This window comes from Melospiza georgiana, chromosome 22 (genome assembly GCF_028018845.1).
Source record: "Melospiza georgiana isolate bMelGeo1 chromosome 22, bMelGeo1.pri, whole genome shotgun sequence".
In the NCBI taxonomy this organism is placed as follows: domain Eukaryota; kingdom Metazoa; phylum Chordata; class Aves; order Passeriformes; family Passerellidae; genus Melospiza; species Melospiza georgiana.
The window spans coordinates 7,884,435-7,953,031 of NC_080451.1; the positions used below are offsets into that span (position 1 = coordinate 7,884,435).

A 68,597-nucleotide genomic window follows, 5' to 3' on the forward strand; every position below is an offset into this window, starting at 1 on the left:
AGACAGAGGTGCATGTATAGGTAAAACTGTACAGGTTTAGCTGCAGGTAAAGCCATGTACCTAAAGGTGTAGGGGTGTGGATGTGGGAGGTGTGCTGACCCTTAGATACAGGGGGGAGCTCTGGTGTCATGAGTGGGTCAGAGGAAACCCCTCCTGTGTTTGTACACATGCACATTTATAGTGGGGCTGTAGGTGCAGCCATGGCCAGACAGCAGATAAACACAGACACAGCGTGGAGCTCACACTGTGCACAGAGCTCACACTACTGAGCTCACACACACTGCACAAAGCTGAGGGTCTGCACCTACATTTACAGTTTGTATATTTATGTGTGCACATATAGAGGAAACTCTGTATAAATCTATGTGGCTATGGATACATCTATATAGATACAAGCAAAATGTTTGTTTTGCACAGAGTACACAGAGAGCTAAAAAGAGATAGATACATGTAGCTATATTGTTCTCCCTATAGCTTTATGTATCATCTATCTGTATCTATCATACATGTATCCATATATATAGCTACAGCTAGACATACAGCTATATAAATGTAGCTATAGCTGTATCTAAATTACAAATATTTGTGTCCACTTGTATATATGGCATGTGTTTATAGATGTATAGACATGAATATATAGTTAAAAAACTGGGTATGGATATGGAGACATCACATATATCTGTATATACACATCTATCTGCATATACACACACATTTAAGTGCATATCAGTAATTTTCATGTGTGCATATATCCATACAAACATGGATATAATGTTTGTATGGATATATGCACACATAATACCTAAATATATTGCTGCTGTAGTAATATATTTACATGGATATGTGCACGTCTATATATTACATATATGGGTCAACACACAGAATCACGTATGTCTGTATATACACAAGCACACACGTGTCTACGTGTGTGTATATACATTATACATGTATTTTTCAGACCAGTGTGGACACATCTACATACAGGTGGGTATTGGTCTCTCAGAGACTGATGTCAGGGATGGAGGTGGAGGTAGAGCTACATCTGTATCTACATCTGCCCGTGTGTGACTGTGTGTGTGTGTGTCTGCAGACACCCCTGTAACAGGCGTACGTGGGTGTATGTGTGGAGCCTTTCAGTAGCTTTGTGCAGATACAACTGAAGGTGCCGGTGGGCTGCGTGCACCTCCACAGCTGCTGTCTGCAAATCCACACATCCCCACGTGTCTGTATGTCCCCGCATCTCCGCGTGCGTCCGTGCACACCGACACTTGCACGCTTGCCCACACACACTCCCCGTGCCCAGCCTTAGCACCCCAGCTCTTCCCGCAGCAAACTCCCTCCCATCACCATCCCACCCACCCTTTCCCTGGCAGCTGGGTCTCTCCAGGACCCGCAGCCCCTCGGTGCCGTGGGAGAGGGCAGAGGCGAGGCCCGGGCGCAGGCTGGGGAACAGCTTCGTGTTGTTGGCCTCGTGGGCGTACAGCACCCGCGTGCGCCCCGCGCCCGCCGCCGCCGCGGAGGCAGAGCCACGCATGCAACGGGTCCGGCTGCGGGCAGGGCAGCTCGGGGCTCGCCTCCTGTCCCTGCGCCGCAGAGCCACGTCCGGGGCAGCGCGGGAGGAGCGCTGGCGCTCGCGGTGCAAACCACACTCTTCTCCACTTTGCTCCAACAAAGCGTAAAGCAAGCGAACGGGCGGCGAGGGCTGCGTGGCGCGCTCGGGCGCGCTTAGGATCTGTAGTCCTTCTTGCTGTATGGTTTGTTGCCCAGGATGCTATCGATCTCGTGGACGATGGAAGACGACAGCTTTGGAAGGACCTGCGGGGGATGAGGGCGACGCTGGGAGTCGGGATGGTGACCCTGGTGGGCGAGAGGATGCTCACCGCCTCCACCCCGCCACGTTCGCGCCAGCTTGCCGGCAGGGTGACCCAGTTAGGGAGAGCCTGAGTCAGGCCCAACCCTGCCCCCTCAGCCCAGCAAAGCCTCATCTTTGCTTCTCGCCTTCGTGACAAGCAAAACCTGTTGTGAAACGGGGTTTACAACCCCCTTTTCCCGCACAGTGCAGCACTGCAATGAGTGCTGTGGGCAAACGTTGCTCCTGCTGGGAGCACTGACCTGTATTGCTCCGATATTCTCCATCAGCTGGTCGGCGTTGGAGGCCCCCAGTAAGACAGAGCTGACACCCTCGTTGCGCAGGCACCAGGCTGGGACAGGAGGGAGAGCAGAGCTTGAGCACGGCCCAGATATCCCCAGTGTCACCCCCAGCTGTCCCCCACTGTCCCCCCTCCTCTTACCGATGGCGAGCTGGGGCAGGGTGCAGCCCAGACGCTCAGCAATGGCCTGCAGCTCCTTCAGCTTTGCCTGCTGCCGCCGGCCCTCTTCACTCAGGATCTTATCCTTCAGCCACTGGTATCCCTGGGGAGTGGGAAGGGGTGTTGTGGTGGGATCCGGGTGCACCAGCACCTTGCACAGGCAGGGCATCCCCCAAACTCCCTGGGTTGTGGCTCCTGGAGTTCTTGTTGGGCCTTTGCAAAGCCCCTGGCCCTGCTCCCCCATCTCTCCCATCCCCGTGTGCCCTCCCAGCCCTGGTGCAGCTCACCTTCAGCGAGGCACGGGAGTAGGGGGGGATGCCCCCATCATACTTCCCCGAGACAATGCCACAGGCCAGTGGGGACCAGGTCATGGCTCCAACACCTGGGGACAGAGCAGAACAGGGGGATGACACCGCTGCTCCCACCTCCTGCAGGGGCCGCGGCACCTGGCCTCAGCAGCACTGTGCTTTGGGGGGGCTGGGGAGGAATCCCCACTGTCATACCTATCTTGTGGAAGAGCTCAGGCAGCTGCACCTCCACCTTTTCCCGCTGGAACATGTGGTACTCGGCCTGCTCGCAGATGGGCGGGATCAGGTTGAACTGCCGGGCCACCGAGTACGCCTCCTGCAGAAGAGCCAGGACCCTCAGCGCCCTGGCCGACCCCCCCGAGCCCCCTGCCCAGCCCCCCAGCCATGTCCTGAGCGGCCACCCCGAAAAATAATTAAGGCTTAAGTGCATCTGCACACGCTTGGCTCCCAACAGCTGCTGTCTAATTGAATCAACGTCAGCAGCATCGCTGGGGCTGCTCCGCTGCGGCCGCCCCGTCCCCTGGGCCCCTACCATGATCTCCATGGAGCTCCAGCGCGAGGTCCCCCAGTACATGGCCATCCCCTGGTTGATGACATGGGTCATGGCTCGCACTGTCTCTGCCGGGAGGGAAGGAGAGAGGGGCAGGTGGGGTTTAGCAGGGGCTGCACTGGCAGAAGGGGGCTCGCACGGTGCTGATGGCTGGCGAGCATCCCACTGCCCCGTGCTGCAGTGGGAGCTGCCTGCTGTCCAGGGAATGCTTTCAGAAGAGCAGGATGGGGAGAGAGGGAGCAGCCACTTGGGATGTGCCAGGGACCGCAGCCGACCTGACATGCTCACACGGTGCCAGGCTCTCCCTGCATGGACAGCAGCAGCCTCAGGCTTCTGCCAGTGCCCCCACGCCCTGTGGGGTTACCAGCACTGGCACTGCTGCAGGGGGAGGGACTGATGCATTGCCCAGACACAGAGACCCACAGAGGGAAGCCTGAACCCTGTGTGAGCCATTCAGGCGTCTTGGGGGGAGCCAGCCCTGAGCCATGCAGGCTGGGGCCAAGCCAAGGCGTGCTCCTGCAGCCAAAGGCGAGCAGCGGGGAGGGCAAGGCACCAGGGCACACACCCCAGCATGCTCACAGCTGCCCCGGTGGGGAGGGACCCTGCTGTAGACCCTGGCATGTGCCAAGGGCACCCCATGGCAGGACCCTGGGGGGTGGGAGCCTCTCTGCTTTTTGTCCTTTAAACTGCAGTACAGTCTGAAGGGGGTGTCTGTGTTGTGCTGCTGCTGCCTCTGCATCTCATGGCAGGGTTTGCTTGAGAGGGGGGAACAAGGATGGGGGATCACAGAGGAGTGGGGGCTCTGCCCCGGGAAACACCGCTGGGACAGGCAGCGGCTGGCGGGCAGAGTGCGGGCAGGGAGTACCTTCTACGATGAAAGTCCTGGACTTGGAGGAACTAAATGGGTCCCCTGGTGATAAAAGAGAGATTTAGAGAAAGTGGAGTCACCGCTGCTGGGACGGGGGCAGTGACCTGCCACCACACCGCCACCCCGCCCCGCCGCGGCCCGAGAGGGTCCTGGCGCCAGGCAGGAGGCGGCAGAAGTGTGACCGTGGGCCAGCCGTGGTGGCAGAGGAGCGGATTCTGCTTGGGAGGGAAAATGCCCTTGAAACACAAGCCTGGCGCAAACCAACCGCGAGGGCGATGAGAGGCAGCGGGGAGGAGCGAGGCACCGCGGCGCGCACCCACCTTCCATCGGCGTGTTGGGGTCGGGCCGGTTGGCAAACACCACGTCCACGTACTCCAGCTGCAGCCGCTCCAGAGATGCCTTCAGACCTGCAGCAGGGATGGGCTGTCAGGTGTGCTGAGCCCCATGCTGCCAGCACTGGGGCAGAAGGTGAGGCACAGCCTGGCACCGGGGCCAGCAGTGCCTGGTGAGTGCCCTCATCCCTATCCCTACCTTCTATGATGTGTTTTCGGGACAGGCCCCTCTCTGTCTCGGCCCTGCAAAAGGAAATGTGGGTGAGAGCCTGGGGTGATAGCCTGACCTGTGCCAGCTGCTCTGCTGGAGGGTGGGTGTTACCTACTTTCCTCCCCAGAAGATTTTGGTGGTGATGACCAAGCTGGACCGTCTGCAGGGAGAAAAAGGGAATCACTGATGCAAAGTCCCGCAAAGTCCCATGCTCCCTGCCTCCTGTCCAAGGCTGCTCTACCAGCTTTCCCCTCCCAGCCCATCGGGACTACAGTGATGGTTTTGCCAAATAGGGATGTTGTCTGGCTTACCTCCACCCTTTCTTCTTGATGATATTTCCCAGCACCACCTCGGCCCTGCAAGGGAAGGGGACATCAACCATTAGCACCTGGCAGGTGCAGCCATGGGGAGTGGTGACAGACAGCAGGGACAGTCCCAGACCTCAGGAGAATAAGAGGCAAATGCAGTGGCTGTGGGGACACACTCTGCCCCAGAGCTGAGCTGCCCCCAGTGCATGAGCTTGCTAATTTTAAGGGAATGCATGGACATATGCCAATGCCCTGGGTACAGCTGTGCTTGGAGGGTGCATGGCTGCATCTGCATGATAGAGGCCACCATGGGAAGCATGGGACTGCCAGAACCATGACTCCCCCCGTGAGCAAGCGCTCAGAGCCCCATCCTGGAAGCTGCTTTGCAGCTGGCAAACCTGGGATATTCCCATTGCCGCTGTGATTTGGTGGGAGTCGGGGTGTAGGGTGAGACAAAGCAGGGTACCTACTTGCCAGCAGCGTAGACTTCTGCCGTGTCGAAGAGATTAATGCCGTTGTCATAAGCTAAAGTCATCAGCTGCTCTGCCATCTGCGAGGAGAGAGAGAGAGAGCGGGGTTGGTGAAGGGGGTGGCCGAGAGCCGGCGCACACACGGGCGCGTGCGCACAGCGCTGGCGAGCTCCGGGGTGCTGCGTGTACCCAGGGCACAGCCAGCCCCACTGCCCCCATCCCCTCCCCGCTCACCAGGGGAGAGACAGGGTGAAGGGGTGCAGCCTTACCTCATCTGTGATCTGCCCTCCGAAAGTCACCCATGTTCCTGCAGGGGAGAGAGAGAGGGGTGTGCATGGTGAGTGCGGTGAGCAACGAGCGCGGCCACATCAAGGCCACCCACCCTGGATCCCCCAGCACAGCCCTGGCACGTGGTGGCCACAGCTGGCCCTGCCGCGTGCACTGTGGTGCTCCCAGCACGGCCCAGTCGCTTCCTATCGCGTCAGGAAAAGAGAAAATAATTTGACAATTTCTGGGCCGTGACTCAAAACAGCCGCAGGGCTGAGGAAAACCCTTTCCTTCCCTCTGCAAACATCACCGGGGCAAGCGGGCGCTGCCCTGGCCGGGGAGTGCCGGCAGCTGCTGCCGAACTGAGGGGATGCCGAGGGGCTGTGGCAAACCCTGGCACTTACCCAGACCCAGGCAGGACACACGCAGCCCAGACTTCCCGAGGTTCCTGGAAGACAGAGACCATTAGGAAAGGTGCCAGAAACCCCAAAATGCTGTCTCATACATCCTGCATGCCACCAAACTGACCGGGAGCGAGGACTGGGAGGTATGGTGGTGTCCCCTGGTTCCCATCCCCACCTGGGATGGTTCCACAATGAGAGTCCCATCTCAACTGATTAATGAGCCATCCCAGGCTGGGCATCCTGCAGCTCGGTGGTGGCACTGCCTGAACCTGCGCAGTGATTCTGTGCCCGGCAGAGCTATTGGGAGAGCAGTGACCTCGTTAAAGCAGCTCCCCATAATGAGGCTGGGGTGCCCAGCTGCCCTGAGAGTGCCGCTGGCACTGGGGAATGAGAGTGGAGAAAGAGAAGCCAGCATGCTACTGGTCAGGACTGAAGCATCCCATACATGGCACGAGTTGTGCCTGTTCTCTGCATCTCACAGGGAAGCACAGGGCTTGCACCAGGCGAGGGTGCTCGGGAGTGGAGCGACATCCTGGAGAAATGGAGCACCCCAGAAAATCTGACCGGCACAAGGAACCGGAGAACAGCTTTCGGGAAGGGGGCCAGGCTGGCAGACGCCTTCGCTGTGGTGATGGAGAGCCAGTTACTTGTTAAAAATGACAAAGGCTCAAGAAATGAGCGTTAAAATAAATAAAGTGTAGGTGAGCCGCGGCAGCTCGCCCGCGCGGGTGTCGCATAGCAACCGGAGGCACCGCCACCGCCGGCACCGCCGACACGGGCACCGGCAGCCGGGCAGGGAGTGGCTGCGGCCCAGCCACGGGCAACCGTGGGCTGCACTGAGTCAGGGCAGCAGCCCTTGTGCTGCCATGCTATTGCCCAGCAGCTGGAGGCACCGGCTCTCCCCTGTCCTGTGGTGTTTTTAAAGCAGTTTGTGGTGGGGATAGGTCGTGGCCGTGGGCCGTGGATCAGGTCCTCATGATCGGGGTTGCCGTGCGGAGAGGAGAGCACCTGCCTCATCCTGGGCATTCCAAGAGCATTGCTGGGGTTCCCCTGGGCAGGTGGCCATTGCTGCTCTTGGCTGCCCAGCCCAAAAGTGTGTTGACAGGCTGCCCAACAAAGATACTGGCAGACCTTGGGAAGGCCAAGCATTCCCCTACACTGCTATGGCCTTCTTATCCCATCCACTTCCTTGGAGCGTCCCCCTGTGCCACTGTCCCTCCAGCAGCTGCGAGTGAGGACTCCTGAGCTGATCACCCATTGCCTGGGAGAGGGTATTGCTGATATGCTCCTCCTCTGGATGAGGACATGACTGAGGGCAGGAGCACTGAGCCCTGAGGATGCCACCGTGCACTGTCCCAGTACTGCTGTTACCACAACAAGGGTTTGGTGCTGGAGAGCTGGGCAGAACTGGACCAGCCCCCCAGTACCCAGGTAAGGGGACTTGGCTGATTTGGATGGCACTGGTGGGTGCCAGCCAGACTCACCCCAGCGTTCTGCTGACCTTACACACTTTGTTGCCTAATGCTGGCACATCTGGGCTTCAGCGGAGGCACGCAGCCACTGCCAGCTGGACCATGGCGTGCAGGCTTATCTGGGGGGGGCCCTACCCTGTCCTGGGGTCCATCCTCATCTGGGGAGAGCCCCAGCCCCACGCCCAGGTGCACACTCAGCCTCAACAGGAGAAGTCCTCAGTGCTCTGCCCCAGAGCCAGGACATGGGGTGTGTGAGCCCTGTGGGTGCTGCCTGGGGGTGCCCCACATGCACACGCCACCCCATGTCCAGAACCACCACGGGCAGCCAGAGCTGCTTGTGGCTCTGCACTCACTTTGCCGGGCACTGAGTCCCCGGCAGCACGGAAAGGATGCCATGGCAGCCCGGATTAACGCTACCGTGACTCCCAGACCCCCCCGGCTCGGCAGCCAGCCCGGCTTGGCAGACACTGAGGATGCTACTAATCCTACTCTGAATTTTAGGGTCCCTTCTCTCCCCCATCCTGAAGATTTTACGCGCGGCTGGATCAGAGCTGCCCTGAGGGGACAGGAGCAAACAGCGAGGAAGCGCACGGAGGCGCACGGTCAGCACTTTTAGCGACGAGAAACCCACAGAGCCGGACGCGAACCGGAGATAAGCGGAGCGCCCCTGACCCCCAGTCCCCCCTCGCCACCCCGATCGCAATGAGGAACAGAGGGAAAACCCCAGGAGCGCCCTTTTCCTACCGGTATTTCATCCCCGGCTGCTTGACGCTGGAGTCGCTGGAGGAAGGCGCGTTCTGCACCGAGAGCTGCCCCAGGCTGCGGGCCACCATGGCCACGGCGCGGAACTTGCCGCGGGTGCCGAGGCTGGGGCTGCCGGCATTCTGTCGGTTCAGCCGGTCCTCGGCGCTCCGGCTCTTGATGCTGTGCTCGGAGCACACAAAGGAGACCTGCATGCTGCTCCGGCGGGCAGCAGCAGCAGCGCCAGCTGCCTAAATTTAGCCGGCGCCCCGGGCGAGGCGGGGAGCTCCTCCCGCGCGCCGCCAACGTGACGGCGGGGGGCTGCGGGGCGGCGGGCGAGGAGCGCTCCCGTCAGCCCTCCTGCCCTCAATATTTGATGAGCTCAGGAAACGAGCGAGCGGCACGCTCGGGCAGGTGGGGGCAGGAGAGGCAGAGACGCTGCCGGTGCCCTCCGGAGGGTGGCCGTGGCGGGGCAGGATTCCCCTGCGCCCCGCTGGGCATCATCCCCCCCCGCTGGCACAGCTTCGCTTTGGGGCACAGATTCCCCTGCACGGGTCCGCAACTAAACCCTGGGCATCCTCTCGCTGGCTGTGGCGGGGCAGGATTCCCCTGCGCCTCGCTGGGCATCATCCCCCCGCTGGCACAGCTCCGCTTTGGGGCATAGATTCTCCTGCACGGGTCCGAAATTAAACCCTCTGGCAGCCAGGCGTGCGCATCGCCAAACCCACGGTGGTAACGATGCTGATGGCTCTCCCGCGGCAGAGCAGGATTCCCCTGCGCCCCGCTGGGCATCATCCCCCCCGCTGGCACAGCTCCGCTTTGGGGCACAGATTCCCCTGTACGGGTCCAAAACTAAACCCTCTGGCAGCAAGGCGTGTGCATCGCCATCCCCGCGGTGGCGACGATGCTGATGGCTCTCCCGCAGCAGAGCCAAGCTGCTTGCCCAAGTTGTCGCCCTCGGGGCCACAGCATCAGCAGCACATTCCCCTATTTTCCCCAGTGAAAGCGAAGTCGAGTGAGGCGAATTCCAGCCTAGCACCTCCTGCCGAAGCAAGGACACAAGTCAGCCCACTACAGCACCGGCCACGTGCTGGCTGCCAGCACCTGCCGTGCCCCTCAGGATGGAGCAAAATGCAGCCACGAGGCTTGCAGGAAATTATGCACATTTGCCCCAAACCTAATGAAAAATCTTGTAATCTCCTCCGCTTCCCTCTCTCACAAAGCTCCTTAGCCGGTAATCCTGCTGGCACCAGTGCCAGCGGCGGCTCCAGCGCGGGGGGGACCTGGCAGCATGTGTCAGGCCCCAGAGGAGGAGAAACCCCACAAATTTTGGTGGCAGCAGGGATATGCCCAAAGAAGGAGCACCTTTGGGGTGCCTGTGCCAGCTGCTCCCATCAATAAATAATGTCCCCATGAATATTAGATGGGCTCTTGCCACTGTGTAAATGTTACCGCGGTCATTGCGAGCAGAGGGGAATCTGACCCGCGGTGCAGCACGGCACGGCACAGTGAGGAGCCAGCAGAGCTGCCAGCTCCTGGGGCTTCACTGCAGTGGGGGACAAGGGGCACCCCTGTATTGTCACTGGAGAACAGCCACTGTCCTCAGCCCTGGTGTCCCCCAAAGCCTGACTTGGCAGTGCTGGGCCCTGTACCCCATTGCCTCATGTGCAATGCAAAGGGAGAGGTGTGCTAAGCAGGGCAGCCCCATCCCTCTCAGGTGCTGTGGCCACCTCTCCAGCTGCCTGGAGTGTCCTCCTGACAAGGACATTGGCTGAAATCCTGATACACCTTTCACCAGGACCCACATGCAAAATTAATGATGCACCCGCTCTGTGATGCACACCCATCTGGAGGAGGAGAGGCAAACCCATCAGGCAGAGATGTATGCCCGTCTGATGGAGATTTACACCCCTCACGGGGAGAAGAACCCCTGTCAGGTGAAGATGTACCCCTCCAGTCAGGCAGAGGTGCACCTGCATCAGATGGAGATTTACACCTCTGAGGCAGAAACAGCTCTTCGGTGGCTGTTTGCTCTAGTGCCTGATGTTTAAAGCTCAGAGTGTGTTTGCATCTGCAAATGACCAAACAGCAAACAGGAATGTCAAGCGAGAAGCAGGAAAGTGCTAACGGCGCCTCTCCAAGGGCATCGGCTCCTCCCTGCCTCGGCACGGCACAGGGGAGCCGAGGTGAGCTCAGGTGAGAGCCGTTCTCCTGCCGAGGCGTCAAACCAGCACCGAGCAGCGTCCCCTGTGCCATCATCCCCTCACCTCGGGCCTGGCCGCCCTCGCGGCGCCGCCTTACCTGTACTTCATGCCGGTGGCGCGGGCGGTGCTGTCGGCCAGGGAGAGCCCGTGCATCCGCAGGAACTCCTCCAGAGTCTTCGCCCGCGCCGCCGCCCGCACATCCCGCAGCCGCCGCAGCTCCAGCCCGTCGGCCGCCCGGGGGGCTGGCGGCAGCCCCCACTCGGGGCTGGGCCGGCTGGCCACGCTGCGCAGGCTCTCGCTGTAGGTCATGGAGAGCATCCTGCCACCCGAGCGGCGGCTCTGCCGGCCAGCCACGCCGCCAAACACTCCGTGCTGCTACGGAGAGAGCTGGGAAAGCACAACATGGGCTCCCTCGCCGCTCAGGGCACGGCCCTGCCCGCATTGCCATGGCACAGTGCTGGCACCCACACGTGGGCACCCTAGCAAAGCCAGTCTTCAGCGGAGCAAAGCCTTGGCGTGAGAGCTGAAGCACAACAGGAGAAGCAGCAGGACAGGGATGCGGCACAGCCCGAGGCTGCAGCGGTGCCTGCCACAGCTGCCCCATGCCACAGTGCAGCAGTGTGGCCTGTGCCCAGCTGGGCTGGCTCCCAGCTTGTGCTGGGCCGCACTGGTTTGCATCCCTGCGTGTCCCTGGAGCTGGCTGAGGCACGGCGAGCAGCGGCACAAGTACTGCTGGTGAAAATCTGGCACTGTGTGCCAGTGGGCAAGGAAGTTGGGATGGGAATGGGGTCTCTGTGGGGCTCCCTGAAAGGCTGGACACGGCAGAGGGTCTGTGGGCACCGGGTGCTCGCTGTGCCTGCGTCACGCTGCCGCAATGTGCGCCACCACCAGCCAACACCTTCCCCACCGCCGCGGCAGCGACCTCCCAGCCGGTGCGGCTGCTGAAAATAGCCTGCTGCAGGGTGGGCTCTCACACACCCCAGCCCTGGCTGTCTCTGTGCCTGGGACCTCACTGGTGGCGGCACCCGCTCCATTTGTGTGCCTCTCTCCGCAACTTCTCTCGTTTTCAGCGTCTGCAGGGAGCAGGGACTGGGGCCAAAATTGTGGTGTTGGTGCCAGAGTGGCCGCTGGGGATGCACTGTGACACATCTACACCGGCATCAGGCTCCAGCCAGGCTCCCACTGGTGGTTTTTTCTTTCCCTGTGAAGCTCAAATTGACAGCTGCAGGAGCCAGAAGTGAAGGGCTCTCTGCCATTGAGGTGTGACCTCCAGAGGAAAGGAGAAGGAAGCCCAGAGGATATGGAGTAGCAGCTGGCCAGGCATCACCAAAACCCTGAGGGTCCTCCAGTGCTGCCAGAGACCACTCTGTGCTCCTCCTGCTCTGTAGCAAGGCCTTGAGAAAGCCAGGAGACATGGAAAGGAAACCTTTCCCTCTGTTGTGGCAAAGCCAAACTGAATCCTGGTCATCAGCCTCTTCCTGCCACACCTCAAAGCTGGAGACAGCACCCAGCACCTCCAGCACCAGCCCTTCTCCGTGCTGGTAGCTTTAATTAGGGCAATGCCAGTGGCTCCTGCTGGGTATGGGCACCTGGTGGAATCTCCTTGTTCCCAGTGGGATCTCCTTGCCCTGGTAGGATCCCCTCACCTGAGAGCAGCAAGGACAAACCTGAGCTGGCTGCACCGCTGCTCTACAGCAGCCAAACAGCTGCAGCAAGCAGAGCTGGGGGGTTTGATCTGGGCTGCTCTGAGGAATGGGGTGGGAACCCACCAGCTGCCCTATCTCGATACTTCCCTGATTTTCAGCAGAGAAGAACCAGAGTGAGCGTGGAGGTGACGGGTGCATTCATGGCCATTTGACAGCAGAAATCCCAGTGCTCCTGGGATGAGTAGCAGTAGGATAAGCTGTGCCATGCCCAAGCAGGAGAGGCTGCTTTGCGAGGAAGGAGCAGGGATGGGGAACAGAGCACAGGCTCTGCGGGATAGCAGCACTGTTAGCAGCATCAGGGGCACAACAAGTGGGCGACAGGCAGGGCAGCTGCCCGGAGAGATATCTGCCCAGCCTCGCTTGCCAAGCTGGGAAACTGGCAGCCTAAAGCCAGGAAGACCCCAAACTCCAAAAGAAAACCACTCTAAGCCATCAAATCCCGCACGGAAAATCTCCCCTGCTGCCCGCAGCCGCTGCCCCGGGGCGATGCCCATCCCTGCCCATCGCCCACCGTGCCCAGCCCCGACTCACCGCGCCGGGGAAGCTGCTCAGCAGCAGCAGCAGCAGCAGCGCAGCTCTGGGCGGCCGGGCTGCCCCAGGGCAGATATAAGAGCGGCGGTGGCCGCGTTGTTTTGCATTAGGGGAGTGTCGGAGCTTGGCGTCCAAAGCACTTGGCGGCTGCGCCGGGCCCCCAGCGTCCGGCTTCTCGCCGCGCTCCATTAGCCCTATTAGGGGATTTTCTTCCTTGCGAAGGGGAGTTAAATTATTCATGGCGCCTCACTAAAAGCCCGGGGATGTGCCGCTGCTTTATCAACGCTGGCACCGCCCGCCCCTCGCCCTGCGGTGACAGGTCCCCGGTCACCGGCACACGGGGCGTGGGGACGGCTGGACACTGGGGACATCAGGGAGTGGAGACGGCGCCCTGAGGCAGACACAGCCCTCCTGTGGTCCCCGCGGAGTCAGACTGGGCTGTGGCAGGACTGAAAGCAGGCTCCACCAGGAGGGAGCCCCAAAACGGAACCAGGTGATGAACACAGGTGGCTCCTGCCTGTTGGCCTTGGGAGCCTTTTGCACCAGTTGTGTCCAGTGGTTCAGACCAGCTTGGCAGCCAAAACTTGCCCATTGCTGGGGCTCAGCAGTGCTGGTGGCAGCACTGGGACAGACACTGTCAGTGCCACTGAGCCATCCCACTGCCAGCCAGCCTCACCTCCGCCCATCATGTGCGGGATGGAGTAGGGGGGCTACAGTTCTGTCAAGGGGAAGCCCCCAGTCCCCCACCCCACAGCAGCCAGGCCAGACCCAGTCCCACACCACTGGGCTGCTGTGGCCCTGGGAGCGCTGGAGCAGAGCATGTGGGGAAGTGCCGCCCTCACTTCAGACAGTAAAAGGGTGATGGGGGCGAATGTTGCCTCCTGAACCACTTAATGAGACTGCTCCTAATAGCAGGAGCCATGGACCAGCTGGCAGGATTCCCAGAGCTGCTCTTGGGAAAAGCTAACGGCTTCTCCAGGCACAGCACTGGCATGGGACGCTCCCCCCAAGCTGAGCTGAGCCCCACAGCCCACAGTGGCTGTCCCCCACAGCCATGTGGCCACACTCTGCCCGTGAGAACAGTCCCCCCACCCAGCCACACCCCAGGGTCCCCACACCGCACTCCTGAACCCACAAGCGATGCCACATATGTGATGCCCATCCCAAACACAGGAACCCTGGCACACTGGGCAGGGCAGTGCTGTGCCAGAATTATCTGGGCATGGGCAGGAGCCACAGCCACTTGCTGGGGGGATTTTGGGGAGGGGGAAGGGCCTGGTTACCTGTAGAACTGGAGCTGGCGCTTGGGGCTCCCGTATCTCGCGCTTCCGACAGCAAAGGGGAGAGAGAAGAAAGATGCCACAAACCCCGTTAGAAAGGAGCAGCAGGAGTGAGCGGCAGAGTCAGTGGCTGTGGGAAGGGCCAGCAGCACCCACCCATGTCACAGCACAGTGGACAATGCAGCAGGCACTGGCATGACCCTGAAAGTGCCCTCTATGCCCATAACAGGCACCAGCACCCCAAAACGCTGCTGCTGCTGAGGATTTTGTGCTGGAAGCTTTTGCATAAAGCATGCCAGGACAGTTTAGGAGTATCAGAGCAATTTCAGGGAGTGTGGTGGTTCTGGATTGCCACAGGCTTGTGTTTGAAGCCCCGCAGAGTGCCCCCAGCAGTGCCCTGCAGCCTTACCTGTAAATCATGCCTGGGGAGCCCGTCTGCCGCAGCGAGAGTCGCGCTGGGGAGTCAGTGGTGGATTCGGGATACATGGAGCCAGCCTGGGCTCCCCGGAGCCACTCGCCGCCGCCTCACCCCTGCCACAGGGGAAGAGGAAAGGAGGAAGAAATGAGTTTTTGAGGAAAGGAGGAAGAAATGAGTTTTTTGGGGCACGCGCACCACGGCACTTCCTGTTGCGGATCTGAGCCGAGATGTGGCACTGGCAGCGGTGTGGGCACAGCAGCTCACACCCTGACCCACTGATCCCAAAACCATCCCAAAACCCTGTTCCTCTGGCTTCCCAGCTTGGCTGCTCTCTCCAAACTTCTGGGGGTCCTGAGATCTCTGGAAATGGTGAGGAAACATGGGCCTGAAAAATGAAACATTCTGAACACCCTGAAGCTGTCCTTGAGGGTCCCTCTGAAAGGGACAAACTAAGGGGAGGAAAACACTCTGGCTTTTCCTGCAGCCCGCACGTGACTGACTGTGTGCACAGGGGTGAGGGAGCTCCAAGGGAAAGGAGGGCTCACCCCCAGGCACCCCTGACCCTCCTTGTCCCTGTCCCCATAGCAGGGGCATCCAGCATGACTCCCTGGGAGCCGTGCTCCAGCTCCTGCAACACTGTCAGCAGTTCCAAGTATCACAGACAACAATGACACTTCCCTACAGAACTGGGGCTGGGATTTAAATTTATCCCTTCTTTCTTTAGGCCGGTGAGATGCCATCTTTACACTGCAGATCACAAGCTGCTCTGATTCCCAGATGGGCACTGAGAGCTCTCTGGGCTCCCTCCTGGCTGCCATGGGCTCAGCAGGAGCATGGCCTCACTCAGTGTGCTCATGACCTGGCACGCATCCCGCCTGCATCCTGGCACAGCACGCCTGCATCCTGCATCCCTCCCGCATTCTGGCACGGCATGCCTGCATCCTGGCACTGTGTGCCTGCATATTGCATCCTGCCTGCATCCCAGCAGGGCATGCTCGCATCCTGCATCCACATCCTGCATCCCTCCTGCATCCCAGCACAGTGTGCCAGCATCCCGCATCCCTCCCGCATCCTGCATCCCTCCGGCATCCCGGCCGGCGTGCCTGCATCCCGGCGCAGCCCCTGCAGCCCACGCAGCCCAATGGCAGCAGCTGCGGCAGCCGAGCCCATCCCCGCGGAGCCGCCCACCCGCCCAGCGCAGCTCCCGGCCGGGCTGCAGCCCCCGGCACGGATCCCCATCGCCCTCCTCCCGAGCGCTGCAGGAGCGCAGCGTCTCCTCCTGTCTCCTTCGGCCACAGCCGCGCTGGAGCCCAGGGAGCCTCGGTAAAGCCGGGTTTATTTTCCACAAGTCAGGAGGGAGCTGCTCTCTCCCGAACCTGCTGCACTGACCTGAGCCCGGAGCAGGATCCTGCCGAGCCCTACAACCAGGACCTGGCTAAGCCCTGCAACCAGGACCTGGCTGAGCCTCCCCAGCCCTTGTGACCCCCCAGCTTCTCAGGGTGCTGTGAGTGTTGGTCCCACAGCTCCCACAGCCTCTCCTGGTGCCTGCAGCACCGCCGGCTCAGCAGCAGCCACTGGCCGGGCACTGTCCTGCCCGCTCATGCCAGCTCAACGTCACTTTGTTGGGGTGGCAAAACAAAGCTTAGGGAAGCTGTCCTGCAAGGGGGACAGCTGGACCCCCTGTCCCAGCACAGCCAGGCAGCTCCTTGCTTGCACTGCCACAATCCTGGACTCCTGCGTGGCTCAGGACTGGCTGATCCTCTATCCCAAGGGGCTCTGGTTCCCCCAGGAGTGCAGATCTCTGCAATTTTCAGCAGAACCTGGTAGCCCTTCCCTGTTGCCTCTCAGCAATGCTGTGGGGACCAAGTGCAGTCTCTGGCAGTGCTAGAGGGGCTTTGCTGGCAAGCACAGCTGGACCACAGGCACACGGGTCAGGGCTCTGCACCCTGAGGAGCCAAAGCGTCCCAGCGTTTTGGACCAATTCATCCCTCTGAGCTCTCTGAGCCAAAGGCATCACCAAAAGTCCAATCCCCCCTGTGTCAGCAGCTCAGTGCTTCCCTGAGAGACTGCTCCTGCACCTCCAGCTTCCTCATGGCACAACTCAGCTGTCAGTCTGCAACTGCAGGAGTTTCAGCAGTGGCCCGAGAGGGGAGAAAAGTGTTTTCTTCTGCAGGATGCACCCAGGAGTCAGGTGAAGGACACCCTCACAATTTGTGCTGCCACCAAGGTCCATTCCCATCCCTGGCAGCACAAAGGGGTACAGGAGTGTGCATGCTGCGACACGGATGGTTTATGGCTGGGAAGCCCCCGGGAGCTGGGCCAGCATGGGGGGAGACCACACACTGCAGCCTGCCAGACATGCTGCCATCAGAGTAGGGGCGGGTGAAACTGGACATGGAATTAATGCTAACGTAGGGACGGAACTGCTGCTTCTGGTGAGCTCAGTCCTCCAAGAGTGAGGCCCTGGGGCAGGGAGAGCTGGGGGACCCTTGCCATGGGCACCCCAGCATCCTGCCCAAGTCAGGTGAGGGATGCAGGTAATGCCGCATCTCCCCACGCCAGGTGCCTGTCCCCATATTTCTCTGTGTTTGCAGCGCGGTGAAATGCCCCCTCCACGCCAGGGGGAAGGTGACTTTAGCTCAATGACTCACGCTGCCCTGCCCTGTCGCCTCGGCGCCTCCTGCCACCTCCTGCCGTCACCTCCGTGCTCATGCCCCGTGCCGGTCCCGTGCCCCCCCTCCCGCGGCTGCACCGGCGCCGCAGGGATCCGCAGAGCAGCAGCCCTGCCCCTTCCTTTGGCCCGGGAGCCTCTTTTGCGGCGCAGCATCTCCCAGCCCACCAGGGCCCTCCGACCGCCCGGGTGGGCTCCCGCGCCTTCCCCAGCCCATCATCATCACCATCATCATCGCGACAACGCGGCAGGCGGGCGCTGGGGACTCAGCCGCGACACGTGAGGTCGCCCGTGACCGCCGAATCTCCGGCACCGGCGCTGCTCAAGCGTTGCCCGAGTCAATGACACAGCCCAAAAGCACCGGGGTTATTCCGGTTTTGCCGTCACGTACACCCAAAGTAACGGGGTCCACGCGGGTCCCCGGTGTGTGACACTGCCGGTTCCCCGTGTGTGACACTGCCGGTTCCCCGTGTGTGACACTGCCAGCTCCCCACGGTGCCGCGGCACGGCTGAGCCACGGCCCCGCCGGTACCCAGCACCGCTCCTACCTGTCTCCGGTGCTCGGACGGAGGGCGATGCGCGGTCGGGAGGCACAAGTCACCGAGACAAACCCGGCTGCGGGCTCCGCGGCTCTCGGGAAGCGGCGCCGGTGCCGAGCAGCTGCTAGAGCCGGCGGCAAACGCAGCGGATGGCGGTTCCTACCCCATTCCCGCTCCGTCCCCGGGAAAAGGCGTCTGGCGGAGGGGGGGAAGCCGAGCCCAGCGCGCCCCGGGATGCGGCAGCACCCAAGGATGCTGCAGAGCCGCTCTCACATCCTGACTCGGCAAGTTTGGCTCCGCCGGTGGCGGCAGCCGGCTCCCGATCCCGCCGGTGCCTTTAACCGTGTCGGCGCCGCAGCCCGGCACCGGCAGCGCGTGGGCGAGCGAGCGGCTGCCACCAGCCGCCCCTGCGCAGCTCAGGCGGGGGAAGGCTCGTCCGGGGCCACGGGGAGCCTGGGCAGGAGCTGCATCATCACTGCCTCACATCGCGCCGCGTGTGTTTCTCTTAAAATAATCAAATACAGCGGCGGCAGCGATGCTGCAGGGCTGCCTCCAGCGCCAGGGTCACCCGGCTGCCGCGTTCTGCCACTGGACACTCATCCCCCTTGTGCTCATCACGCCTTCTCAGTGCCTTTGGCGTTTTTGGCTATCTTGGGTAAAAGAAAACCAGCCCGGAGCGTGCCACCTCAGTAAGTGGAGCAGGCTGGTCCCTGTGGCAGTGCGACTCAGTGATCCCGCAGTGATAACAACACCAGGGCAGCTGGATCTCACAGGAAAACTAGAGGCCAGGCCAGCAAAAAGGGGCCAGGGGTTGGGGCAGGCTGCTCACGCAGTGGCGCTCTGGCAGCTGTAAATTAGGAAAACCTGGTTCCTCTCCCTCAGCTGAGTCCTGTTCAGCTTCGTGGCAGCATCTTGGCACTTCCTCTGCCATTTCAGCATGGTCCTGGCAGTGATGGGGCCAATAACACAGTGCCTGCTCCAAACCATGCTGACACTGACAGCACCACTCAGCACTGCCAGGGCGCCCACTCTCCATGCCACAAGCACTTCCAGGAACAGCCAGGAAAGGTCATAAACCCCGTCCCATTTGGGGATGCTCCCAGCACCAGCCCATCAGCGGCTCTGCTACCCCCACAGATGGTGGGAGCCATGTGCCAAGCTGATCAGCTCCTGCTCCGTCATGCATCTGACCCACAGACCCGCAGGCCACGAGCAGGAGGTGACAGCTGGCCCTGCCACCCTCCTCATCAAAACAATAATAGTAATAATGAATAAAACCAGCAGCTCGCTTGAATCTGCCGTTGGCAGCTCCATGTAGAGGAATTTTCTGCTCACCAGCTGGAAAATCACTGCATATATGCAACAGGCCTGGATAGGGGATGTGACAGAGACTGGGTACATCTCGCCCAGCCTGCTCTGGCACTCACCCACTGCTGCGCCGTGGCTCCCAGCAATGCTTGGGGAAGAAACCTGTGGTTTTGGGAAGCAGGCTGGGTGCCCTGCCCATACCTGCCAGCAGCACAGACCATGTCTCACCTGGATGAGAGCCTGGGGTGCCTGCGTGAGCAGTCAGTCCCGTGCTGGCCGCAGGCTGAACAGGCACGGGGCCCACGGGGATCCCATCATGAGGAAAACAGCCCCAAAAAAATATAGGATGGAGAGACAGAAGCTCAGGAGCTTCAGGCCTGGCAGAAGAAATGGTGAGGCAGCAGCACCTGGGCTGCAAAGGGACCGGGGACCGGCCACAGGGCTCGGGGCTCCTTCCATCCGCATCCCGCCGGTCACCAAGACAAGGAACGGACTAAGAGACGGCAGCAAACTGAAGGGAGCTGCAGGAACCGCGGCGTTTGACTCACTGTGCGCAAATCGGCTCGGGGGGAAATCTAATGTTCCCACCCCCGTGTCACCGGGGCTTTGCCGGCGGCTCACACCGTGTCACCGGGGCTCCTGCCCTGCCGCCGTACGGTGACAGGCCGCAGGCTACCGGAGCATCACGAGCAGCGTTCCCTTCGCCTCGCCGCGGGAAGGAAGGCACAGCCAACCCCTCCGCATCCCCGCAGAGCCCGGGGTCCCACCGGACCGAGAGCAGACGGCGGGACGAGGGCCCCTCTCTCCGCGCCAGTCGGGAGGGGCATGCGGCGGGGTGGCCTCGCCCGTAGCGCTGCCCGCGGCCCTGCCCGGTCCCACCGCCCCCGCCATCGCCCGGTGGTCCCGGTGCTCCCGCCGGCCCCGCTCCCCCCGCGCCCCCGCACCTGCCCCGCGTCCGCCGCTCCCGCCGCTCCGCCGCCCGCCCTCGTGGGGGGCGGCCCCGCCCCGCCGCGCCTGGCCCCGCCCCTCCCACCGCCCATTGGCCGCGCCGCCCGCCTCTCGCGCCGCATGCAAATGACGAGGGCGCTGCGCCGTTCCTATTGGCTGCAGAACAGGCCGGGCCAAGCGTGAGGACCCGCCCCGCGCGGTGCGGCACCATCGCCCTAGTAACCCGATGCTGAGCCGGGCGCGACCACCCGCTCTGAAAGGGGGAGGCCGCCACTGCCGCCGTCTGTTCCGTCCTGCTGTCGCATCCCGCGCCCGTGCAGAATCACTCCGAGATAGTCTCACCGCTGACTGTCAGCGCTTCCCACCGGCGACGGGGCGTGAAAGGTGGGCGGCGAGGCAGCGAGCGGCGGCAGCGCGTCCATCCCTCCCCTCGGGCCGGCGCGCGGTTGGTTGGGCCCAAGAAGATGGCGTCGGGGCGCGGTGAGTGAGCGGGGGGGGATGCGGGTGCCGAGGGACGGGGCTGGTTCCTGTCCCGCTCCCTCGCACCGGGATCCCGGGGGTGCGTGGGCGGCCGCGGGCCGGCCCTGCCCTGGCTGTTCCCCCGTACATCCCCATGCGGGGCGGGCGTGGGCAGCGGCCGTGCCCACCCACGTGCGGTGGTTGCGCGGGTCGGTCCGTGCGCGCTGACGGCGCGGGGTCCGTGTGGCTGTGTTCCCGCAGGGTGCGTGTCCCCCCCCGGTGCTCCAGCCCCGCGCCCGCCCTAGCTGGCGCCGGACGGCAGCGGCGACCCCCGGGAGGCGATGGGCGAGTGGGAGCGGGTGTTCCGGCAGCACCGGCCGCTGCCGCCGCACCCGCAGCGGGGCCGGGCCCGGCCCCCGCCCCGCTCCGCCGCCTTCCGCTGCGTCCTCAAGCACCTGCACGGCGCTGCCCTCTGCCAGGTAGGGGCGCTCGGCCCCGCGAGGGGACCCCGGCAATGTCTTGCTGCACCCGTTGTTTCCTCTGAGTCTCACTTTCATGGAATAGTTTGGGTTGGAAGGGACCTTACAGATCATCTCCTTCCACCCTCCTGCCTTCCGCTAGACTAGCTTTGCCTTTTCCAACCTACTGGCTTTGAACACTTCCAGGGATGAAACAGCCGCAGCTTCTCTAGATTACCTGTGCCAGTGCCTCATCACCCTAACAAGGAAGAATTTCTCCCTAAGATCAAACCTGAATTCCTCTCTTTTAGTTTAGCCCCTCCTTCTCCTTATTCTGTCACTTTCTGTGTACTTACAAAGTCACTCTCCATCTTTTTTCTAAGCCCCTTTCAGCATTCCTGTCCATGTGTGTGAGCCTGAACTCCCCATGATGGCTTTTAAAGCAAGATGGTTTTGGGGAGAGCTAATTGGAGATCTCCTGGAAGCACTAAGTTGTTTCAATACCTGTAAATCTGAGTTAGCATTTAATTAATTTTTCATTTAGTTTTTTGTTAGCTTAGACAGGTATATTTAAATTAAATTTTCTGGATAGCACTTTAACGTCAATTACCTCTTTATTCTATGCTTAATGCTCAATTTTCCCACTTTTCCTTTGCTCTGTCCACCTCTGGCTTGGAGGCAGCTACTACAACAATGCATGAAGCTGTCTGTGGCCATGATTTGGGCATCCCTTAGAAAACAGGAATTATATCTCTTACCAAAGTGTGTGCTGAGCTTTGGGGCCACAGAGCTGGCCTGTCCCCAAAGCTGGTGCTTTGTGCCTTGCAGGGAGCCGAGTACCAGCTGCGCCTCTCCCTTTTCGATGCCACCTACCACCACTTCTTTGGGAGGACGTGGAGGAGCAGCTGGAGAGCTGCCAGCCCTGCCCCGCCACGCTCAGCCAGGGCCACCTTCAACGAGGTGGGGAAAACACAGGAGCAAACCCCTTTCCATCCATTTTGCCCAGGGTGCATCCCAGACACCGCCTGTTTATTAAGGTTTATGTGTGGTTTATTGAGAAACTGGGGTGCTGGGTTTCCTCTGAGGCCAGTGCCACCGTGGGAGCAGTGAGTGCCACCGAGTGCCACCTGCCGTGTTTGGAGCTGGCAGCAGAGAGCAGTGTTTCCCCACAAATGGGAAGGAAGGGAAGGAGCAGCTGCCCACCCTCCTGCACAGCGCTTCTCTCTCTGATCTGGGAGCTAAACTCTCCCAAAGCTTCCATCTGCTGCTGGTACCAGCAAAGCAGGGTGTCCCTTAATGGGAAGATCCCACTGCCCCACAGCATGACCTATGTTTTCCAATTCATAGCTCTGTTTCCACCTCCTCAGTGCTGCAGGTGAAGTGAAGCACAGCTGGGCCCTGTCCTCTTCCTTCCTTTACATCAACAGTGACATTGAGGTGCTTTGATGTTTGCATTTCTCTCCCAAGTGTTTCAGTACCGTCCCACCCCGGCCTGTTTTGAAGAGGGATGGATTAAAACTAGGGCAGAGAGTGCTGCAGAGAGAGCTGAATGCTGGGAGGAGCTGCCTTTCCAAATACGTTCCCAGCGTCTGCAGGCTTCCTGGGTGTTTGCCATGTGGTTGGGAGCAGTTGGCAGGAATTTTGGGGTGTTGGGGGGGCCGTGTTGCAGCCTCTCTGTGGTGGCTGAATTGTGTTGCCTGCAGGGTCTGACAGAGGAGGGGTGATGTGCATGCGGGCTGGGATCTTCCAGCTGTGGGAAAGTCAGCAGCTCATTGTTAGGAACACTTCAGGTGGAGCTGGAATTGGTTTGTGACAGGTGAGGTAAGGAGGAAAGTCACTGCTCCTCTGCCTGTGTGTGCTGAGTGTATACTTACCAGAGCAGGAAGGTGTGAGGACAGGGATCAGAGGGTTGTGGTGGATTTTGTCCTCAGGGTCTAGGGCGGAGGAATGAAATGACAGAAGCTGCTGTGTGCAATCAGGAGGGCCCCTCGAGCTCAGTGGCACAGGGCATTCCCTGCCAGGGCTCCCTGTGCCTTTGCAGGGTGAGCCTTGCTCTGCAGGCACAGCAGTCAGGCCATTAATCCAGCACCTCACAGTAAAGGCTAATGGAATAACGATTTATGTCTCAGGGTTGATGTGGGAATGTCTCTCTCTGTTATTCCTTCCTGACAGCCCATATTGCAGTAAACATTTTCCCTGAAACACTGAGGTAATGAGTTTTTAATAGAAAGATGAACCTAGCGTTAAATTCTGTCCTGGGGAGGTGACCTGTGTCCTGTCCCCTCCTTCCCTTAGGTCCAGGCTACTCCCATGTCTCTCCCCATTTCAGGAAGGTTTCCAACTCCTTTATTTTCCTTTTTTTTTCCTGCTCTAATGCTGTAGGTCTGGGATGCATCAAAGCCTCGTTCATTTGGGGTCTGCAGCCTTCTGGAAAACAGGTGTTGGCAACAAAAAAAAAAAGTTAAAAAAGAAAAAAATGATGCTTGAGACTTAAGGGCTGAGATTTTGTAGCAGTGTCAGAAGTGATTTGCCATTAGCTTCTGTCTGGAAGCTTTAATGGATGTTCTGGTTGTGCCACTGAGTGTCCCAGCACAACAGGCATTGCTCTGCCTGCATCTGCCACTGCCAGCTCTGAAACAACCCATGTCTCTCCTTTCCTGTCCCAGGTCGTTTATTTCCACACCTCCTTGAACCACCCTGGCATTGCTGCTGTCGTGGAAGTGGTGATGAGAGCCGGGAAAGGGGGTGGGGACTCTCAGCACCTTTCCTGTGGCTTTGGGATCATCCCCCTCTTCCACGGCGGATCAGAGGTGACAGACCCGGCCACTGAGGACAGAGCGTAGGTTCCCCTGCTGCTGTGTCACAGGTCACACTGAGAATTGAGGTGGCAACCTGCATGGCTGCTTTGGTTGGGGAGGGGAAGGGTGGTCCTGGGGCTGCAGAAACAGAGACAGCACTTAGAAACCTGGAATTCTTCACTCTGGCGAAGCAGTGGATTTGGAAGGAATGCCTGTCCCTTCCCTAAAAGGCTTTTCCAGAGTGGGTTGGGGTGGGTTTTGCTGCTGAGCAGGGGCTTTGTGGAAGATGGAGATTGCTTCAGGGTGGATTTACTGACTGCTGCACATGTGCTCCTTGCTTTCAGGCTGAAGCTGTACCATGGGACACCACGTGCCCTACTGCACCCACGCTTCCAGGACCCTGTGGAAAGTAAGCAGCAGCCAGACATGGCATCTCAGCCCTTCTTGGTGGCTTCTCTTACCCAAATGTGTGTTCTGTGTATCTGCTTGATGTAAGACATGGTCTGTGCCCTGGTACTGCTCAGTGGATGTGCCTTACTGCCAGCTGGGAATGGCCTGGCTGGGCAAACACAGGTTTTCCTTTGCTCCTAGCAGGTGTACTCACAGATAATGATTCATTCAGCATTGGGGCTGTGAGGCTGTCTCCCCAGTTTTGGTCATTTTGGGATGTTTTTTCTTCAGAGAACAAATACATGACAGTGATGGAGAAGAGCCACCTGCAGTATGGCCTGAAGTCCCACCAGCCCCTGGAGGCAATATTTCACCTGCTTCCTGAAAACCTGCTGATATCTGGGCTGCAGACTGTTCCTGGCTTGCTGCCGGCACGTGGGGACACAAGTAAGAGCTCTTTCCATTTCCCTTTGCCTGTGCTGCTCCTGCTTTAAGGCAGTGGGTCCCTGTGAGGCTGTGGGCAGGGCAGGAGGGCATTGGGAGGGCATTTGTGGCAGCACAGTGGTTTCTCTGCAGTGTCACCCCTTGTCAGGAGCATCCCCCCTGCGGGGAGCCACTGCCCTCATGCTCAGAGCTCAGTCTGGAGTCTGTCAAAATGGCTCAGTCAGTTCCCTGTCCGTTAATTGCTTTGCTTCTGGGAAGCTGCAAGGGATAAGTTATGATTCGTTTAATTACAGTTGTTCAGCAGAATCTTAAAAAGAGCTTTTGCAGCCTGTTTAAACTCCTCAGGTGGGTTCAGCATCGCTGGGGCCTGACAGGTTTGGGAGCATGAGCTCTTGCCCACTCGGCTTTTGTTAATCTCTCTTTATGGCACGTTGCCCTTTGAGCTTCTGCAATTAAAATATGTGAGCTGAAGATTCAGAGGGTAAAAAAATTCCTCAGAGTTCTGCAGCTGAATTATTCTTCAGATTCCTGCCTGGAAAACCTACTGCTGATGGCTTTGGGGTGTTAACTGTTGGTACTGAAGCTGAGCAAGGTCTTGAAAGCAGCTGAGTCCCTGCAGGTGTTCAGGCCTCTACTCAGAAGCTGAGTGGGCAGAGCCGCTGCTGGCACTGCAGGGCACCCCAGCACAGCAGTGGTGGCTTTCTGTTTGCTTGGGAAACCTGTGGCCACCACCTTGGCTTTCAGGTGACTGCTTGCAGAAGCCCCGGCTGATGAAGACGGTCACCTGCTATCTGGAGCGGCTTTTCATCCAGTTGTACCCTTCCCTGGAGGAGTTTGAGGAGGAGCTGCTGGATTTACTGAACAGTGATCGCTTACTTCAGGTAAGTAGGGTGCTGTGAGGGTGGTGAAAGCCTGGCACAGGTTGCCCAGAGAAACTGTGGCTGCCCCATCCCTGGAAGTGTCCAAGGCCAGGTTGGATGGAGCTGGGAGCAACCTGCTCTAGCAGAAGATGTCCCATGGTAGGGGGTGGAACAAGAAAATTCCTCAAGTCCTTTCCAATCTCAACCATTCTGTGATTCCATCATTCTAGGTACTGCCAGTGTGGTTGGGGCAGGGAAGGCACAGTGTAGAGCAGTAATTCTAGTGTCTGGAATTATGGGTGGGGTGAAAAGTGTCAGGTAAGTGAAATTCATGCATTTGTTTCTCTTGGAGTCTCCAATTTTTTCTTTTGCTGTGGAAGTCTTTAGCTTGTTTTGCTATTGGATTAGTACTTGTGTGCTCTGTCTGGGCTTTGTTTTGAACATCTAGACACTCATAAGCAGAATTTGGGTTTGCTTTGCTGTGGGAAATGCAGAGATGAGATGCAGTGGGTATTGAGTCCATTCCTTTGAAGTGACAGCCACTGGCCAGGTCCTTTCTTGCCAGATTTGCATCAACTCTGCCGTAATGACAAAAGATTTTAATATCTATCACCTGCTGGGGGAACAGGCCCTGTTTTTTGAATTTCTGAAGGGTTGCCTATATTCTTCTGGTTGTGATCAGCACAGAGAGTGCTGCCCAAGGTGTAAAACATTCCTGTCACAGGCTAACACTGCCCCTGACGGTGAGGAGGTGGCGGTTCGGGAGCGGCGGCTGCACGTCGGCGTCCACAACGGGCTGCGCTTCGTCCAGGCTCCGCAGGTCGCTGTGCTGGTGCCAGGGGCAGAATTGTCACCAGGTCGCTGCCAGGGCGTGCCCAGCTCTAGAGCCAGGTAAGGGGAGCTCCTCTAATGCTGCTGCTGTTTCCCTCCTGCCTCGGGTGTCTCTCACAGCCACTTCTCCATCCCGCACAGGGACGCAGGTCAAGCCCTGGTGCTGAGGAGCCGCATCCAGCTGAGTGAAATGGTTCCTCACCCGGCATTCAGGGTCTGCTTCCAGCTGGAATATGTCTTCTGCAGCACGGGGAGAGGTGGTGGCAAGGTAGGGCTGAGCGTGTGTGCGCCTGTGAAAGAGCAGGGATCCATTCTGGAGGAGTGAGCCCTGCTGAGGAGCTCCTTCCTCTGCCCATTTCACCATCCTGCTTCTCCAAGTCCTTGTTGCATGGCTGTGCTGTGTAATGTGTGGGTGCCTTCCACAGCACTGGACAAAACAACCTGCATGGCTCAGTGAATTATTTTAATAACATGTGGTTGCATTTCTCCACTGTTTATATTTAGATGGAGGAATGTAGCCTGCAGCATTCCCATACTGTTCTGGCAAGGTAATTTAGAAAATTTCAGCTTTTTTTGTAATATCAAAAAGGCTTTTCTTTAGAATTTGGCATTTATGCTGAAAAGAGGTTAATCCATCCCACTCTTTTTTTTTTTTTTTTTTTTTTGTTTTTGCCCTGAATGATGAGGTTTTTCTGGGTGCTTCAGCCTGATGTTCTCAAGCTGTAAAGGCAGGAGAAATCTCTGAGGGTGGTCTCTGCAGTCAATATACTCTCACCTACTTACTGATTGTTTACTCCTATCTTAGTTTAACCTTTCTGCAGGTTAAACCCAGCTCAATGAGTACTGTGTATCCCCTCCAGAGACCTTGTGTTGTTGGAGCCATCAGCTCCTGGCTGGCTGAATCGATTGCCAGGCCTTAGAGGCTTTAATCGTCCCGCTAAGATGTTCATTGAAAATGTGGCAAATGCCTCTTGTTAAGCTGTCCAGAGCCAAAGTAGGGAGAATGGGCATTTGTAAAGCAGGATACCTGTGCCAGACCAGAGGGATTTGTACTGAGAAGGGAGACACTGAGCTGTGCTGTTGGAAGTTGTTGGGGCCAGCTGTGTTGGAAAGCTGAAGCCCAAGATCCCGTGGAAATTTGGGGTTCCAGAGGCAGATCTGTTTGGCTCTGTGGGGAGGGCTGTCTGGGGCAGCAGTGGTGCAGTCCCTGTGGTGCAGCCCTGGGGCAGAGTGGTTAATCCCAAAGCTGCTTGCAAAGCTGATCACCTTGTCCTTGTCCTCAGTGCCATAATTAGCTGTGAGGGGGAGGGTGGGTGCTGGCAGAGCCCTCTCTTGTTTCTGTTCCCCTCCTTCAGTTTGAGGAAGGCTGTGGATGTGCTGGGTAAGTGGAAACCTTTCCCCTCTGCCAGGGATGGGGGTCCAACATATATCCCTTCATGCAGCTGCTTGAGGGAGGGGTTACAGAGGCATAAAGTCCTGGAAAATGAAATGTCTTCAGAACGGGACGGAGAGTGGTGCCAGAGCCAGGTGTGAGGAGGTGCGGTGGGGCACGAGAGGCAGTGCCTGTCTGGCAGCACCCATTCCTGGGTTCTGGCAGTGATGTGGGGCTGCCTGGCAGTGAGTGGGGCTGCCTGGCAGTGAGCTGGGGCTGCCTGGTGCTCACTGTGCCGTCCATCCCCAGGCCCTGTCTGGCAGCGCCCGCAGCGAGGCGGCCGACATGCGCTCGGTGCGCTGGGCTGTCTGGAGCCCCGTCCCAGGCACTGGTGACACAGATGTGATCCTCCCCCTGCGTGGTGGCGCCCGCCGTGGCCCCTGCCAAACCTTGGTCTACAGGACCCCCCCCAGCTCCTGGCAGGTAAGGGTGTGCTGGCCCCTGGCAGCTTTGCTTGGTGTCAGGGCGAGGGAGCCGCTGTCGGAGGCACGAGGAAGGCTGCGTGTACCGCGCTGTCTGAAAGCATTTTTGTTGCCAACTTCAGGGGAAGCACGTGGAGTCTGGGACTGTCCAATTCCATGTTTCCACTGATTCGGAAGAACATCTTGTAACTGCTGCAGAGATCCTATGTAAAGACAGGGACGAGTCGAAGAAGCCTCCTACGCCATCGCTGAGTGAGTGTTTTCCAGATCGCTGACATTTAAAATATAGAGTGTGGCACTGGTGTCTGCTCGGGAGAGAAAACAAGACTTCAGTGAGTTTCAGCAAGCTAGTTATGAATTACTGGAGTGAAGCAAGATTTTTGTCAAGTTGAATTCAGCTCTCACTTTTTAACTTGCAAAATTCTCATGTGATAGTATTGCTGAGCCATGTGCAAAATCCTCAGGAATTGCTAGCACTGCCTCTGCCTGCTCCCATTCTGGATGCAGTGACCACACCAGCACCACGTTCTCACTGCAGGTGCTGCTGCTCCTTTCTCTGGACTCAGTGTCTCTTCTGACATGGGAACAGGAGAGATGTCAATCATAGGCTGGGGAAAAACAATCTTGTTGTGCCACCACTGAGGGAGTGTGACAGCAGCCTGGCTTGGGTTGATGTGTGCAGGATGTGTTGCTGCCTGGCTGGGGAAGAGCAGGAAGCATCTGTTTGTTGTTTGGGGGGCTGTGTGTTTGGGGTTCCAGCATCCCTCTGCTCTATTGGAGATGGAAGGAAAAATGCTGTGGGCTTAAGTTTGGGCATGAGGTTTTGTCCCTGCACTGTGCTCCTAAAAATCCTTTGACTTGTTCCTCTCTCATCCCCCTTTTGTGATTGGTGGGAAGCAAACTCTCCTTTCTTTGCAGTGCTGCTCCTGCTGGGGTCCCAGCTGTGTCTGGGGGTGATGATTCAGACAGCAGGCAGTCTTTCAGTGTGTCACATCTCCCCAGCTCTCTGATGAGCTATTTAGTGTCAGCCCACGGGCCAGGCAATGCCCATTACTGTGTGTTGCTGTTCCATGCTGGTTGCAGTGCTGTGGAACCACAAGATGGCAGTGGCACCTTGGCTTTGCTGTGACAAATCCCGTGTTTCTGCTGGTGAGGAGCCAGGATTGCTGCTGGGAGGGGCTTTGGTGAGGAAAGCTTTAGTGGCAGATGAAGGGGTCTCGTGATGTCAGGGTATGTGGGGTTCATTTCCCTGCAGTACAAGCTGCATCATGGTTGGTACCTTCCTGGTGCTGCTTGAAAAGTTTTTCCTGGTGCCTTTCAGCTGTAGGTGGCTGGGATGCTGATGGAGTTGTGGTGTGGTGAGGGGAGAGGGAAGCAAGTGCTGACACTGAGCTTCCAACCTGGTGGTGGTCTGGAGAGCTCCAGCTTGGGGGAGTGTGCTGAACTGTGTGCTGTGTCCCTGGTGAGGGGAGATCCTCATCAAGGTGATTTTTCAGGGACAAACTCCCTGGCATTTCCCAGCTCCGGGGGGCTTATGGCACAAAGGAGGGCTTGCTAGTGCAGTGGTGGTCCCAGAGCTGTGCCTCCCTAGCCTGTGTTCCAAGGTACTGTAGAGACTATTGGGTTAACTTTTTGTAGAGAAATGTGCTGCTGCCTGGCCCAGGGGAGGCCAAGAGCTTCATCTGTCAGCTCAGATGCTGGTGTTGCTGCTGTATCTGTCCATCCTCTTCTCAACGCCAGCCGAAGCCATCCTGACTGGAAGGAAACAATATTGCATGAGGGAAACGGGGTGGTTTCCTTTACACAGCAGCCAGCGTGGAATAGCTGGGATCTATGTGGTGGGGGGAAGCAAATTGAGGTCTGAGCATCACGTGGATGCAGAGAAGGAACATCTGTGCCCCTGCTCTGCTGCGAAGGACCCGCGGCTCAGCGAGCTCAGCTGTGCTGGCTCCAGAGAGCAGCCGAATATAAACACGGTAAAGCTGCCACCGTTTCGGGGCACAAATGCTCCAGCACTTGAAGGGAGTGACAAAAAATAACGGGGAAACGATGAAAACCTTAAGTATCCTAAAACTTTCACGTCTCATTAAGCATCCCCCTTAGGCAGCACCGCGTGGCCGTGAGGCACCGCGGCGCTGTCAGGGGATGGGGGAGCTGTTGTTTGTGGCACAGTTAGCCTGATTCACGGCAAAATAAAGGATGGGTCTGGAGATGTGCTGTGTTAACCCCCAAGCAGCAGTTCTTATTGGGAAATAAGTCAAAAGAAGTGTTTGGGTGATGGTAAACTGCTTCACTGTGCTGCCTTCGCGCCTAAAATTGGAAAGGGCTGGTGGGAGGACAGGGCGGTTTGGTGGCAGTGGTGCAGCTGCAGTTGTGGGGCATGGGAGTTTTGGTTCCTCTACAGCATCTCTCCTGTCCCTCTCCACAGGAGTGCCAGCCCCACGGCGAACACCAGTCTCCCCACGGGGACCAGGGGTAAGTGCCACATGCACCAGTGGGTGTGGGTGGTGGGCAGCAGCATTCCCTAGGGATGGGCCCACGTGTAGGATGTGCTTCTGGACCCATCCCTTGCCTGTTTTCCTGTGCTTCTGGACCCATACCCTGCCTGTTTTCCTGTCTGCTGCAGCCAAGAGGCACCAAGTGTCCTCAACTCCACCTCCTCCAGGCAGCAAAGCAGCTCCTGCCTGTGATGTGCTGGGAGAGGTTCCCTGTGCCCTTTTCATACTGCAGGAGTGAGGGCAGCTCTGGTTTTTGACAGCCCAGATTTGCTGGGAGCTGCTGTCCCCAGTATGTGCTGACAGAGACACATGGCTTGTTCGTGCAGAGCTCCCAGGATTTAAGGAGAGCTGTGAATACTGAGAGCCCTCTTTATGCTGTTTTATATCTTGATGCAGGAATCAAGGCACGCAAATATTTTTGATGAAATGAAATGCCTCATAAGGCCGCATTAAGCAGTTTGATCTTCCTGCTGCTTGTGCTCATCCCTCCTCTTGCCAGGGAGCGAGCAGCAGGGAAATGACAGTGGAGGTGCAAACCCTTGTGTGGCCAAGTTGTAACACTTCTTGGTGGAATGACAACACCGGGGCACGTGGTGACTGAGCTCCTCTAGCACAGAGGGGCTGCTGGCTCAGCTTGCCTCAAGGGCTGCCTCAGGGGGCCTTGCCATTCTCTCACCAGCTCTCAGTGTCCCAGCTCGTGGCCTCACCACGGAGCACAGGCCAGACTCTGCAAGACACCACACAGGATGGGGGCATCACCCACCTGGAGGCCGACCTGGGCTCGCCAGACACGGAGCCCTGTGCCAGTGACCAGCTGCGGGCGCTGCCCTTCACCCCGCTGCAGCTGCCCATGGCTGCTGTGGGGCTGCAGGCATGCAGGTGATGCTCAGCTGCCCCTCCCCAGGCTCCTGTGGCCCCGTCACCTGGCCTGCCAGGGTCCCTGTGGCCCCATTTGTGGAGCTCACCCCTATTTCTCCATCAGTTCCCATGTGTCCCTATCTCGTGCTGCTCTGGCACGCCTGCACGCTGCTGGCTTCCCAGACATCCTGGACTGCAACCAGGAGCCAGTGGAAATCTCAGAGCCAGTGGAGCTGGGCAACTTCAACTTGCGGCTGGAGGAAGCTGACCCTCTGCAAGGCAATGAAATAGTCCTGCAGTTCCTGGCTTTTGGAAGGTGGGATGGCAGCTCGTGGTCTTGTGTGGGTAGATCCCAAAGGCTTCCTGGACAGAGTCCTTTCCAAATTCCCCTAACCCTCTTCTCTGCTTGGGCAGGAGATGTCTCTTCTTTTGCACCTGCTTTTGTCCTCCCTGGGCACTTTTAAGTCATAATCCAGTTTTTTAAAATTGGATCCATAAGCCACAATGTGATGTCAGAGCTCATTAATGCAGGGTTTCTCCAGAAATGCAAATGGAGTTGGGAAAATTGGCACCCAAGGGGTGGCTTTGGCTGGATAAGGCCCCACTTCTGTTTTTTCCACGGCTGGCAGTGTGCTGTGGGAAGGTAGCACGTTGTCTTTGCTGGGCGCCTCCATCACAGCATATGGCAGGAGACAGCTGGAATTACGAAGCTTTTTGGGAAGTTAAGGCAAACCGTATGGCCGCTGTCTTCAGAAAAGTCCAAATACTTGTGGTGCTGCCAATCTTCTCTTGTTGTTCTGCCTCTTGGCATGTGCCAAATGCACGAGTAGCTCATGACAGAGTGGCAGCGCCGTGCCACAAGTAACCCAAACCCCTCTCTCTCTCTCTTCTCAAGAGATGCCCAGGGTGGCGTGGAGGGGCTGTGGCCAAGGACTGTCTTCCTCACCTTCCAGTTCTACCGTTTCCCACCGGTCACCACGCCCCGGCTGCAGCTGGTCAGCATGGAGGGGGGGCTGGCCACCGAGCTGGCTGTGCCAGCTCAGCTCCTTGTCCGTGTCAACGAGGATGGGACCCTCACCAGTAAGCTCTGGTTTGAGCATCTGTGTGCTTCTCTTCTGTTGGGTGGATGAGGGCTGGCTTCTGGCCCAAGGGATGGGCTGGTGTTAATAGCAAACCTCTGCTGGTTTGCACATCATGGAAAATAATTCTAAACATCCGGTGTTTGAAGGAGTACACAGTGGTCAGTTGTGTGAGGCTTCCCACCAAGCCAAGTGCCATGTCTGTGCTGGTGTGGTGTCTTGCAGAACCACCAGGCTTGCAGCTGAAGTACATGGTGGATCCAGCTTTCCTGAGGCCCGGGGAGCAGCGCTGGTTCCTGCGGTACCTGGCTGAGCACAGCCTCCAGATTGACGTCTGGGATGGAGACTCCCTGCTCCATTTTGGGTCTGCTGCCATTAAACTGGAGGTACTGGTTAGATTGAAGGTCTTTTCCTGTGGCTGGTAATGCTGAAGGGTCCCTTGCCAGTATGGAGTGTTAGAGAAGAGCCCAGCTCTCCCTTTGATCATGTGTTGAGGTGCTGTTGCATTGTCCTTGTGTCTTCAGTAATGGAGATGCTGTCAGCCCCTCTGTGTTACCGAATCAGGTGTCAGCTTGACAAGCCCCTAATCACAGGATTTGTTATCTTTTCCTCCAAAGTGATGACAAAGCATTAACTTTCTTTGCCCTTCCCTGGAACTCTGGCAGTATTCTAGCACCAAGGCCTGCAGAGCCAGGACATCCAGTGCCATTCATACCCAGATGTAGAAATATGGCACAAAATGAGTGACACTCACACACTGAGGTGTCGAAGGCAAAAAAGGCACGTTCATTCTGGACCTCGATATTTATAGAATTCCAAAAGTGGGGGATGAAATTGCCACCTCTCCAACCACACTGGTCGAACCAACAGTCCATCAGTTCTCTCCTCCTCCAGAAAGGAACGCAGAACAATCATTATTTACATGAGAAACTCCGTTACAAAAATGTTAACATCAGAAGGCTTAGAAGAACAGGGCGACACCCAGACCCCTTGACCCCTCCGGACCAGACTCCCCAGTGACTCATTGCACTTTGTCCTTGCTTTGTGCCCAGCCCCTGCTGCGCCAGGGCCAGCTGGCTGTCAGGACCTACCACGAGCTGGAGGTGGCCACGACGGAGTACGAGCCGGACGGGACGGTGCTGGGCCGGGAGGCGCTGAGGCACGGCGCCCTGCGGCCCCTCGGCGTCCGTGTGGCTGTCAGGGGCCACCTCCACCTCTGCCTGGCCAACATTGGTGAGAACCCCCTGCTCACGAGGCCCTCCGAGGCTGGGGTGGGGCACACAGCATGCACCTGAGTGAGACCCAGGGGCAGCATCCTCCCCAGAACCTGCTGGCTGCTTTTATTTTATGTATTTAATTCTGTCCTCTAAATGTGCAGTGACTCCAGGTTTTAAAATCTTATCTTCAGAGGAGAGATTAGCTCCATATAAGATATCTTAAATCGTCATTTCCATACTTTGCCTGCAAAGGGCCGATAAGCTCCTGGGAAGGAGAATCTGAGATCCACAACCCAGGGAGTGGTTTAACTCACACCCTGACAAAGAGCTGCTGTGCCAGGACAGCAGCCACCCTTTGATTGTTGTTTTTCCCATTCTCTTTTTTTTTTTTTATAAAATGAAAATACTGTTAGAAACAGGGTGGCAAAGCTTGGTACCCTTTCCTGAAGGATGGGGATGGGATGTGTAGGCTGGGCAAATACCTTGTGTGGCTCCACTTGGCACAGCCTTTGTGGGAATGGGCAGATGCAGCAGCATGTGGCCATGCAGGGCAAGGCAGAACTCAGAAATGAAAGCAAGAGCTGGTGAGGGGCTCAGGATGGTGTGTGCTCAGTGCTGCTTCATCCCTGGGCAGGTGGCTGTGTGACAGAACAGGCTCTGGGGAGCATGTGGGGCTCTTAGGGCATCATTGGTTTCCAGATATTCTCTCGTGCTTATGTTGTGTAAATTGGCTGAACAGGGCTGCAGGGAAATAAAAATTGGCAGTAGATTTTATAACAATGAAAAAGGATGGTTTCCACTCACTCCTGTCTCTCCTTGTGCAGGTCACCCATGCGAGGAGATCCCAGGGCAGCTGCCATCCCATTCCTGCATTGTCACTGCACCAGACAGCACTGTCACCGCCCCAGGTGGCAGGGGGTACTCCCTGAGCACTCCCGGTGGTGAGTCCTGCTGGGGCCTGGCCTGTCCCTCTCTGAATTGAGATGGACAGAGTCTCTGCTGCTGCAGTGCCAGCTGTGGGTCAGCTGCCCCTCTGGTGCTCCCCTTTCCAGCCCTGCAGTATTGCAGAGCTCTTGGGGGCTGCAGTATATGGGGGATCCTTCCTTGGTGCCATGGTGGTCTCTCCCCACAGGCAGGAGGACGGCGTGGGCACGGAGGCTGGTGGATGTGGACAATGAGCTGGAGGCCGCGCTGCGCAGTCGCCGGCCAGAAGTGAGCCTGGCCCCCTGGTCACCCTCAGTGAGGCCACGTCCACCCACGTGGCACTGGTGTGGCTGCACGAGGGTGCTGGTGGCAGCAGGGCGTGGGGCCAGACGCCTGTGGTGTCTCTGTGCTTATGGTTCCTTCCCTCTGGGCAGGGCTGGCCAAAGCAGCGTGCCTGGGACCTGCAGGTCATCGACTCCTACCGGGATCACATCAAGGGAGAGAGCATCTACCAGATGCTCAGCCAGGCCATCACAGCCACCCGCACTGTCCACGCTGTGCTGGGGACAGCTGAGTTCTTTGAGTTCGCCCTGAGGAACCCCTACAGCGTCCAGCACACCGTGACCATCGAGGTCGACCACCCTGAGCTCAGGTGGGGGCTCCCCTGTGTGCCTGTGGGGAGGTGCCAGGGAGGTGCCAGCTCCCTGCCAGTCCTCACCAGCACCTCTGCTGCTCACTGCCCCAGTGTCATCCTGGACCCCAGGGAGTGGCGCCACTTCAAGGAGCTGACCAAGAGTGTTACACCGGTGGAGGAGGATATGTTCCACCTCCGTGAGGACCTCAAGCCTCAGGTCTACCTGCGCCCCAGTGAGACTGTCCACATCCCCTTCAAGTACCAGACCTTCTCTGCAGACCCTGCTGTGGTTGCAGCACAGGTAGGCTGTTCTGAGCTGTTTTGAGCTGTTCCTGTTACAAAATGTTCCCCTTGGCTGTGGTTACTATTGCAGAGCAGGCTGGAACAGCCATGGGGAGCAGCAGCAGCTGCAGAGGTTCTGCACCCTGAGGGAACTCACTCTTTCACCCCACAGGGGCCAGCTGGGCTGGGCACTGGTGCCAATGACAAAGCTCACTCCTTTGGGAAGAGTGGGGCCAAGCAGACAAAGCTCATCCAGGTTAGGGAGTCATGTGAAACACTGCTTGAGGGGCTGCATGGGAGGAGCAGAATCACAGGAAAACCCCAGCCCTCTCCTGCTGGTCCCCGGGACAGGTCTCCTTCCAGGTGAGCAGGGGGAAGCCCATTGCACTCCTACGGGTGAAGGTGGAGCCCCAGCCCCATGTGGTGGACCAGACCTTTCGCTTCTACCACCCAGAGCTCACCTTCCTGAAGAAAACCATTCGGCTGCCTGCCTGGCACACCCTCCCTGGTGAGTCTGTGGTGTGCCTGGCTGTTAGTCATCATCCATAGTTCATGGAGCCTTTCTGGAGGCACAGCAGCATGCAGAGAGCACATTGCTGCTTCCTCATGCCTTCACAGCCCTGGGCTCCTCGCTTGCTCTCCCTCTTTCTCTGTTAACTTCAACCTGAATTCCCTACACTTGCACACCCGTGTGGTTTGCTGGTAGTCAGGCTTGAGGGGTTCTGTGTGCAGCTGTGGGGCAGAGAGGAAAGGCACAGGTAGGGGAAAAGCTGAAGGTGATTTTCTTGGTCCCTTGTCCACAGGCACGCCAGTGGGGGTGCCAGGAGGGCAGCCTGAGATGTTCGTTCGCTGCAGCGACCCCGACATCATTTGTGAAACCAAATCCTTGGTATGCTACACTTGGGCATCGCTGTTCCTCGTGTCCTCCTCCTGCAGATTGTTTGGGTTGGCAGAGAGCTGCTGATGTGGGTGCAACCACAGAGCATCCCTGTGTACCAGCACGTGGCAGTGACACAGTGGCAGCAATGAAGCTGGAATTGCTTTTTATTCCCAATTAAAAGGAGCTGTGTTGTTTTGGCGGGGGAGGCTGAGCATTGCCCCTTATCGCATCATGCAGCAGCCTGTACTTGCTTGTTCTTTTGAGCAAGTACCAGATGATTCAGATGCTGGGGAAAAGCAGCCTTTTGTTGGGTTTTCTGCTGCTTGGGGTATCCACAGGCATTTGCAGCGGGTGGGGGGACAGTGTGTCCTTGGGGTGCACAGCAAAGCCTGTCCATGCTGAAGGATGCTGGAGTAGAGGGGCAGCTCCATGCCCAGCCCTGCACCATCCCACTCCCTCCTGAAGTAGGAGGCTCTCCTGGGCTGGTTCCACAGCAGGAAGAGGTGGAAGGGAAAAATAAACTTGGGCATGTCCATGCAAATGGCAACGAGGGATAGTTGCTAATTGCTGTTGCGGAAAAGCGTTAGTATGGTAATTGGATTAGGGCTTGTTAGAAAACTTGTGGAAAATTTGCCAAAATTTGATTACAGATACAGACCTGGAATGTGATAGTCATTTGTATCCTCTTTTGTAATTAAAAATACTGGGAGAGCTCAGCCAAGCTGTATAATAACTTAATAATGTTTAACGATGTACCGAAAGCATCTGCTTTCGTATGGGAGTTGGTGGTAGCTCCCCCATTAATGGGAAGATACCCCTGGCGTCCTCATTAGCTGTTCAACTGCTGGGACAGTGCTCTGTTGTCTATGCAGGGGCCTGGCGAGCCACAGGACATCTTTCTCAAAGTAGCTGGAGGACCAAGCCCGCAGATCAAAAAATTCTTTGTTGCTATTTATACGTAAGTATCAGGACCCCAGAAGGGTGGTGAACATTGACTTCCACGGTGTGTGACAAGCCCTGTCCGTCTGTCCGTGCACAGGGACGCCTGGCTGGCAGCACCTGTGCAGATCTGGCAGTTCTACCTGCACTCTCTGCAGCGCCTGGATGTCGCCTGCACGGCCGGGCAGCTGACACGCCTCTCCCTGCTGCTGCGCGGCACCGCGGCCCCGCGGAGGGTGCGCGCCTTCACCTCCCACCCCCAGGAGCTGGAGGTAACCCCCGTGGTGGGCTTGGGGCTGGCTGGCCAAAGAAACCCCCTCCAGAAAGCAAAAGGCAACCCACACGGAGCCGTGAACAACTGAGAGCCGTAAAGCGTTTGTGATAATTATCTTTTGATTAGAGTTGTCATGTGTAGGATCATTGGCGCGAAACCCCGGAGGGCGAATTATCTGCGTTAATGAGACTGTCTGAAGACTCTCAATTTCTTTAGAATTCGTTCGTCCGTAATTGGAAATGTGAATAATAAAAGGCAGAAAAACTCCGTTGCTGTCCTGGAAAGGAAAGGCAAAGGCTCCTCAGGCAAAGCCTGTGTGGTGGAACCCTTGGGCTGGGGAGGCCCTGGGTGTTCCCGAGTTGCTCTTGTCCTTCCTGACATGAATTAGTCCCAGAGTATTCCTAGGGCTGGGAGATATGGCATTCAGTAGTGATGGAATAGGGGTACAGGTTTTTAAGAGCAGTTAGGTCTGATTGATGCTCCAAGCTGGACTTTTCAGGGCTGTTCTCAGCCGTGGTGGGTGGCTGTACCTCCAGGTGTTGTTCCACAGGTGGATCCCAACGGTGCCTTCCTCCTCCCTGCCAATGGCATTCAGGACCTGTACATCGGTGTGAGGCCACGGCGGGCTGGCAGCAAGTTCATCTACCTCAACCTGGTGGATGTGGAGTCCCACCAGCTGGTGTCCTCCTGGCTGCTCTGCCTGTCCTGCAGGCAGCCTCTCATCTCCAAGGTGCGGCAGCTCTCGCCACTGCGAAACGTGGCCATGGTGCCGGATCACTGGTCTCAGTTCTGCCCATAACCTGGGGCTGTCTCCTGCTTCTTCCTCTCTTTCCATCTGTGTTTTTTTTGGCGCTTGCCATCATAAACACACATTTAGCCCTTGGGGTACTTGAATAATCTGACTGAAGCCCCTGGTAGAATGTCTTTTAGGCTGTTTTGGAGGCAGCCCCACGCTGAGGAGCGGCAGCTCGGAAGTATTCCCAGTTGTGAAATTAGAGCTGCAGCATGCTGCTTTCGATTAGCGCTGTGCTGGCAGAGGCCTTGCCTCAAAGACAGAAAATTAGATTTCCTGGCTAATGTGTTCCTTCTAAAAATGTTTTCCTGAACCTCTTGGTACTGGGAAAGGTTCAGATTGGCATTTACACCAATGTCCCATTGTCCTGCCACATGCTGCTTGTGCTATGAGGTGTTAAGAGAATCAGAGTAGCTGGGGCTGGAAGGGGCTGTTCAGGGTCATCAAGTTCATCTAGTTATCTGAGCTCTTCCAGGGAATGAGAAGGAGCTGGTTAGTCTCTGCTGCTCTCCCAGCCTTTTGTCCTTTGCACTTGTAATTAATTGTTGCTTCTTTTGATCAAAGGTGGGTTCTTTCCGTTGGCTGGCAGAGCAGATGCGAGGTGTGGGAGGGGAGGGCAGTGTGTGGGAGGCAATTCTCTGTGGTGGGTTTTGGGGAATGCCCGTTGTTGCTGCTGCCCACCCTGCCATCTGTGCCCCTGCTTGCCCCACAGGCCTTTGAGATCTCTCTGCCTGCGGGAGGTGGGAAAGGCTGCAACAAACGCATCACCTACACCAACCCCTACCCCTCGCCCCGGCTCTACTTCCTGTGCACCAACCGCCCTGACCTGCTGCAGTTCAGAGAGGATTCCTTCGAGGTACGTCCTGCTGCCAGCACTCCCCCCTTGTCAGGCCCCTCATCCGGCCGGACCGGGCGATGCTGGGTGGGTGCTGGCCATGAGGGCCACCCTGGCTGGGGCCTGGCCAGGTCCTGCTGCCTCCTCCAGCCCTCTGTCCTGCAGGTGGCTGGAGGGGAGGTGTACACCATTGGCCTGCGCTTCGCCCCGAGCCAGACTGTGGGAGAGGAGGAGATCCTGATCCACATCAATGACCACGAGGACAAGAACGAGGAGACCTTTTCCGTGAAGGTCCTGTACCAGTGAGGCCTCCTGCCTGTCACTGCAAAGCTGCAGGTTCCTGTGCCAGCCCACACCACCCTGGGGGTGGCTGTGTCTGTCTGAGGGTGCTCATGACCCCCATGGCCTGGCTGTCACCTTGCCAGACAGAGGGGTGTCTCTGTCCGTGGGATCCCTGGGCATTGCCATGGGTGCTGGTGGTGCCACACAGCTCCATCTGCACAAATTGAGATGAGTGGATGTATTTGCTACGGCACTTTGTACTGCAGGATCTGTGTTTTGTTAGGCATGATGATATTTCAGGCACTTTTAATCTTTTTTTAACTTCAAAAAGTTTGCAGATTTGATTCTGCGGAATATTTTTAAAGTATTTTATATTCAGCGGTGAGTTTTGTACACACTAAGGCAGTTTTACGGGTGTTTTTGATACTTTTTACTCATCCTTGATGCATAAAAATTGCTGTGCACAACTGTCAGAGTGTGGCAGCATTTTCTTCCTGAGAAGATGGAAATCCTCAGCATCCCTGTCCTGTGGAGATGAGTCCTGGAGGTCTCCTGCATCACCCCCATCCCCTTCAGCAGCATCCTGGGGCTCAGGGCAGGGACCATAAATGGGACTGGGAGGGTGGGGCAGCCCACCAGCTCTGGGAATGCTGCCTCACTCTGCACAGGCCCCAGGCTGGTGAATTAGTGGCCCCGATAAAGTCGGGTGCCGAGTTCCTCTGCCTCCCTCGCACTGATGGGAAATGACAGCTCATATTTTAGAAATGATTATACTGTCTGCAGCACAGAGAGGCCCCGAAGTTGGGTTATTAAAGTAGATTAGCTGAATAATTTTTATTGCATTTTCACACAACGATATTTCTTGAGGCTTATGAATGAGCTGGTGCTGTACCTGCAGCACAGGCAGCTCGAGTGGTGAATGATGTGCCAGCATTCAGGGGATGCCAGCGCAGGGACTCGAGCTGAGCTGGTGCTTGAATGGTGCTGCCTGCTCTCCCCTGCAGCACATGTCTGTGGCACAAAATCTACAGAGCTGTCATCAAGAAAAGCTGATAAAACTTTCCCTGTAGGAAATGCAAATGCCTTGTGACCCAGCTGCTTGGCATTATGGCCACGGCCCTTGGAGTTGCTGCTGCTGCTGCTGCCTCTCAAACTCAAGTGTGGGGGCAGCTTCTTGGGTTCCCACTTCTTAATGAAGTCATCCCTGCTAATGACAATGAACTCGAGCACCCGTGCCTGGCATGCAGCTCGGTGTGCTCTTCCCATTTGCATGCGTGTCAGGAGGGAAACTGGATTCCAGTAATGACAAAATTAATTTGCCCTAAAAACCTCGGTTTGTGTCTCATCACCAAGGTGTGCAGGGAGGGGAGGGATTGAAAAGTTCTTTCCATGGGATCAGTAATTCTCAGGGGTGTTGTCCCTCCTGGAGCAGATGCAGATGAGACCTTTTGGGGACTGGAGTGTCACTGCCTTGGCAAAGGCATTGCAGGAATGGCAGCAGAGGAGCAAGGACAGCAGGGAGGCCTGGCCCCAGCACCCAGGCCAGGGCGGGGCAACTAAAATCTGCAACTAGTAATGAGAAAATAAGGTAAAAATAAGAAAAACCAAGAGGGATAAAGCTCCTGCAGCAGCTGAGGACCCTTTGGAAAGTGGCTCTCTGGATGCCCCAGCCTCAGCAGGGTTTGCCGCCAGCCCAAACTTTTAAACCCAGCTTGTTTTCCCCATTATGAGGAGGAAATTGCGACTGCCTGAGAAGCCTCTAATTAAACAAAGCCTCACTATAATATTTGCTGGGAGCTCGCCAGCCCTGTAATATGACATTACCGGGCATCTTTATTAGCTGAAATGAGTATTTAGCACCTCTGCCAAACCAAAAGCTGATTGAGGCGCATGGAAGCAGCACGGCAGCATCCAGCAAAGGCTCCTGCAACCTGCAGCATCACCCTGGGAGGCTTTCCAGTGAGACAAACCCTTTCTTGGTTATTTCCATGTCTCCCAAATCCAGCCCAGCAGCCCCAGCGTGGGAGTTTGGGAGGTTTATTCCCTGTTTCTCCCTCTTGTCTTCTGAAAGCGCGTCACCGACTTGATAAAACCTGATTTAATGGTTACAAAACCCAGAGATAAAGCTGCTCTTAATGGATTTCTTTAAGATCAAGGCTGTCAAATAGGAGGCTCAGAATCCTTTCTACAGTGAGAGCGACTGTATTAAGTGCACTCAATCACACCCAGGCGAAGGTTCCCTAAGTGAGACACTGGCTGGAGGAAATGCATTTTATTAGTGTCTCTGGAGAAAGGAGTCTGGCAAGAGCTGTGAGGAGCCTCTGAGCTGCAGTGGCTGTGCTCCTGTTCAGCTGCAATGGATGGGATGTGGAGGATTTTGCAAAGCACACCCTCACTCCCTGGTTGGTCCTACAGAGAGGAGGGTGATGGATGTCATGGTGACATTGAGGAGCTGGCCTGGGGGAGAAAAACCCCCAGGGAAAGATGCTCACCTGGGGATGGTGCTCACAAAACACACCTCAAAATCCACCCCATGGAGCTCAGCTCCTGCCAGGTCTGATGGAGAATGGGACGTCCAAGGGGATGATGCTCAGAGGCTTTTGGAGGTGTCAGGTGGAACTCACCCCAACCAAAGGGAGGGGTGGAAGGAGAGGGGCCTTGGTAGCTCTGGGCAGAGCAAAGCTTAAAACACAGATTAGTTTTTCATAACAATTCGCAGCTCCATAATGAGAAATTTGCAGCAGTTCTAAACTGCCGGTTGCTTTTAAATCATTTCCCGTCTTTCTGTCTCAGGCTTGACATTTGATGATGAATTGAGTCTCTGTGTTCATTTACCCACTGATTTACTGTACGGAGGTGGGAAACCGCAGCCACCTTAGTGAAGGTCAACATGGAACATTTGCCTGTAATTTCCAAATACTATTAAGGTTTTTAAATAAGCGTGTGGGTGCTGTAGGCAATGAAAGCCCCTCTTGCAAGGCTGATGCTGCAGGGGATTCTTCTGGGTGCTGAGAACGGGTTTGTGGGAGCAAAAGCAAATCACTTGGCTCATCAGCATGAGGGTACATCAGACTGCACCCCAAATTTGTGTTTAGAGAGCGCTTGATTTTAGGGGCACTGAGCTGCTCCTCACCTCCCAGCCCAGATTAGCACGAGGCTCTCATCCTGCTTTCCTGTGGCTTGCCAAATGCTGCATTCATCCCTGGGAAGTTGGAGGGAGCTGCCCCTGAGATGCTGACTTTGTCTCCTGCTGCAGGACCTGGCTGTTTGTGGCTGTGGATGTGTTTGGGTGGTGTGAGCAGGAGGTTTGGCTGCGCAAATGTCACGCAGATCTTATCTCAGGGGAAGCATCCTTCAGTAATTACAGTAAATGAAAAGTCCTGGAAGCGAAGCCTTGGAGACTGCAGCCTTCTGTTTATCTCCAAAGAATGTGTGGAGGGAGCTGGGAGCAGGAGGTGCTGGTGGCTGCAGTCCCTGTGGTGTGGGGATGGTGTCAGGGTTTGCTTTCACCCAGGGTGCAGGCAGCAGGATGCTCTGAGCTCTGCCTGCATCAGCCATCTGCCCCCTTGCTGCAAATTAATAAGCAAATTCAGGAAAAAGGAAAAAAAGAAAAAGTCTCTCTATGGATAATTTGTGCGCAGAAAAGGGGCCAAATGAATTAAATAAATCATTTGCTGCTACACTGCTCCCGTTTGATTCCCTGCCTTTCACAGCAACTTTTTTCAAGCCTAATGGTATCAGATACCCTTTTGGCACCCATTTGCAGAGCCACAGGCCCCCCCTGCTGCTCCTTAATGCAGCTCATCTCCTGCCTATGGCTCCCAGGGCCTCTGCCAAATCAGCACTTCAAATTAAAGTCTTCCCCACCTCTCCCTGGTTTCCATGGAGATCCGAGTGGATGCTCCCTTCCTCCCTCCTCTTGAGCCGATGGAGAGGCTCCTCCTGGGGCCTGCCCTTGTGGGGCCTGGGAGTCTCTGAGCATCCAGCAGTTCTGCAGCTGCCTTTGCCTTGCGCAGCCACTGGGCAGACCTGGTGGCTTCAAGCCTGGTGTGCTTGTGACCCTGTCCCAGTGCCCCACTCCACAGCAAAGCATCCCAGCCATGCCAGGAACAGGTTCCCAGTGTAGGTTTTCCTCTCACGTTGGAGCTGATCCCACCTGGCTCCCCAAGGAGCTTGACCAGCAGAAACTCTTCTCCCCTGGTGGGAATCAGCTCCACAGCTGAACGAGGACCAGGCTGGTCTGTTTGTAGCATCTTTATCTAAACTATGAGTCTGCACACAGATTTCCCAAGCACTGCCTGGAGCTGTTTGGCCAAGGCTGCTCCAGCAGTGGGAGTGGTGGTGGGAATGCCCTTGCACGTGTAAGTGAATGGGCAAATAGCTGCGAGATCTAAGGAGTGACAGTAATTATGGAACAAAATTATTATTAATGTACTAATTTACCTGGGAGCCAGGCTGTGTGTAATTACACTCTGGGATTACGAAAAGGTTAATGCATTTACCTTCCTAGGTATTTATAGATGTTTGGAATTGTTTTCTTTGTTCCTGGCCACGTGGGTCTGGCAGCCAAAGGGGGCATGGGCAGGTTTGTTGCTCTTTGCTAAAATTGCTCACAGGGGGGTTTGGGACAGCAGCAACCCCAGTTCTGTGGCCCTGGGGAATCCCAGGGGGTGCTCACCAGAGGGGATGGATTCTGCTGCTTCCCAGAGCCTCTTGGATCATGGCCAGACAAATTCTCTGTGGTGTGTATAGCTGAGGGAACCTGTCCTGAGGGCCACCAGCATCTGGCATTTGGCTGCCTGGAAATCCTCCCAATCTTCAGGCTCAGCAGTGCTGCAGCAGCCACCCAGGCAGAGAACCAGCAAACCCAACCTGTTGGTGCTTAACAAATCAGAACTTCACAAACACCTCATAAACTTTCCAATATTGCCAAAAAACCTCCACATGTGAGGATGCTGTTCCCTATGCCTGGTCCGCGTGTGTCCTTTGGCAGCCACTGCTCAAACCTCTGTGGACAGGGGTGCCCCAGAAATGCCAGAGCTGCTGGAGCAGGGCTGCTCACCCTCACGGCAGTGGGTGGGACAGCCTGGGGGCCGCTGCCGTGGCGCTGAGCATCGCTTTGGCACGGGCGCGAACACGGAACAAGCGGGGCAGGACCGGACAGACCTCGGAGTCCCCCCTCCTCAGGGACGTTCTGGCTTCTCCCCAGCGCCTCGGGAGCTCCCTGCCCTGCTCCAGCCCACCTTTATTAATGTCACGGTGGGAAATGTCAGCAGGGTTTGCTGAGCATCCCTCAGCCCTCCCGGCTGCTGCCGAGCCCGTGCGCGCGGAGCCGCTCGCTGGCGGGCCCGTCGCGCGCGGCCATCGAGTGTCACCGGGGATATTTCTCCTGGTGTCACACGGGGAGGACAGCAGCGAGATGTGGAAGGTCAGTGCAGCCCTAAAAATACGTCCTCTGCCCGCGCACAGCTGTATTTTTGGATTCTTCAGTATCCAGCAGACAAACTGCTGGTGAAAGGCCGGAGAGGCCGGGGCACAAGTGAGGGAAAGGTTTAATAAGGTTATGGGAGGCCTTGAGGACCCCTTGGCTTGGCCTTTTGCTGATTTATAGGGAAATAATGTGTGAGTGGCTCAAGGGAGCCCAAGGCTTCCTCTCCACTGCAGACCTCTGCAGCAGGAAGGTCAGAAAGGGAATTGCTGGAGAGAAGCTAATGAAGCCCAGCAACATCCCAAATATTTCTCCAGAAATCAATGCAAAGTTTATTCCTCTCTTTAGAGAAGGGGAAGGGGATAAGGCAGGGGAAAAGGAAAAGAAAAGGGAATGAGAAGGGAAAGGGGATAGGGAGAGAAAGGAGAAAGGGAAGGGGATTCTGAGCTGCCTGTCAGTCCTGTTTAATTGCATCATGTAAACTCATTCTAACAACAAACATAAGTTTGAATTATGTGTGTTATTTTTGCAGACTGTTTGTGCATGGCTGAATTTCATGATGACAGAAGTGAGTTACGGCGCAGGGTTATGCAAATGAAGTACTTAATTAAGTAGGAGTCATACAAAATAAATTACAGCTCCACCAAATGCCCTCTGTTCTTCCTCTGAGTCCAGGTCGCTTCCGAGTGATCAGCTCCTGGCTGAGAAACTTCCTGGTCAGACAGTGCTGCTTCCCCACCTTTGCTTGAGAGGAGGATGGAAGGAGGGCTCACCACCCCTGGAGCATCCCCCAGAGATGTCCCCATTCCATCCCATCCGTCCCAACCTCACCTCATGATGCTCTGCCACACCAGCCACCACTCTCCTTCCTCCAGCCCCATTAATCACCCTCGAGGGCTCCTCATACGTTATCAGGCCCAGATGTTTCCTGCTGTTTGCTACAAATGTTAATTATCTCCTAATTACTTCTAAGCAGGGGCTGAGCTGGCAGAGAGTGGGGAGAGAGCCAGCCAAGGGCATTTACAGCCCAGGGCAGTGGGACATGGAGCAACAGCCGCTTCTGGCAGGGAGTTTGTTGGAGTTCCTTATTAATCCCCCTGATTTCAAACACTTATTGACGAGTTACCTGGGCAGAGCCCCAGGATGGAGATGCCCTGTGGGCATGCGGGATGTGGAGCCCTTTCTGCCTCTCAAACCCTCAGGCATCAGCACTTTTGTCAGCCTTCAACATTTGGGTGCTGGTGGTGGCCACAGGACATATTCCTGGGGCTTCATGGTTGGCTGCAGAGATGGAAAGCTGATGAGCTCAGGTGTTGTTGGAAAGCTCCTTTGAAGGTGGGGAATGGCTTTTCGGGGGAATTGCAGTCCAAATTCAGCCATCTGTGACTCCACGCAGTTTCTGCCATCCAGCATGTCCCCAAACTGTCCCTAGTGTCACAGCATCTCATCATGGCCATTGTGCTCGTGCCGCTGCTGTGGTCCCACATGGGGATTGGGCAGAGCATCACTGGGATGGCCCCTGCTTGACCAGAAAAGTCTCAGCCCTGCCAGCTTGGGCAACATAGGGCAAAAACAACTTAAAAACCCCAACCCAAGCCCAACAGAGTGAGCAGGAGAACAGCTTTGTGGAAGGTTTATTTTTAGCTCTCTCCAGTGCAAAAAACAATTAAAGAAAGTGTCAAACCCCGCTCCCGAATGCGAAGAGCTGGAAGCCAAATGTCACCCCAGCTTTGATCCCCTTGGAGGCAGCAATGCTGCTATCAGTTTAGAAGCATTAATTTGCATATTCATGTCCCCTAATTTGCTCTTCGGGAGTTGGAGTCTAACAGCTAATGAAGAAAGTCTTCCTGTGCATGCAGAGGGAACCTGGAGTCTGCCACAGACACGCTGGGAAAAATAATCAGACACAAGTAAGTGTCCATTCCAAGGGAAAGGGTAAGTGTCCATCTCAAGGAAAGGGTGCCCAAACCAAAAAACTTTGAGATGGCCAAACTCCTTGCTGCATGTCCAGGGGATGGGGTGAAGGGGCTAGCCAATGCCAGGATGTGCCCTAATTCTGATAATCCTAGGAGGGATGCTGAGAAGGAGATGATGAGGAGATGGAGACTTGCTTCCCACAGCAACAATTGAACCATGGAAAGGGAATTAGTTGGTTTTAAGGGAGTATTGGGTGCCCAGGGACCTGCCAGGACCATCAGGAGCTGTGTCAGGAACCAAAGGGCTGCTGGTGGCAGCTGGCCAAGCAGGCAGAGTTATCAACCACACCGCCAAGTGATGTGTCCCTTCTGCTCACCCTTAATTCAATTTCTTTCAGCAACACAATGGCTCAGTTTTATGTCTGCCATTCATCAAGAATTAAACTTATTGTCATCATTGTTGGCAGGGTATTGATTCTGAGATGGCACTGAGGCTTGCAGGAGGAGGTGACTGCTCTGCATCTGCGGCACGCCCGCTCCTCATCCCACAAATGGGAGCACAGGGAACCCCTGTGCTGGTGTCTGATGGAAATAATGGCATGTGCAGGGATCCTGTGTGACCACAGGATGTCATGTGAGTTTTCCATGGCTTTGGCAGGTCAGCATTGAGGATGGAGCTGGGCTTAAGTGAGTGGCCAGGAGCATCACCCTCTGTCATCGGCCACTGTTGGAGCAGAGTCACGGTTATATCAGGACAAGTCTTGGATCATGCCATGCCCTTTATTCCTCGTGGTGCCTCGAGAGCTCCTTCTATCTGCTCTGCCCAGGGCTGCAATTACAGCTTTGTTGTCAGTAGCAGATAAAGAGGAGGCTGTCGAAAGGCCGGGTTAAGGCTGCTGCCCCTGGCGGGAGCCGTGTGGAGAGGGTGAGTTTCTGGAGGGGAGATGTGCCCCTGCTTTGGCCAGAGCTGGACTGTGAAAGCAACCCTGCCAGCTCAGTACAGGGCTGGAAAAAAGCAAACCAGAGCACTGCTTCATGGGGAGGCAGGGAATCATGGAATCCCATAATGTTCTGTGTAGGGAGGGACCTTAAAAATCATCCAGTTCCACATCCTTGATGCCGGCACCTTCCAATAGAACAGGTTTTTCCAACTCCCACCCAGCCTGGTCTTGAACACTTCCAGGGATGAGTATCCCAAGTTATATATCTATAATGATAAAGTGTATATATATATAATATTGTGTGACTCTGAGCTGAGAAAACCCCTCCCAGCATTTTGATGTGTCACATGGCTTGTTAGCCTCTGGTGCAGTTAACCTCTTGATGGTTTAGCATTACTAATTCCTCTGGTAATTACAGCAATAACGATAATCCCTGGAAGCTTGTTGGGCTGTGTGTATGTGCTATGCTGTTCCATGCAAATTCCCCTTGGGAAGTGTGGCAGTTAATGGGACCTGTCTGCAAAACGCCTTTGGGACAGTGAGTGCTGGGCTGGTGGGCTGTGATGGAGCAGAGCTGGTTGGTGGGCAGCTCCTCTTGTCCTGCCTGCTCCAATTTGGGTTAAACTACTGGGATTTTTTCAGGAAACTCAGCTGAATCCCAGATTTCACTGAAAGTCAGGAATTTGAGCCTGAGCTGCAGGACTCAGTTTGAGCGGTAACGTCAGAGGCGAGTTTGCTGCACTGCGTTATCTGCCTCTTACATCAGCTCCCCCTAAGAAATCACAAAGAAAAAAAAAAATCTTCCACATTCTTTTCTTTCAGCAAATGCGTTTTAAATAAATTATAGGATTAAAAAAGTTAAAAGTTTAATCGGCTCCCCCATTGTGCGTGAGTTCAAAAGGAACATTTATCAGGCGCGAGGTTGGGCCGCAGTTCATCTGTGCTGCTGGAAGATTTTTAATTTGCTCAACTGGAAACGATGAGAAGAGTTGATTAGATGGCAACTGTAATTTATTCCCGGCTGTCAGCATTTCTGGCACCCTCAGGGAGCCTTGGGGCAGCCACAGCAGTCCTGGCCCCTCTGGGACTGGTCTGGGGTGCCCCTGATCAGACCTGAATGTGTTTGTGGTCATGGCTGATGGTGAGGCTCCTTGTGCTCCATGAATCACTCTCTGTCCAAGAAGCTGGGTGAGATTCCTGTCCAAGAAGCTGGGTGAGGAAGCCTGTCACATCAGGGACATTCCAGGGAGAAGCAGCATCATGGTCCGAAGCATCCCGGGGCAGGGACTGGGCTCCCTCCTGGATTGCTCAGCTGCCTCCCAACACATCTGGATTCTGCCACCACTCTCTGCTGGAGGAGCAGCTCTCCAAATGCCTCTGCTGTCTCCAGCCCCTCAGACAAAGGATGCAGTGCACGAAGCCAAATCCACTTTATTATCGTTATCGAGGAAGCGAAATCCTTTTCCATAAGTGGTTCTGTGTCATTAGCAGCAAAATAAGCAACTGCTGACAGCCAGGCTGCTCTGGAGAGCAAGCCCACATCCATCCTAGAAACTGGGACATGCCAACGTGGTGATGTCCCCTTTCATCTCCTTTTTCCTCTCCTGCCAGTCCACTGGGGACCCTGGGATGCTGACAGCAGCGGCAGGCGGCTGTGGAAGAGTTAAGGGTCTGTGTTTTCCACCGCCACTCTTCCTTCTCAGGGAAGACAAATGATTCATTATATTTCCCATCATTTTCACTGATGCCTGGCTGCCTCCCATCGAGATGTTGGGCCTGTGCCACTCAAGTCGTTAGCGTGATCCCCAAGAAGAGCTGTGGAGAGCCGTGTTCCCTATTTGTCTGTAGCAGCTCCTGCCAGGGGCAAGCCAGCGTGATCTGCTCTGGTTTTCTTTCAGATCTTCACAAAAATGCCAATACAGACAGATGTGCTATGGGAATATCACAGCAATGTCCAGATTTTCCTGGTCAAAGCAGAGGAAATTGTGGCTGCAAGAGGTTTTGCAAGCAGGTGGATGGAGAAGCTGCCCCTGCCCACAGGAATGACTGGGACCGTCACAACCTGGGATTGTCTCAGCCTGGGATGGCCACAGCCTGCCCACACTGAGGGTTTGATGTGGCCACTGCCAGCTTCCAGCCTCCCTGAAGGTAAATATCCAACTCATCTTCTCCTGGGCAGTATTTGCCTCTCAGATCCGTGGATGATAGTATTCAATTTAGCTGCAGGTAGGGTGGTGCAAACTGCATCCCATCATCCCATCTGTCAGAGCTGTTGTGCCTCACAGCAAGAGGCAGGCAGGGATCTGTCAGGAAACCATGGTCTGAGTGCTGGTGGTGGAGCTTTTGGCTAAAATTGCTCCATTTTCACTCACCAGAGCAACACACTGCTGAACTGCACATAGGACTGTGAGTAGGACTGTGAGTAGGACTGTGAGTAGGACTGTGCACGGGTTGGAGGATGAGAGCGATATTTGCAATGAAGCCTATTTCCAAATCCAGAAGTTTTTCAGATGGCACAGAGAAGCTTCATTTTGGACACAAATCAGACAAGATCATACGGATTCATGGAAGCTGAGGGAGTCTCCAGCACTGATGGGATCAGCAGGGAACCACTGAGTGAGGTCTGGGTGTGAGCCATGGGATGATGAGGGTTCCAAGCAGTAGGAAGGCTGATCCCACACAGATCCAGGACCCCAGTGCAGATCCTACAAACCCCAGCACATTCTGAAGCCCAGCCCTGCCTGAATGGAACATGTTTCTGGTTGGGAATGGCATTAACAGACTATCAACAGGACCAATGAATACATCAAGAGAGATGTGTATTTTAGCTTCTTGCCACAGGGATGTGTTATTCCTGTCACTGTGTTATTCCTGCTATTGTGTTATTCCTGTTAATATTTTTAACAATCCTCTCCTGCTCAGGGGCACTGGGGCTTGAAAGGAAGCAAAAATGTCTTGGCTTAAGGCACTGGGCAGAGAAGTGAAAACGGCTGTGACTGCTGGGGCAGAGAGGGAGAAAATCATGATGGAAATTAGGGATACTCTGCCTTTGGCAGTGGTGAGGACCCTGCTACCAGCTGGGACAGCAGCCCCTCAGCAGCCCCTGGAGCATTTTGCTGCAAGCAGTGCTGCCTGCAAGCATCAGGAAGGAGCTGGCTCCCTGCATGGCACTCACTGGTTTATTTTGATAGGCAGGAGCCATTCCTGTTCACAGCCGTTTAATGTAATGTGGGAATTGGTAATTTGGGATTGTGGCTGAAATCACTTTTGAATACATAAAACATAAATACAGCAAAAGCGGAGAAATGAGCCATAACTCTCCCTAATGGAGCCCCGGCCTCTCTGCTTTCTGTGGCACAGGGAAAAATGGTCCCACTATTTTCGACCATTAATTCTGTCTCAGCCTGAGCTGTGCTGCTCCTGGTTTCCCGAGCACTTTTTTACGAAATAATGAGGCTATTTATTAGCAGCAACGAGGCTGCACAGAAGAAGGTGTTGAGATAGTTTCTATAGTAACTCCCTGTGAAAACATTCAGTGCTCAACCGTCCGAAGCTGTTCTGCTGTCCCGGCTGCCCGGCTGCTCAGTCTGACCATGCAGCTCTCCCCTTTCTTCATCCCTTTCAGGACCCATATGATGGGCTCCATATGAGAAGATGCAGGAGCAGCAGTGTTGTCATATTGGGGTTTATTTGGCAACATTTTCCTGAGAAACCTCATTGAGCAGGTGGGACAGGGGGTGGGATGCTGCTGGCCTGATGCTGTCTTGCTCACTAAGGGTACATGCAGCAGCTTCATGCACTGACTGTCACAGCTCCTGGGGTGAGCCCAACAGCTCTTTTCTCTCCCTGCAGCAGCATCTTCTCCTCATCTTCCTCAGCTATAGGTCACATTTTCACTGGGCATTTAGTGTGTATTCTCAACCTCCTCCTTGGAGAAGGACTGCACTGGGATGGCCTAATGCAGGCTCGTGAGCATCCTGAAACTATCCAGGAGCAGCAGCTACCCTGGCTGGAAAGAAGCACTCACAGCTCAGGTTGCTCTCTGCATCACAGCAGAATTTCCAGGAGTAATTGGATTTGGCCATTCAGTTATTTCCTCAAATAACAGAAAACTCAATTGTTCACATTCGCCAGTTGGATGCCACGGGAACTTAGCACAAGTTCCATTGTTCTTAAGCACAGTTCTACAAATGGTTTGTATTGAGTAATACAGACACTATTACAGCAACTCCCCAGCACTGCTCAATTCCTATGTTCCAGCACATGGAGTAACCAGGCAGCCTTTTCAAAAGGGAGTGTCTGAATACCCACATTTTCACACCATACAGCTCTGTGTGAGTACTGAATAAATTCCAGGAAAGCAGGGGTACCTGAGGATTAAGAGGAGACTGAATTTACTGAGGAAACAGTTACTCACTTGGCCCTATCTGGCAGCTGGACAAACAGGGCTCGGGAAAGGAGGATAAATCAATCCCAAGCCATCAGTGTGTGCTGGGGGAGCGGAGCATCCTCCAACCCACACTCGGGTTTGCCAGCATCTCCCATCCCCCGCGAAATCGTTATTAAAGCTGGCAAGCCATCATGAGAAATAAAGATTTATCGTGGCGTAATTTCCCAGGAGGGACAGAGATTAATGCCGAGGAGAGAGGAACCAGCAGCCGCTTTCTGTTTGGGTAGAGGATGAGCTTTCTGCTCCCTGGGGCTCTGTGCTCCTGCCGGGAGCCGGCAGCGGTCCAGGCGGGGATGAGCCTCAGGGCTCCATCCCAACCCTGCTGGCACCCAGCCCATCCTGGGTAAAGCATCCCAGGACACCTCTGCCTTTTTCCTTCTTAAATGTCTTAATTTTCCTGCTCAAATTTCTTAATCTTCTTGCTTAAATTTCACTGTTTTAAGCCCCTGTCAAGTGGTTCTCCATGCACCAGCAGGACCCCCACACTGCGCACAGAGCACAGGGAGAGGAGGAACATGAGGAGAGCTGCAAAGAAGAGGGACAGTGTCTTTTAAGTGTCTTTTACAAGGATAAATATAATCTGTGGACTGAAGAAACTGAGTCATACAGACGCTGTCACAAAAGGCCCCTATTTTTGTTGCTGCTTTGCCTGGACGTGTCACGGGAGGAGGGAAGGGATACAGCAATGCACTTTTCAATTTTGGCTGCAAAATTTCCATCGTTATAATTTTAATTAAATTGCTCTTTGAAGCAGTTTGTCTTCAGGCTCAGCCACATGAATCTTTGCTTTCATGAACACGGGAAACTAGAAAAATAAAAATGACCCTATTTTATCCGGCCCTGGTTTCAAGGACAGGGCTCATGCTGGAAGCACAGTTGCAGGATGGGATGGAGTGGGATGCAGAGTGTGGTGTTCAGGCCCTGGAAGCATCTCTGGCTTGCTCCAGTGCAGGGAATTGCTCCTGGAGCAAGGGCAATGCCTGCCCCAGCATGATGCTGAGTGAGGTGCACAGAGCCCCATCCCTTCCCACCTTATGCAGAGTTAAATGAAGCACAGCAGCCAGTGCATCTTTGGATTTGAGCAGTGCCCAGTGTGTGATGGGGCAGCCACACATTGATGGGAGCCCTTGGGGATGGCAGAAGGACAGGTCCTTGCTGCCAACACTCACCAGCCTCCCCTGCCTCTGTTGGTACCTTGGGATGGGCTGTGAACACCTGTGAGGCGGGGATTATGCAACGCTTCCGTAAAAACAACTGATGTTCAACACTAATTTATGGATACACCGAATTATCTAATGCAAATGTGAATAGGATTTACAAAGAGATATCAGAGAGGCACCTACAATCAAGTGACTCTTTGCAGAAAAGCAGAAGACAGAAGGTGGAAAAGGAGCCCAGTAATTTATGCATTTGCGTGTCCCGTTCCGTCCTCTGGAACGTGGTTCCCAGTTCCTGCGCCTGTCCTTCATAACTGCTCCCAATGTCATCTTTTTAATGAAAATTAAGTGCTTTGGTTGTACTCCACAGAAGCTGTGCGGACATGACTAATTGCAGCACTGGGAGATGGCAACCTCATTTGAAAGGAAGCAAGTCCCTCCCTCCCAAGGGAGGATTCAGCACGGACTCTTCCAAACAACAGACGCCATGGACTTAGAAGGACTAAAAATATTTCCCCTGCATCTGCACAAGCCGTTTCATTTCCTCTTCATTTTCTCTAATTTTCTTTGTCTTCTGCTTTAACCGATTTGATGCATCCTAATTACGAGCACATCTGCCTGCTCCTGTGGCATTCTGGCTGACCTGTGCCAGCATCCTGGCTGGTGAAGAGATGGAGAAGGGATGGATAGCAGGACTTGCTCTCCAAGAACCTGTGCACATCCCTCTGGCCCAGGATTTTGTACAGACATCCCTGAGGAGAACTTTCCACATGCCAAGCTTCCTGTGCTGTAGTCCTGTGTTGAGATGCCCAACTATTTTCCCACAAGTGCAGTCAGTTTTCCAGGAGCAAGAATTCCCAGGAGCTCAGGATTGCCCTGTCCCAGCTGGCCCTTGTGTCCTGTGAGCAGGGCTGGGGCTTGCCTTTTCATGTTAGCCATCGCTTAGGAAAATCCTGTGTAAATCCAGCACCCAGAAGCCGTTTATTCTGCTGCTAATTTATGACAGTGTTTTTCATCCTGATGTTAAAGAAAATCCATCCTCACATTGGGGCTAAAAGCAAATCCCCGGCAAGATTAGGTTAGCCTAGAAAAACTCAGCCCACAAGCAATTACCCAGCGCTTCCGAGGTGTTTTGTCTCCTGCACAAGGAAATCAAAATCCCCAACCAACGATTCGTGGGAAGAAGTGGCTCCAATACGAGAACAAGATGCGTGTTGTGTCCTTTCTTTAATCAAGTTAATGGTCATCATTTTACATGCTAATGTCTCCTCCGTGGTCCATCAGCCGTGCAGCTGCAGCCGCCTGCAATCCACCGTGCTTTACCTAAGAGACCCAATTACTGCTCGGCTCAGGCTGATGTGGAGCATTGCAGAGCAGCCTCCTCCAGCACCATGGCCACACCAGAGCTTCCCCTGCCATTGCCTGGGCCAGGAGAACCATCCCGAGGGTTCTGGTAGAAAAACAAGGAGCAGAGCAGCAGAGCAGCTTGTGTTCTGCTTCACTGGGTTACAGAGGCTGTGGGGCATGGGGGTACCCTGACTGAGGGGCCAAGATCACCCTTGAGGGGTTGTCTCAAAAGCCAGAGGCCATTCTTATTGCCATCCTGTGGCATTCTCTCATAGATGCTTTTACACTTATATTTTACCCAGTCCAAAAGAATTGATAATAAAATAGCCAAACCCAATGTTTTGTGTTTTTCCCCATAACCTTTGTGCTCGATGGGGGTGCTGTGCTGAAAGGCAAAGCAGAGGTGGTCAGTAACACAAGGGATGCACCACTTCTCTGTATTTATTACCAGAGGGTCACTTCCACCTTCACTGAGGGGAGAGGCTCCCACCCTACATGCAGGTAACCTGCAGCACACTCGATTGCTGGCTGGAGCATCCTCATATTCCAATACTCCCTGACGGCCCCTCCGTGCCCCAGAGCACCCAGTGCTGTCAGGAGTGGGTGGATGTGGATGGATGAGGATGGATGGAGTGGATGGATGCAACCCCCTGACGGCTGCTGGCAATCTCCAGGGGCTGAGAGATAAGGGGGCTGTCAGGGAAAAGCCGGGCCGGAGAGATAAGGGAGCTTATTCCGTTCAATTACTGGGCAGATAAGGAAGCACAGGCAAGCCCGGCTCTCCTGATTCGTCCCAGCCATCCTCAGAGTGTCAGTCCCTTCTCCAGGAGCCATCCCCAGTGGGTTGCAGCACTGCCCAAGGGCTGGGGATGCCCGCTGCAGGCAGAGCTGGCTGCCCTACTCAGCCTCTCTGGAAATGGAACAAGCTCAGGGCTGCTCGGGCTCGTATTTCCTTTGAAATATGGCCCTGGCATTTCTCACAACCTTTGCACAAAGGTTAGGAGGGAGCGTGATGAGATTTGCTCGATGACAGGGAGTTGGGATGGGCTGTGGGCAGGGGTGATGGAGCACTCTCTGGGGAGGCAGTGGCTGGCCTGTGGTTTGGAGGGCTGGTGAAGAGAGACAGTGGAGGAGTGTGGAAATCCTAGGACGAGAGACAATCCCCTGCCAGGAAGGCTGTGGGCAGGGGTCTGCAGCTCCCTGTGCTGTTTGGAGAGCCAAGCACCCAAACAAGGATGGAATGGGTGGCCAAGGTGTGGGGAGCAGGACAGGAGAAGCACAGGATTCCAGGGGGGAAAGTGGTGCTGGGAAAGGCCACTCACACAGGGAAGCAGCATCAGCCTTTGGGGGCAAACACCAGTCCCTGACACCTCCTTGGTGAGGGGACAAACTCTGCTGGAGCCACCAAGGCCAGCATCAAGGAAGAGCAGCACGCAGGAAATTCCTCTGTGGTTTCACCTGGATGCTTTAGTTTACCCACAATTATTTTGAACCATAAATCTCCACCTGCAGTTACTGTGCACACAGGCCTGAGGATGGGTACTAAAGTCTTTCCTGTCTCCCTGACTGGTGGCTGTCACTGGTCCTGGTGCATGCAGGCAAGGACAGAGCCAGATCCTGTCCTTGTCTTGGCTCTTCCTCCCTGGCTGGTGGCTGGTCAAGCTCATTCTCATGGCACGGTCCCTGTGCACTAGATCCCAAAATGGATCCTGTGCTCCCTGGCATTGCCCTCCCTGCAGTGGGATGAGTGATAGGATGGTGATACAGTTTCCAGAAGGTTCAGCATCCCTAGTCCAGGGCTTGGATGAAATTGCTACCTGGGAAAGGAGCTCAGTCAGCTGTGCCTCACTGTCAGCTGCAGGAGTGGGAGCAAACACACCCTGAATCCCCCAGAGCGTGGCTGGGCTGATGGGGAGGCAGAGCTGTGGCTGGGCCGGGACAGCTCCGTGCTTTGGGGAAACTTCCTCAGATTTTTAATTATTGCAGGCAATTAAGACTTTAAATCTGCCAGGCTCCAGCTGCCACAGCTGGCGCAGCTCCAGCAGGCAGCGTGGGGATGCTGGGCATGGCTGAGGAGCCCCAGGACAGGGCTTGTCACCAAAGCCCCTGACAGAACCAAGGTCGTGCTGCCCCATCAGCAGCACCCAGAGCTGGGGGAGCAGCTGGGATTCTCCCAAGAGCTGCTGGGACACCTCTGAGAGGAGTACCTGGAAAATGCTGACAATGCAGCGAAAAGTCAAGAGTTTCCCAGAAGGCAGATGAACAAGGAGAAAAACGCAGGGCTGCATTAAAAACATCTCAAGGAGGTGAGAGATGTGGCTGGGAAATGAGAGCCTGGCTGAGGAGAGGTGGGTACAAAGGAGAGGAAGAGGGAGGGGGAACATTCAGCCAGGTGAGGATGGACGAACAAACTGCCACAGCCCCCAGGGAATGCCCTGGGCACCATAAGGCTCTGGCTGTCCCACAAAGCCATCTGGGGAAGATGTGACAGCACAGAACCAAGCTCTTAATACTCAGAAACATCATAAAGTGCTCTGGGTCCCACTGCAGCCACTTTTCTCTTTCCATGGTAAAAATTTATTCCAGAACTGATAAAGGGAAAGCCGATGCAGCCATGACATGCTCACAGGGGGATGTCTCCTCACAGCTGCCTTCTGCCTTATCACAAATAAATATTGCTGCAGATCACAGGAGAAGTGTGAGCTCCACCTCATCTGGTGTCCCACCATGTAATTAGTGAGCACAGACCAACTGGAGCCTGAAAGATGGGGTAGAGGAACAGGAGGATCTCACTCCACGAAACAGAAAACAAGGAGCCTCACCCAATGAATGAGCTCTCTCTAAATATAACCAGGGCTGCAAAATTGTGTCAGGGAATAATTCATATGCAGAAATAGCTCTAAAACCAAGTGGAAGCATGAGAGCTGAATAGAGCAAACCCCGAGGAGCCGTAAGGAAACGGCACAAATTTGGCGGAAGTATGGGAGCAATCCAGGAGCTTCCATTATTCTAATCCACGATTAGGAGTATCCTGAGACAGTTCCTGTATGCCCAACCTCCCTTTCTCCCCTGCTGAGCCCTGGGCTCCTCATGCTGGCAGCACAGAGGTGATTAATTCCCACAGCTCCTGACACTGGCTTGTGCCAGCACCAGCACCCTCAGCACTTTGGGGCTCTCCTGGACACTTAATTTAATATGGTGTGATTGGATTTGATTAAAAGCTATTGATTGGGAGGACAGGGGCTGGTAAAATTGTGGCCATTTGTCAGTGGCTGGGCAGTGAAATCTCTGGGCTAATAAATCAGGGCTGGCGCTGTTGGTGCGCAGCGACTGCAGTGCAGGACATGGTCAGGCTCCTTCCCCTGGCACCAGGGAGGGACTAATCCCATTAAAAATTACGAATATTTCCAGCATGGAGTTGCCTCTGGGAAGAGCCATGGAGCTGGAGGGTGAGTGCTGAGGTACCCAAGGCCAGGGGTGATGTCCCCATTCCTGGGTGCAGACAGGATGCTCAGTGCAAGGCAGCGATTTCAGAGCCCATCCTCAGGGAAGCTCCTTGCTCTCTTTGCCTTTTCCTTCTCTTCATCAAGAGGGGCTGCTCCAGTTCCCTGCTTCTGGAAAAGGCTGGGATGCAGGGAGCTGCTGCACCTCCCACCAGGTGCTCCAGCATCTCCCAGGGGATGCTGCTGCCACCTCCACAAGCTGCTCCTGGCATGAGCACCCACCGGGCTCTGCCACTTTGATTTGGAGGAACCATCCATGGGCAGCTCCTTCCGCAGCTGTGACACGCAGGAAAATTACGGAACGACGCTCGCCAGCTCTTTAGCAGGGTATTGACACAACAGGGATTGGAATGATGAGATGTGAGACTTCTGATGCATCTGTATTATTCCCAGCACGCTATCACAGCTCCCAGAATGGGGATGTCAAATGACTTCCTCCGAGCATTTTGTATGTCTTTAAAAATGAAATGGGCTGTGCTGATGCCTTCAGATGTCTAATGGGTGATGCGAGTGTAAAAGTGCCACTTCATGCTTTGAGATGTCACTACAGTAAATCAATCCCATTTTCACTGCTTTTATAAGCTGCAAATATTTTCTCAGGGCGGCTGAGCAGGGAGGGGCGCAGGAGGCAGGGACTGTTGGCAAAGATGAGGGTGTGCAGGTCAGCCTATGGTCCAGCTTGGCTGGTCCCTCATCCCATCAGGGATGTGTGAGGGGCAATGGCTGTGAGCTGGGGTGCTCAGCAGCCTGGGGGTGTGGGAGACATCTCAGCACCATTATCTCCTGCCTCTCCTGGCCTTCTGCACCACCCAGCGAGACCTCCCTCTGTGTATCTCTCCTAAGTGCTTTGTAACAGCTGACACGGAGCCAGGGGAGGCTTGACAGGTCGGCGCTGCATTAAAAATGATCCACGATAATAAAAGGGGAGGAAAAGAGGCCTCTGCCTTACAAGGAGGCTGAAGGCATGGAAGATTAGCAGTGCTGCTGTATTGCACATGATCTGTTTGGTTTGGGGAGAAAACTGTGCTTGGGATTCCTGTGTGTGCGGGGAATTTAGTGCTGCCAGAAACTGCCAGGACCTGGCACATGGGGAGCAGCAGGATGATGATGCACACAGGTGATGCACACAGGTGATGCACACAGGTAATGCACACAGGTGATGCACAAAGGGTGATGCACATAGGATTCCTGATCATGCATACAGGTAATGCACACAGGAGATGCACAGAGGTGATGCCAACAGGGTCCCTGGTGATGCACACAGGTGATGCAGACATCTAGGAAGCATCCTGGCAGGGTTCCTCCTCACCTCATTTATCATCCCCACAAAACCCCCTCCAACAGCCACACCACTTCCCATTAAAATAACTGCCCTAATCGTGACGGCCCTAGGCATCATTTTAGCCCTGGAAATTTCAAAAATATAGCCCAAACACTTATTCTCACAAAACAAACCCCTCTCTCAAACTTCTCCACATCCCTAGGGTACTTTAACCCTTTAATCCACCGCCTAAGCACAACTAATTTCCTCAACGGGGGACAAAACATTGCTCTCACCTAATTGACCTTTCCTGATACAAAATACTAGGCACAGAAGGACTAGCCAACCTACAACTAATAGCATCATCCTCATATCCACATACAGAAACAACCAATGGCCCTCAGGGTCCCTGAGTGCCATCCTGAACACCAGAGCTGTGGGACCCCTGATGCCCCAGGAGCCAAAGCCAAATTTTGAGGGAATGGGGAATTTCTGGAAAGGCTCAGGAGAGCTCCAGGTGGCTCTGCCAAGGGGGAGCCTGCAGATGAGGCCAAAGGCCTGGTGTGGATTAGAGCAGTGCAGGAGGATCCCCACTCCTTAACTCAAGAGCCACACCTGCCTGCTCTGTGGTGATTTACGCATCTCGGTGACTAATGCAGTCATAATCAAAATGGACCATAATTGTTATGGCAGCAAAGCAATCCTTGCCTGCTCCTATTTACTAATCTTCAGCTTCTCCTTGTGACCTTTACTTCAAAATGTTTCAATATAAATAATGCACTTCTGTGAATATATTCTTCTGATTATTTCCCAAAGCTCTGATTCTCCATGTGCGACGGTCCCTGAAGTGGTAATTTGTTCTCCTTCCTGGTAATTGCAATTTTAGAAATAGCTTTTCCAAATGCTCCCAGCCTGAGATCTTTTTTGATATCATTCCTTTATTTTCCCTTCTATAACAAAGCTGCTTTCCAGAATGGGGAGAGGGTCTAGGTCAGGGGGAGCCCCAGGGCAGTGGGGACTCTGTAGGTGCCTTGAGAAGTTTTTGTTGCCCCAGGAGACTCTGTCTTTCCATTAGGCCCCTCCTAATCTATTAGGGCATTAGGTAGGAATCAATTTATTAATCTTAGATTAACTCTTACTGATTCCAGTTGCAACTAAAATTTGACTACTGAGGTCTTCACTTTTGGAAGGACAGAGGGTCTCTGGCTCCTTGTCCCAAGGGAGATGCCACAGCATGGCCAGCTCTCCTTTTGGCAAAGCCACAGCCCCCAGCTCTAACCTTGTGCAGCCAGTTGAGAGAAATTGTTCGTGATGAATTTAAGCTGAAGGTTAAGAGCCAACATAAGCTAGAAAGTCAATGACTAATCTATTAAGCTCCACAGTAACTTAATTTACATGTTTTTAATGATTACTTCCTACCTGGGCACTCTGAAAACTAATTGGACTTGAATCGTTAAGTGCATTCAGAGGTGGACTCAAATTAATAAGCACCACTCCTGTCTGCTTTTAGATGCAGGAGAGACTCAGGGCTGGCTCTGGGGGCTGCCAGACACCTCATTGCAATGCAGCCACAGCTGCTCCCCTTGGGCTGGGGGTACCTGCTCTCCAAACAACCCGCTCAGCTGCACCCACTGCCATTTAGGAATTAAAACACTGATTAAGGGCTTGATGCACTTCTTGGAAACTGAGTTTTTTTTTTTTTTTTCATCCATTGGAAGAGAAAAAGCTGCTTCAGGTTACAAATGGGACCTGGACCAAGCACTGCTTCCAGTTAATGGTGTTCTCAGAATTGAGGGGCTGGTGAGGATGGCTCTGTGGTTTCTCCACTGCTGGGTCGTGAGCTGAATTCTCTCTTCTTTTTTCTCCTCTTCACCAGCTCAACTGCAGATTTCATCAGCACTGGTCCCAGTCCCATTGCTCCCTCACAGAAAACATGGATCTCAGCCTCAGCAGGTTGGTGGGACCCCAGCCATGCCAGCATTTGGCTTCTTTCCCCATCTCTGTGCATTCCCAGAGGGTGGAGGGGGCCAGGAGACAGAGGGGACCTGGGCTCAGCAAGGGCTGCCCCAGGAATGGGGTTGTTACAACACCCCAACATGCTGAATTTGCCAGGAACCTGCACGAGAGAAGCTGGGATGTTTCTGCACAGGCAAGGGAAGCTCCTGCTCCAGGGAGAGCAGCCTGGCCAGCAGGGAGGGAATGTGGCTGGAATGAAAAGCACCTACTTAAGAGATAACCTGGAAGCCCTTTCAATAAACTGTAATGGTAAAAGGCAAAATGAGGCTTCGAGAAGCAGTGCTGGTTCCTCACTCAAGGCAAGGATGAACACTTACCTTGGATCAGTCCACAAGAAAAATATACTATTTGGGTGTTTATTTCCCTGAAAAGCCCAGCATTTCTGCTGGCACTGCGTGATATAAAATTAATTCACCCAGCAGCAGTTGTGTGGGGCTGGTTTTGCAGTCATGGGGGACTTGGCTGGCAGCTGGAGCTGGAGCCAGCTCTGCCACCATCACTGTTTGTGGCACCCAGAGCTGTCACCTCTTGCTCCAGCAAGGGACTGACTGCGCCAGAGCATCAGCATCAGAATGAAAGCGAGGATTTCACAGTTTGCCATCAGCTAATAGCTGAGCAAACAGAACACGGCGCTGGTGCTGGGGAAGATGCTTCCCCCTGAAGAACAGTTCTTTTAATGAGGCTCATCATAATGCTCATTAATTTGTGTACATCTGGATGCTCAGGTTGGCAAATGCGGAGGCAAATGGCTTTGTATTGTGTTGAGTCACACACACAATTGCTTCTCCTTCTCAGCCCCATGTGGCTCAAGGAATATTTGCTTTGCTGAGGGAAAAAGTGGAAAATGCCCCTGTCTGTCTGTCCAGCTGGCAGATCCTCCAGAGACAGAGCTGTGGGGTGCTGCACCCCTCACTGCTGCCTCTCCCTCCCCACCTATCCCACTGAACCCATGCCAGCATTCCCTTTATGAGCAGTGGGTTTGCAGCTCAGCTCTGTGGGAATGCAGATTTTCCCCCTCTGTAGGAGCTGTCACTTCCATCTGTGCCACAGAAAGGGTTTTCCTGGGGGTGATGGCCCCACCAGGCTGCACCCCCAGGCCCTGGGTGCTGTGGAAAGTGGACGGTTTGGAGTGCTGGAGGATCTCTCCCTGGCACAGAAAGCAGGGAGAAGCCTCACTCCACCCTGCCAGGCTCCCTCCCAGCACAAACATCATCTGAGCCGGGTTCCCTCACTGTCCCCGGGGACTGAGCCTTTCATCCTGGGCTTTTCATTAGTGCTCCATGCTGGAGTTACACAGATGCTGCCTGCTCCCCCCCCAATGGCAAGGAAATTATGCACCTGGGCCAGCAGCCAGGATGCTGAGGATTTATGCTTTTCAAGGTCTTTTATTAACTTGGCAACATATGGCTCTATCCTCAGAGCATCTCCTCCACCTCCTCCTCCTTCTCCTCCTCCTCCTGCTCTTCCCTCTCCTCCCAGAATGCTGGGGCTGGAGTGGGGCTCTCCCTGACTCCCTGTGCCCTTCATGCTGGGTTTGTTCATCCCTGGGGAAACAAGCCCTTTGGGATGGGTGGGATGGTAACAAAACGACACGAAACAACGTTCTTATTAAAAGTGTATTTCAATTCCCTTCTCTTTCCCAGATGTGAAATCAGTCTTTAAAACACCAGTATTGAATATTTAAGACACTGAAAACTGTTTTCTTTTTGGCATGTACCTGGATTTGAATAGCCAGGATTGCTGGATGCTGCAGGCGCTGCGTGCACTTTTAAAGGGCTTCCCTTTCCTCACTTGATTTTTATCTTTAAGATTCAGGCAGCAGCTGCCTTCTCCCCAGCTTTGCATCTAGTGAAGTGCAGGGATGCTCTTGGAAAGGCACCCTGGAGGCAGTGGGGCCATGGGCAAGGAAAGCCACCCTCTCCTCTAAAGGAGCAAAGCCAAGTGCTGGGTTTGGGCAGGTGGAGGAGCAGGAAGGAGAACTGCCAGGGAAAGAGCTCACCAGAAGTTTCCTGCATGATACATGTCTGAGGAATGTCTAACGATGTTGAACTCCAATTGGCTGGGAGAATGTCATGCTGCTGCCTGGCTACAGCCGTGTCTCTTCCCTCTCTCAGCTGAATCTTTGCCTGTGGACAAACCCAAACACCAGCAGCAATGCCAATCCTGCACCCACCAGGGCAGCATCCATCCCACAACACCCAGGGTGTTCTGGTGACAGTGCTAGAAATGCCATCAGGAGCAGAGAAGAAGTCGGGAACTGCCATTTACACATTCGTGAATATACCAAGTGCAGCAAAACGTGGCACAGTCCAATGTGGCATGGTCAGACCTGCTGCATCCCACCGAGCCACCAGATCTTCCACGCTCTCAGGAGAGCTGTCGCAGACATCTTTTCATGAAAAATCCTTTCCTTAGGATTTTTTCCTCCTGAGAAGGTGAGAGGCCTCAGGAACAAAATGTAAAGCATGGTTATCTGCTGCTGTGGAATGCAACAGGTGGATCTGTGATTGGCCTCATGTGGTTGTTTCTAATTAATGGCCAATCACAGCCCAGCTGGCTTGGACACAGGGCCCGAGCCACAAACCTTTGTTATCATTCTTTTCTATTCTTAGCTTAGCTAGCCTTCTGATGAAATCTTTTCTTCTATTAATTTAGTATTGTTTTAATGTAATATATAGCATAAAATAATAAATCTAGCCTTCTGAAGCATGGAGTCAACATTCTCATCTCTTCCCTCATGCAAAAACCTCTGTGAACACCGTCACAGAGATCAGGCTCAGCTTTCTCCTTCCCTGCACATCTTCCAACCATCCTTTCCTGAAGCTACAGCCTTGCACACCCAGACCTGGAGGATGAGTTTGTGTACCCACGTGCCTCAAAGTGCAGAGCGTGAGGCTACAGTGGCATTCGAGTAGCATCGAGTGCTTTCAAGATTACACTCGCTGAAGTAGTAATTAATGTTTGTTTTATTATGTTCTGGGGAATGATCGTCCAACAAGATAATTCAAATAAAGCCGAGCGTGTTCCGAGTGAACGCTGCTTAAAGGCTGATTCATTGCAAACTGGCCCGTGCAAAGGACCAATAATTAGGAGAAAAGGCACAAGTAGGAGCATACTCGCCACTTATCTGCCTTTTATGTAATTAAAATGATGGAAATTATGGCTTAATGAGTGGAAATTAGATGTGCTCTTGAGAGTTTTGCGTGTCTTATTTCCCTGCAAGCGCCGGTCTCCAACCGTGTCCCTCCAGCTGTGTACCCAGCCTGGGGGCACTGCAGGATTGCCAGGGGCCCCTTGGGGACAGAAAGCTGGCAATGATGGTGCTGACAGAGCTCCCACCTGCCGCACCCAAGGGTCTGCACCACCCTGGGTCAGGGAATGAGGGCTGAGAGCGAGGATTCTTGTGCCAAACACTCAGCAAAAGCTCTGCTTCCCATGATTAACTCCTTCCTCATGTCTCATTAAATTACACACAGTGAAACCACTCTGTCACATTATATGGTAAATAAACCTGAGGAAGGCAGCGCATCCAGCAGCCTGAAAACCACCTGGTTTTATCCCACGGTTGAGAAGTACAAGGGGTGTAGGAGCATCGGTGGGTAGGATGGTTGGGACGGATGGAAACGAGAGATTTTTGAAGCCAGGGCTTGGAACTTGGGGTTTATTGCAAAGGGCCTGAGTGCAGGGCCCTGCTGGGAGCTGCCAGCCACAGCTCAGAGCAGGCCCGAGAGAAGAGAAAGGTAGAGAGGATGAGAGGGTAAGAGAGTAAAAGGGGTAAGACAGCGAAGTTCCCGTTACAATACCATAAATCTTCTGTGTTGAATATTCTGATTCTCACTAGCCAATCTCGTACAATATACAAATCCTACAGCATTTACATATAGCCTATAAGAATCACTATATTACCATACTGTGTTACATTTTCAACCCTAAAAACTCCTCTTTGGACCCCTTCTGCCAAGCTGTAGGGTCTGCTCTGAGCCTTGGGCCTGTCTGCAAGCTGAGTGTTTTTCCATCAAAAGGGGATCACCTTCAGCTGACCACGCCATTGTTTTCCAGTTGTTCAGTAACTGAGGTGTCTCAAAGCTTGCTTTCATTTCAGTCTCGCTTATAGCTTCAATATTCTCAAAATCTTTTGCCTTTTTATAAGGCTTTCCCATTTCATCTTCCCCAACCGAGGGGGAAAGGCTGCTGTGCCAGGCTGGTGGGAGCTGGCGGTGACAGTGCCAGCAGAGCCCTGGTGGCTCCACATCCCAGCCCGAGGCTCTGCAAGCTGGTAGAGCGCGGTGTGTCGGGTAAATGATGAGAGGAAAATCGTCCTCCATCTGTTGGAATAAATTCCACCACATTTGCTTCCCTCATTAGCTGCACAGGGGCGGAGCGTGGTGCTGAGGCAGGGCGGGTTAATTGGGGTGCCAGAGGGTGCCAGGAGTGGGGACTCCCACGCTGGCAGTGCCAAGGCGACCCACGCTCGCCCAGGTGTGGCTGCCACCTTCAGCTCCTCGAGGGAGCATCTTCCACAAGATGGAGCCTGTGGGCAAACCATGTGTGGCCGGGAGGACGGCGAGCTGTCTGTCTGTCTGACTGTCCAGCCGCTGCGACACACAGGGGTCTGTCCCGTCCATCTGTCACCCAGGTGATGCCCGCAGGGAGATGCAGAGCGGTCTGTCTGTCTGTCCATCTGTCCGTCTCCCATGCGGTGCCCTGAGAGCGATCTGTCTGTCTGTCCATCTGTCCATCTCCCATGCGGTGCCAGGCAGTGATGGACAGAGGGGACCAGGCAGCCCTAAGGGTAACTCTGTGCCAGGCTTCCCATCAGGGTGAGTCAGTGCCAGGCGTGGTGACTTCTGCCTGCACTCAGAGGGCACAGAAAGCTGCCCCGCAGGAGTCTTGGGCTTCCCATCCCTCTCATGGGATGCCAAAGCTGCCTCAGTTTCCCTCTCACCCCTGTGGCTGATGCAAGGCTCTGGTTTGGCTGAGCTCACCTTTCTGTATCAACATCTTGCTGCTTTGCCTGTTAATCCTGAGAGGGAAGTGCAAACCCAAGATGGATCTAAATAAATGCCAGAGCCCAGGGAGAAATGTCAGCAGCTGTCAGGGGGATGGCTGGGTGCCCTGGGGAGGGCTCCCACATCCCAGCTCACCTTTCCAGAGGAAACCTCTCCTGGCACATGCTGAACTGAGGAGTCCTGGCAGAAAGGCTGGAGCTTGCTTGAGGGGGTTCCCATCCATCCCCCCCATTCCTGGGCTCCCTCCTTCCTCCCCCTCTTGCTGGGAAACCTGAGGCAGAGGGGGGGCAGCTCCACACAGCTCTGCTCTCCATGCCATTTCCACATTATGCTAATGCACAGCTGTTGAATCCTCCTTCCCAGCGTGAATTCCAGCAGGTCCTTCCTCCTAAGTGGGAATTACTTCCATTTGCTGCCTTTTTTTTTTTTTTTTTTTTTATATATATAATTACCCAGCACTTAGGAAAGTGTCTCAGTGCATGGGCTGTGGCAGCCTGGGGATGCTTGGCACAGGCAGGGCCCCGTGGCAGGTGATGCCAGGCACCTTTTGGTGATGCCAGGCACCTTTTGGTGGTGCCAGGCACCTTTTGGTAATGCCAGGCACCTTTTGGTGATACCAAGGACTTTTTTGGGAGATGCTGAGGAGCTGGTGAGGCTGACAGGAAGATGAGACAGCTCTGGGTGGGTGAGGGGATGGCGGCGCTAGGGGACAGCAGCAGTTCATTAATGCCAATAGAAATGGAAAGAGGATTTGGAGAGTGAGAAGGGACAGATCAGCTGTGACAGGGAATGTGGAAACAGCAGACTTTTGTCAGCCTGAGGAAATCAGTACAGAGATGCAGAGAAGAGGGATATGGTATGAGACACTGGGGACACCCAGGCTGGGGACAGCAGTGCCAGCACCACACCAGGGCTGAGGAGACCCAGACGTGCTCCCCTGCCCATCATCCCTGAAATCAACCTCACCACACACACTAAAATGGCAATAAATCTCAGGGATTATGTCCCTCTGCTGTTCTTTGGAGAGGTCTTTGGTCGGATTTGAGGAGAATTCTTATTTGAACAATAGGTCAGACGTGAATTCACCTTGCTGCGGACACAGGAGCTCCAGTGTGGGAGGCTTTTAGCCCTCTTGCAGGAAGAGAAAAGGAAGAAAATCCTCACTGTCTAATTACACTGGTTACAGGCAATCAGCCTCGCAGCCATATTCTGATGACTTTTATTTGACACCGATTGATCACTCTTTAATTGCCACCCAGGGCGCAAGGAAAAACCCTGGTGAGGAGAGAAGTTTTGCAGAGTTACAGAGAGCACAGGCACAGCTGCTGCAGGTCACAGGCAGTGCCCACACCTGCCCTGCCTGGGAATTGCCTTCACAGAGCTTGGCTGAGAGCTGGGAATGCTCTGAAGGGAGCAGATCTCTGCCCGATCTGAGCCTGGCTCTGTGTCACAGCGCCTGCAGACAACAACTGCAGGCAACAGTCCGCTGGGAATGGAGCTTCCAAGGGGGAGAGGAGCAGCCAAACACACCTTTGAAAGTGTTCCAGTATCTTTTACTGCACTGTAGCACTCCTCCAGCAGATAGCGGAGCGGCTCTCACACAGAGGAGCGTGATGCCACCGATAAAAACTGATTAGGATTTTTCGAGATAGGAAAAGTGCATCAATTCTGAATGCACACGCTGGATTTATCGCTGCAGAGGAGTGTAATACTCACAGCCTGACCATCCTGCGCCTGCTCCCAGCATCTGCAGAGCTCAGCAGGGCCACAGCATTTCATGGGTCTTCACTGCACACTCCCCCCATGCCAGGCAGGAAAATATTCTGCTGCAAAAGGAACAGAAAAGTGTGATGAGAAATTCTTATGTTCTGTGGAAATGCTGGTTTTTGTACACAGGGGCAGAGCTGCAAACACCATGCTTCAGAAATGGGCAGCTCAGCCCCCTGAGCCTTGGGAGAGCTCTGCATGACCAAAGCTGTTTCACACACACTGCTGGGAGTGCTGAGGGTGATTCTCTCATGTGATTCTCACTGGCAGAACAGCACAGTGATGGGCTGAGGGGCAGCCTGGGCACCCTGGCATGGGTGAGATGTGTGGGCAGCACCCAGGGGGAGCAGGGCATCCCAATTCCATGG

The 68,597-nt window shown here is 55.0% G+C and overlaps 2 protein-coding genes across 5 annotated transcripts; one reads left to right on the plus strand and one right to left on the minus strand.

The window, feature by feature from the left end:
• Positions 1 to 1,438: 1,438 nt before the first annotated feature.
• Positions 1,439 to 19,865, minus strand: KCNAB2 (potassium voltage-gated channel subfamily A regulatory beta subunit 2). Of its 3 annotated transcripts, none has more exons than XM_058039293.1 (16): positions 19,842 to 19,865; positions 14,371 to 14,492; positions 13,965 to 14,006; positions 6,028 to 6,071; positions 5,626 to 5,663; positions 5,357 to 5,436; positions 4,890 to 4,934; positions 4,694 to 4,738; positions 4,567 to 4,610; positions 4,356 to 4,442; positions 3,150 to 3,235; positions 2,813 to 2,933; positions 2,597 to 2,691; positions 2,292 to 2,412; positions 2,113 to 2,201; positions 1,439 to 1,815 (listed from the first exon to the last, which is right to left on the minus strand). In XM_058039293.1, the coding sequence occupies exons 2-16, from the start codon at positions 14,445 to 14,447 to the stop codon at positions 1,726 to 1,728; spliced, it is 1,104 nt and encodes a 367-aa protein (XP_057895276.1). In that variant the 5' UTR covers positions 14,448 to 14,492; positions 19,842 to 19,865; the 3' UTR covers positions 1,439 to 1,725. The 3 variants fall into 3 exon arrangements, with proteins under 3 accessions (XP_057895276.1, XP_057895275.1, XP_057895274.1); XM_058039292.1 differs by lacking the exon at positions 19,842 to 19,865 and adding an exon at positions 17,599 to 17,914; XM_058039291.1 differs by lacking the exons at positions 13,965 to 14,006; positions 14,371 to 14,492; positions 19,842 to 19,865 and adding an exon at positions 8,244 to 8,513.
• Positions 19,866 to 20,645: 780 nt separating this feature from the next.
• Positions 20,646 to 40,015, plus strand: NPHP4 (nephrocystin 4). Of its 2 annotated transcripts, none has more exons than XM_058039461.1 (28): positions 20,646 to 20,783; positions 21,591 to 21,722; positions 23,429 to 23,601; positions 23,905 to 23,969; positions 24,242 to 24,397; positions 25,139 to 25,275; positions 25,907 to 26,145; positions 26,227 to 26,353; positions 27,767 to 27,940; positions 28,062 to 28,191; positions 30,368 to 30,414; positions 31,117 to 31,316; positions 31,420 to 31,611; positions 32,191 to 32,375; positions 32,600 to 32,760; positions 33,427 to 33,607; positions 34,416 to 34,532; positions 34,724 to 34,803; positions 34,950 to 35,167; positions 35,261 to 35,450; positions 35,604 to 35,687; positions 35,783 to 35,939; positions 36,235 to 36,320; positions 37,184 to 37,269; positions 37,351 to 37,522; positions 38,075 to 38,254; positions 39,030 to 39,173; positions 39,318 to 40,015. In XM_058039461.1, the coding sequence occupies exons 1-28, from the start codon at positions 20,646 to 20,648 to the stop codon at positions 39,456 to 39,458; spliced, it is 4,092 nt and encodes a 1,363-aa protein (XP_057895444.1). In that variant the 3' UTR covers positions 39,459 to 40,015. The 2 variants fall into 2 exon arrangements, with proteins under 2 accessions (XP_057895444.1, XP_057895445.1); XM_058039462.1 differs by having other exon boundaries at positions 25,979 to 26,145.
• The last annotated feature ends 28,582 nt before the right edge of the window (positions 40,016 to 68,597 follow it).

Bases quoted from the DNA above. Each gene is read 5' to 3' on its own strand.
- KCNAB2 (XM_058039291.1), bottom strand. From the start codon at position 8,455: ATGCAGGTCTCCTTTGTGTGCTCCGAGCACAGCATCAAGAGCCGGAGC. The intron at 5,437-5,625 runs GTAAGGCTGCAC...CTCTCCTCGCAG, and splicing joins GAGGGCAGATCACAGATGAG to ATGGCAGAGCAGCTGATGAC. The intron at 1,816-2,112 runs GTCAGTGCTCCC...CATCCCCCGCAG, and splicing joins AGAATATCGGAGCAATACAG to GTCCTTCCAAAGCTGTCGTC.
- NPHP4 (XM_058039461.1), top strand. From the start codon at position 20,646: ATGGGCGAGTGGGAGCGGGTGTTCCGGCAGCACCGGCCGCTGCCGCCG. The intron at 31,612-32,190 runs GTGGGATGGCAG...TCTCTTCTCAAG, and splicing joins CAGTTCCTGGCTTTTGGAAG to AGATGCCCAGGGTGGCGTGG. The intron at 35,688-35,782 runs GTTAGGGAGTCA...TCCCCGGGACAG, and splicing joins AGCAGACAAAGCTCATCCAG to GTCTCCTTCCAGGTGAGCAG.